The sequence below is a fragment of the Mya arenaria genome, chromosome 8 (genome assembly GCF_026914265.1).
Source record: "Mya arenaria isolate MELC-2E11 chromosome 8, ASM2691426v1".
NCBI lineage: Eukaryota > Metazoa > Mollusca > Bivalvia > Myida > Myidae > Mya > Mya arenaria.
In genome coordinates this window covers 39448637-39520725 of record NC_069129.1, presented here as the reverse complement: position 1 = coordinate 39520725, position 72089 = coordinate 39448637, and the positions used below count along the sequence as shown (strand labels likewise).

At 37.2% G+C, this 72089-nt stretch overlaps 3 protein-coding genes and 1 long non-coding RNA gene across 8 annotated transcripts in view; 2 read left to right on the top strand and 2 right to left on the bottom strand.

Moving 5' to 3' along the window:
• LOC128243682 (tenascin-X-like) overlaps positions 1 to 5745 on the top strand; it is an 18339-nt gene extending 12594 nt beyond the window's left edge. For both annotated transcript variants that reach the window (XM_052961583.1, XM_052961582.1), the window contains exons 9-13: positions 1 to 117; positions 359 to 502; positions 1846 to 1962; positions 3828 to 3884; positions 4439 to 5745. The exon at positions 1 to 117 is cut by the window's left edge and continues 21 nt beyond it. In XM_052961583.1, the coding sequence (XP_052817543.1) occupies positions 1 to 117; positions 359 to 502; positions 1846 to 1962; positions 3828 to 3884; positions 4439 to 5259 (1256 nt within the window). In that variant the 3' untranslated portion in view covers positions 5260 to 5745. The remainder of the gene's footprint in view (positions 118 to 358; positions 503 to 1845; positions 1963 to 3827; positions 3885 to 4438) is intronic.
• An 11512-nt stretch (positions 5746 to 17257) lies between these two features.
• On the top strand, positions 17258 to 43005 carry LOC128243446 (hepatocyte nuclear factor 4-gamma-like). Of its 4 annotated transcripts, none has more exons than XM_052961232.1 (9): positions 17258 to 17361; positions 37720 to 37761; positions 38162 to 38330; positions 38579 to 38709; positions 39110 to 39225; positions 39583 to 39738; positions 39984 to 40224; positions 40536 to 40772; positions 41372 to 43005. In XM_052961232.1, exons 1-9 carry the CDS (start codon positions 17328 to 17330, stop codon positions 41830 to 41832), a joined length of 1587 nt encoding a protein of 528 aa, XP_052817192.1. In that variant the 5' UTR covers positions 17258 to 17327; the 3' UTR covers positions 41833 to 43005. The 4 variants fall into 4 exon arrangements, with proteins under 4 accessions (XP_052817192.1, XP_052817194.1, XP_052817191.1 ...); XM_052961234.1 differs by having other exon boundaries at positions 17277 to 17361; positions 38165 to 38330; XM_052961231.1 differs by lacking the exon at positions 17258 to 17361 and adding an exon at positions 25405 to 25535 and having other exon boundaries at positions 38165 to 38330.
• A 4630-nt stretch (positions 43006 to 47635) lies between these two features.
• Positions 47636 to 57814, bottom strand: LOC128242188 (uncharacterized). The gene is made up of 3 exons (XR_008262556.1): positions 57682 to 57814; positions 51993 to 52066; positions 47636 to 51087 (listed from the first exon to the last, which is right to left on the bottom strand). It is a non-coding gene; the product is annotated as an uncharacterized LOC128242188 (long non-coding RNA).
• Positions 57815 to 59414: 1600 nt separating this feature from the next.
• Positions 59415 to 61151, bottom strand: LOC128244179 (heat shock 70 kDa protein 12A-like). The gene has a single exon (XM_052962198.1). It carries the CDS (start codon positions 61149 to 61151, stop codon positions 59415 to 59417), a length of 1737 nt encoding a protein of 578 aa, XP_052818158.1.
• Positions 61152 to 72089: the final 10938 nt, after the last annotated feature.

Sequence of the window (72089 nt, the reverse complement as noted above, 5' to 3'; positions counted from 1 at the left end):
AGCACCAAGTCTGCTGCACAAAGAGTAAGATCAACGGCAATACTTGCCGAGGCCGCACCTTGGGCGAATGTTTCTGCTACCATGGTGTAGCCCGAGCTAGCAATCCCCTGATTTGCTGTGAGTACTATTTCGTTTTAAATTGGTGTGATGTAAAAACTTGCCTAACGCTTTGATCTAGGCATCGGATTTAATGAAGGCGGCGGATCTTTTAGTCTCCTCTGTAAACCAGTAAATGCAAGAGATAAACGTGCATTTTTTCAAGTCTCCGTACAGTTTTTTAGTATCATTTCAAACTCTAAAATGCGTGGCGACTGAGAGCTGCTGAGGCTTATTATTCACTTATTACACTATAAACCAGGCGAGAACTGCGAGCTTCCGTCTACATGCTGTGACTCCAACAAATTGGGTGCTGGTTTTGAAGGCTGCAACAATGACAATGACTTGGGCAAATGCGTCTGTGAGCATGGCATCGCAGACTCAACAGAAGACCCTATGCTCTGCTGTAAGTTGCTTCACACTGTCTGAAAATTCATTCATCGACACTAGTTTTACACTGATTGGGAAAACTATGACACACCACTAGTAATCGACACTAGTTTTACACTGATTGGGAAAACTATGACACACCACTAGTAATCGACACTAGTTTTACACTGATTGGGAAAACTATGACACAACACTAGTAATCGACACTAGTTTTACACTGATTGGGAAAACTATGACACAACACTAGTATCATGAAATTAAGAATTCCAATTAAAATTGAGTAAGTGAGTGTCTCAAATAAAGTTGAAATAAATTGATTTATCTTGCAGAATAAAAAAAAATATATTCTTCTCAACTGATCAATAAATTGCTAGTGACTTAGAAAAGATTGATTGGAAATAGCTTTGTACGATGCATGGGCTTATCAGATGACCCCAAAGGGTGTATGCACAGACTTGGCTTAAACTCACAATTTTTAAGCCTTACTATCAGAATCATTAAAAGGTCAGTACACGAACTGTGGACATGTTGTTAAGAATACACAAGTGCCATAGCATAATTCATTTAAAAGTATGTTGTTGTTGTTGTTGTTTTAATTGTATATGTTAAGTTAATTGAATTCGATTTTTTAATTGAGATGAAAATAAACGTACCACCAAGCATATATATACGATAGAAACATAAAAAATGAAAACGAACGAACACGGAGTGCTTACGTTAAATAAGTGAAAACTTACGACCACCATGTACGAACGACAAAAAGGTAAAATGAACAATTAAAAAACGTACGACCTCCAAATGCGTAAGATAAAAACGTAAAGTGTAAAAATGATTGACCACATAGTACGTTCGATTAAAACGTAAAACATACGAAAACGTTCAATTACCAAGGACGTAACTTCGTAAGATAAAAACGTATTAAACGTCAAAACGTACGACTACGCAGTATGTACGATATAAAAACGTAAAAACAACATGATAACGAACGACCACCAAGTATGTAAAATGAAGCTGGAAAACTTACAACCACCAAGTACGATTTATAAAAACGTAGAAAACACAAAACGCACGACCACAAAGAACGTATGATAAAAACGTAAAATCGTTAAATAGTACGACCACTAAGTACGTACGATAACAACGTATAAAACGTTAGAATGTTCGACCACCAAAGACGTACGCTAGATTTTTAAGCGCTCAAACGTACGACAAAACGTTTATTTCTCAAAGGAAGGGACGGGATCTTACACTTTCTTAAAATTGAACTTTATTGCATATTTGTTATATATGAGCACATAAGTTCATATTTACAAATGCTCTAAACCTAGCTTCTCTTAGACCTAGCTTCAAAAATTTCAGGTGACGATTGCGGTTCGGACAAGAAGTGTTGTACGAGAAACATGGACTGCAAAGGCGCAACTCTTGGTGAATGCTTTTGTGAACACGGCGTGCAACCAAACTCTGGGGGAATGTGTTGTAAGTTATAATTATGACGCTTATGCACTGATAGTTGTTATGCCAAATCTGGACGCGGCGAGAATAAAGTTGACTTAAGGTGCCGTGTGGTTCACGACAGGCGGGATTTTGACAGGCTCGCTGACACGGTCAACCGGTGGACTTGGTCAGTTGGTTTTGATAAAAGGATTTCCGATGCATCCCCGACCTCTGCTTCAGGTGTTGAATTTAGACAAAGACATTTGCAATTTCTCTGAATCTACTGTGTATTCCCCCTCAAGCCCCCCCCCCCCACACACACACACGCCCCCTTACTCGGACAACGCATTGATACTAACTTCATAGAAAAGTACAGTCATCCTAGGTGATTTAAGCAGAAAAGGAGATTTTTAGAATCACACCAATACACTGTCAAATTTTCTTCAGCCGAACATATTAATATTCCCGCGTTTTATTATATCTTGAGTGGACTGTCATGACAACTGTCTTTAACATAATAGTTATTAACGCTACTGATTATATAACTTACTGTATTTTCATTATAATGTGCCGTAGTGCAGAATAGCAGATTTTATTTAGTATATCTGATATTGCATATTGCCTATTTGGGCTTAGTTGATCATTGAAAGTTAGTTTATCTGTTTGGACGCTTCTGAATTCAATATTGGTGTGTTTTATTCAATTTTAATAAGATACTGATAAATGGTTCACTTCTTGTACTGTTTATCTGATAACATTCATAAACTGTGTGCAATCGTTCCACATAAGATCATTTCACTTTTAGCCATCAATTGAAAACCGTTAATTCTTTACTTATTGGATAGGTGTAATTTGGCCGATTCTTCATTCATTTCGGTCTCGTATATGAATTCTTGGGGTAAGATTATTATCGGTCCCAGATGTCTTAAATTATATCGAATTGTGTCAAAGGACGCGTAGATAAAAACCTTTTGTTAATATACCAAAAAAGTAATTGTAGGGCAATAAATGTGCTCAAAAACAATGAGTTGTACTCGATTCCAATTTTTGCTGTAGATTTATTCTTTGGAATCTTAACCAAACTCTTAAATCAATATATTCAAAGAGAGAATAACGAACAAAAAAACGGATGAAAACATAAGTTTACGATTTTCAGTAACTGTTGATGTCATGTCGTAAATAAGTTTAGATTGAGATTTGACATAAGTATTTTAGTGATATTGGGGCCTGAAGGTCAAAGATTTGAAGTTGTAGAAGCTTTTAAATACTCTGGTGTTATATTTTCAAAGATTAGCATAGCATGGTATTCAAAGAAATGACAGAAAATGTACTTTATGTAACTTAAATGACATTGGCGATGAATTTCATTACATTCTAAAATGTACCCACTTTGCAAATGAAAGAAGCTAATAGCTACCAGCTATCATAGAAATGCTGTCAATATCATATCCTTCCAAACGATAATGTGTGAGAATGACTGTTAAAAGCTAATACTCACAAGAAATGTCATATCATTTGTATTTAAAACATTGGGAAACCCACCTGGCAATTTAACCTAGTATTTAAAAGAGGAATAGTTCGGCTATAATTACTTATGGTTTAGTTTATCTTATGTATTTTCATATTCAGAGATATTATGCTTTAACATCTGACCCGCAAAACCCTGGTTCATTAATTGTTGTTTTTTATATTATAATGATATCATATTATAATATAATGTCTACCTCTATTCATATGTATAATGCATTGAGCGTACTAAAAGAAAGAAAGAAAGAAAGAAAGAAAGAAAGAAAGAAAGAAAGAAAGAAAGAAAGAAAGAAAGAAAGAAAGAAAGAAAGAAAGAAAGAGGAATTTCTGTGTGAACGTTCAGCTTTCGTTCCATTTTCATCCAGTTTTATGTTTCACAGGCTCATATTGCCCCGGCCCACAGACGTGCAGCGAAGACGGATCATGCAAAGTCCCAAGTGAGATTATTGTTATCATTAATTTTGAATGTATTCACTGTATAGTCTGTGAAACAATTTCTTCCAACACTACGTTATTCATTATCAATGGTACGATGTTCTGAAAGAGTGTAGTATTGTGTTGTCGCATGAAGGAGGAACTCCTAGAGAAAACCCACATGTCGGGCCTCGTGTCCAAACATCACACTCACTAGTATCAAGGCCGCGAAACGAACCCGAAGCACATACCGAACCCGGAGCAGAATTTTGCGTTATAATGTGTTAAATGTGTTAATAAAATCATTGAGCCTGTAAGTCTGTCTTAACTCCACCAATGGCCGAACTTACGGTGAGAGAATCCCAGCTTTTCTCATAGGTACTGTCGAAGCTTCATGCGTTGTCGATGGTTAATACTGGTTATTTCCAATGACTTTTTAATGCCCAATGTGTCTTATTTACATGTTTATCATGCGCAGGTAAAAACATTGTATGAATGTTCATCGCTATAAAACTCATCTAAACATATGTTATTTTTTCTTCACTAAACTTACCTTTACATCACCGATTTCATTAAGGACCATGGGGAGTACCCTGCGACGCTGATAACCCTTGCGTGGGCCTTTACGGTGTGGTTTGTAAACCGTACGACTGTTGCGGAAAGACAGTCAGCGACGACAGCGGCAGCTTGTACAGCGGACATCATGGAGCTAGCTCCCATACGAAATCTAATGACGATCATAGCATAAGCGACAGCACAATAATTACGCTACCGTCATGTGAGGAAACATTTTGTCTTTGTGACACCGCAAAGAAAAGGGCATACACTAGAAACTCGAACGCCCCTTGTAAAAAAAGTAATCTTTCCTACCTTAACCTGAGGAAACATTGCAGAGACGCGTTCGATGATGACTCGTCTGGCGATGATTCAGAGAAAACAAAAACGAAAACCAAAGACACGAAAGAGAGCAAGGACACGAAGGGGGACAAGGACACGAAGGGGGACAAGGACACGAAGGACAGTAAGGGCACAAAGGAGAGCAAGGCCACTAAGGCTAGCAAGGCCACGAAGGATAGCAAGGCCACGAAGGATAGCAAGGCCACGAAGGATAGCAAGGCCACGAAGGAAAGCAAGGCCACGAAGGCTAGCAAGGCCACGAAGGCTAGCAAGGCCTCTAAGGCTAGCAAGGCCACTAAGGATAGCAAGGCCACTAAGGACACGAAGGGGAGCAAGGACACGAAGGAGAGCAAGGTAACGAAGGAGAGCAAGGACACGAAGGGGGACAAGGGCACGAAAGAGAGCAAGGACAAGAATGATAGCAAGGACAAGAATGATAGCAAGGCCACGAAGAAAAGCAAGGCCACGAAGCAGAGCAAGGCACCGAGCCATGAGTCATAGACGCAATGTAGACACATATACAAGTATACAACGTTCCTGTGTTTTCCCAACAGTGAATGATATTTTTACAAACAAAACGTTTGTTGTGCCTTTGGTTTCACTTTGTACTGCACTGTTTCAAGCATAATGATGTTTTCAAATAAGGTATGGGGATATACTTATGTCAATGTGGATATACTTGAATACTTTAATGTTGTGAGATTTTTTTAATTTATCTTATATGGTTACGGGTGTGGTTTTTTTCGTTAGAATGTATGGAATGATTACTATGTATATTGTACAAACATGTGATTTTCCTGATGAAACATACTCATAACCCGAGGTAACTTATTGGCCATGCACCAAAACGTCATAATTATTATAAGTTTTGTTCTTAGAGGCTTGGAAGCTCTACCATTGAACACTACTTAGCGAATAGCTCAGACTTATACTTTTAAATGGCAAATAGAAAAAATGTATCTTTCTATGAATAAATCATAAAAACAATAGCGTATATACATTATATATCTATTTTTAAATACCAAATACGTAAACGGGTTGCAACGTCAATATATAAAACGGAATACAAGATGTGCAAATCAGAAATACTCAATTATTGTCGTATCATAACATAACACGAATTAAAATTTTATTTATATATCGACAAAGGGCATGTGTGTGAAGCAAAACAAAGTACTTGACATTCAAAACATGAACGTCTAGATAGCACATCATTGATCATTGGACATTCAAAATATGAACGTCTTGATAGCACATTATTGATCATTGGACATTCAAAATATGAACGTCTTGATAGCACATCATTGCTCAATGGACATTCAAAACATGAACGTCTTGATAGCACATTATTGATCAATGGACATTCAAAATATGAACGTCTTGATAGCACATCATTGCTCAATAGACATTCAAAACATGAACGTCTAGATAGCACATCATTGATCATTGGACATTCAAAACATGAACGTCTAGATAGCACATCATTGGTCAATGGACATTGAAAACATGAACGTCTTGATAGCACATCATTGCTCAATGGACATTCAAAACATGAATGTCGTGCTGGCAACACATTGGATATTGGACATTCAAAACATGAATGTAGTGCTGGCAAATCATTGATCATTGGAAATTAGTCATTCAAAACATTAATGAACATTGCATATTCAAAACATGAATGTCATGCTGGCACGACATTGGACATTCAAAACATAAATGCCGTGCTGGCATGACATTATATAAATATCACGTGGCAGCATGTGTGACTGGTATTGTCAACCCGAGAGCAGAACGTCACCCGAGGCGTTAGACGTGGGTGACATTCTATTTCGAAGGTTGACACTATCAATGTCACACATGCTGCCATGTGATATTTATTTCATTATGCCGAGAAATATACATAAAAAAGGTTTAGAATGTTTTTAAATTCATTTAATTAAACATGTGTAACAAGATAAACACAATATAACATATATGTTTACTTGCTGTCAGTTCCTGTCGTCTGATGTTTTTGTGTACACATTAAAGAGTGATGTCACTGCTGTATGTGTAAGGGAGGCAATCACGTCATGATTTAGCTAAAATATTGAAGCAGTTATTTGCCCTTATATGACATTCACAATATCACTGCGGTCACATAACCTGACAGTGAATTTTCGCTTGGTCACGTGTCAAATAGGTTGAAAATGTTTCTGAAAGTCAAAATATCTCTTTTTCGGGTAATCGGATTTTACCATCGTAGACAAAAGTGAGGTATAATGTGCCTTGAAAGTTAGATACATATGCAATTTTCTCTACGTTATTTTATTTCACATTCGATTTCAGTTGAAAGAAGAGCAGTCACAGACTGTCATATTCTCCTGCCGAATCAAGAACAGTTTCAACTTCGTCGTACGACAACGGATTACAATTAAGCAATGGAAAAAAATACTGCACCCTAGGTTATGTTTCTTGTGCACTGGACTTTTTTTCATATTTTTGTATACAGTTTTGAAGTAAATACCTGAAAGACTTTTCAAGTTATGCCCGGACAAAAATAAGTATGAACAAAATAACTAATGGCAATACCTAAAAAATGCTGTACCAAGAGTTATAGTTCTTGTGCAATGCACCTTTCCTCAATGAGATCTATCTGCAGGCGCGTAGCTGACTGTACGTAAATACACAGTTGCGTAATGAAATTTTGACAAGTCGAAGTTTTTGTCATACCAAAAACCCCAAATTTGAAATACTCCCTCCCACTCCGACCCCAAGGCATCGATCTGTGTTATCCAAAATTGACAATAGCTACGCGCCTAAGCTGCATATGAAGTATGAAGTCAATACCTCAAACGTCTACCTGATGTACGGGTACGTCTACCTGATGTACGGGTAAGTCTACCCGATGTATGGGTAAGTCTACCTGATGTACGGGTAGGTCTAACTGATGTACGGGTACGTCTACCTGTTGTACGGGTAAGTCTACCTGATGCACAGGTAAGTCTACCTGATGTACGGAAAAGTCTAACTGATGTACGGGTACATCTATCTGTTGTACGGGTAAGTCTACCCGATGTATGGGTAAGTCTACCTGATGTACGGGTAGGTCTAACTGATGTACGGGTAGGTCTAACTGATGTACGGGTAGGTCTAACTGATGTACGGGTAAGTCTACCTGTTGTACGGGTAGGTCTAACTGATGTACGGGTAAGTCTGCCTGATGTACGGGTAAGACTACCTGATGCACAGGTAAGTCTACCTGATGCACGGAAAAGTCTAACTGATGTACGGGTACGTCTATCTGTTGTACGGGTAAGTCTACCCGATGTATGGGTAAGTCTACCTGATGTACGGGTAGGTCTAACTGATGTACGGGTACGTCTACCTGTTGTACGGGTAGGTCTACCCGATGTATGGGTAAGTCTACCCGATGTACGGGTAAGTCTACCTGATGTACGGGTAAGTCTACCCGATGTATGGGTAAGTCTACCTGATGTACGGGTAGGTCTAACTGATGTACGGGTACGTCTACCTGATGTACGGGTAAGACTACCTGATGCACAGGTAAGTCTACCTGATGTACGGAAAAGTCTAACTGATGTACGGGTACGTCTATCTGTTGTACGGGTAAGTCTACCTGTTGTGCGGGTACGTCTGCCTGATGTACGGGTTAAGCTACCTAGTATACGGGTACGTCGACCTGTTGTTGGGGTACGTCTACTTGCTGTACGGGTACGTCAACCTGTTGTACGGGAACGTCCACATGTTGTACGGGTACGTCTACCTGTTGTACGGGTACGTCTGCCTGATGTAATGGTTAAACTTCCTACTGTACGGGTACTTCGATCTGTTGATTCGGTTCGTCTACTTGTTGTACGGGTACATCTACCTGTTGTACGGATACGTCTCTTCCTGTTGTACGGATACGTGGCTACCTGTGGTTTGGGTACGCCTGTCTGTTGTACGGGTACGTCCACCTGTTGTACAGGTACATGTCTACCTGTTTTACGGGAACGTCTGTCTGTAGTACGGAATTGTCTACCTGTTGTATGGGTAAGTCGACCAGTTGTTCGGGTACATCTACCTGATGTACGGGTACGTTTAGCTGTTGTACGGGAACGTCTGCCTGCTGTATGGATACGTGTCCCTGTTGTACGGGTACGTCGACCTGATGTACGGGTACATCTACCTGTTTTACGGGTATGTTTGCCAGTTGTACGGGTAGGTCGAACTGTTGTTGGAATACGTCTACCTGTTGTACGGGTACGTCTGTCTGTTTGTTCGGATACGTCTACCTGTTGTACGGGTACATCTACCTGTTGTACGTGTTCGTCATTCTGTTCTTTGGGTACGTCTACCTGTTGTACGGGTACGTCAATCTGTTGTACGGTAACGTCTACCTGTTGTACGGGTACGTAGACCTGTTGTATGGGTACGTCTCTCTGATATACGGAATCGTTGTATTGGTGCGTCTACCTGATATACGGTAACGTGTGTCTATCGCACGGGTACCTCCGTCTGTTGTATGGGTACGTATGTCGGGTACGTGTACCTGCTATACGGAAACGGCTAACTGGTGCACGGTTACGTCTTCCTGGTGTTCGGGTTCGTGTTGCTGTTGTACGGGTTCGCCTGTCTGCAGTACGGGTACATCTACCAATCGCACGGGTAGGTCAACCTGATGTACGGGTTCGTTTACCTGTTGTACGGGAACGTCTGTCTGTTGTACGGGAACGTCTGTCTGTTGTTCGGATACGTCTGCCTGATGTACAGGAACGTCTACCTGTTGTACGGATACGTCAGTCTGTTGTACGGGAATGTCTGCCTGTTATACGGGTACGTCTACCTGTTGTACGGGAGCGGCGATCTGTTTTTAGGATACGTCTTTCTGTTGTACGAGTACGTCGAATTGTTGTACGGGTACGTCGAATTGTTGTACGAGTACGTCGAATTGTTGTACGGGTACGTCGAACTGTTGTACGGGTACGTCTACCTCTTGAATGGGCTGTACGGGTACTTCTTCCTGATAAACGGGATCGTCTACCTGATGTACGGAACGTCTTTCTGTTGTACGGGAACAACTGCCTTTTGAACGGGTATGTCTACCTGTTGTACGGGTGCGTTTACCTTGTGTACGGGTACGTCCGTCGGTTGTTCGGGTTCGTCTGCCTGTTGTACAGGTTTGTCGACCAGTTGCACGGGGAAGTGTACCTGATGAACGGGTGCGTCTACCTAATGCACGAGTGCGTCTACGTGTTAGACGATTACGTCTACCTGATGCACGGGTGCGTCTACCTGTTGCACGGGTACGTTACCTGGTGTACGGGTGCGTCTACCTGTTGCACGGGTACGTCTACCTGTTGCACGGGTACGTCACCTGGCGTACGGGTGCGTCTACATTCTGTATAGGTACTGATGTACGGTAACGTGTGTCTGCGTACGGGTACCTCTGTCTGTTGTGTGGGTCCGTATGTCGGTTGTACAGTATGTGTACCTGGTGCACGGTTACGACTACCTGGTGTACGGGTTCGTCTTACTGTTGTAAGGATACGCCTGTCTGCAGTACGGGTACATCTACCTGACGTACCGGTACGGCAACCTGACGTACCGGTACGTAGTCCTGTTGTACGGGTACGTCTACCTGTTGTACGGGAACGTCTACCTGAAGTACAGGTACGTCTGCCTTTTGTTTACCTGAAGTACGGGAGCGTCTACCTGTTGTGCTTATACGTTTGCCTGTTTAAGTGTACGTTTACTTGATGTATGCGTAGCGAATGTCGCCATTTTGTACAATATTAAGTCATATCGAAAATGCCCGAAACCAGTGTTAGCCAAAGAATAACAAAAATACTTAAAACACGATAAAATCGATTCCAAACCTAAATTTTTCAAAATTTTAGAAATATAAGTAATTGTTTACACTGATTAATCGATTTACACATTTTTAATACTACAGATAAATAAAAACGCACACAAAGAATACAGGAATATTAAAATATCGTTTTCAATGAATGTTGGGGTTACCCAAACGGTCAGTGATCGTCAATACTCGATACTAAGATGTCGTCAGTCATGGTCATTGATCGTCAATACTCACTGAGATGTCCACTCGAACGGTCAGTGATCGTCACTACTCACTGAGATGTCCACTCGAACGGTCAGTGATCGTCTATAATCACGAAGATGTCCAACGGAACGGTCAGTGATCGTCAATACTCACAAAGATGTCCACTCGAACGGTCATGGATCGTAATACTCACTGAGATGTCCACTCGAACGGTCAGTGATCGTCACTACTCACTGAGATGTCCACTCGAACGGTCAGTGATCGTCAATACTCACGAAGATGTCCACCGGAACGGTCAGTGATCGTCAATACTCACTGAGATGTCCACTCAAACGGTCAGGGATCGTCAATACTCACTGAGATGACCACTCGAACGGTCAGTGATCGTCAATACTCACGAAGATGTCCCCTGGAACGGTCAGTGATCGTCAATACTCACTAAGATGACCACTCGGACGGTCAAGGATCGTCAATACTCACGAAGATGTCCACCGGAACGGTCAGTGATGCACTTTCGTTGGTTTAAACTTAAACCGGAAAAAAGCAAAATATACATATAATAAAAAAGAAAATTAAGATTGGACGGTTTTCTGACGACCTTTATAAAACGATTACATACCGAACTTGAGGTGATACAGGACGCCAGAGAAAATACAGAACGCAAGAGAAGCGTCCTGTACATAATATCCCCTATTAATTGATAAACGAGTATCTGGTATACACCAGTTTTATGACAAGTGTAAAATGTATTTACGTTGAATGCAAAATGTGTACAAGACTGGTATACATGGGCCCAGCATCACCAACAACTGTGTACAAGACTGGTATACATGGGCCCAGCATCACCAACAACTGTCAACAGAAAGGAGACAGTTTAGGCAGCCAAGCTTCCATTCTCCATCCTGCCTCGTGAATATGATGTATGGTGCACACATAACTGGTGTAACTTTCACGTTTTATTACCATACTACATCCTTTGATCAATCGCAATTTTTATATTTCTTGAAAAGGTTTTATTGAAATAAATATTGCTTTAACCTTCAATTGTTTACCGAAACTGTACAAATAATACAACAATCAGTCTGTCTGTCAATTAATGGTTAACCATGTATGACTTTAATTTAATACAACAATCAGACGCCTGTCTTTATTTAATGGTTAACCATGTACGACTTTAATACAACAACCAGTCTGTCTTCAATTAATGGTTAACCATGTTGACTTCAATGAGTAATGTATCATTTACATATCATTCTTAAAGTGACAAAGTTTAGTTTAATATGTACTAAACTGTACCCATAACTCCTACTGTTTGTTGACTTCCAAAATGTATTTTGCTTTAGACCTTGCGGTCAACGATAACCTGTGAAAGTGCAAGCACTTATTCCATCGGGGTCCTTTGTTTTTGCTGAAGGGACAACACGCGGAAGAGGCAGTGGTGGGATACAAGCTAGTCCGGGTGCGATACCCTCGCTCCTTTTTGAAGAGACCCCTTGGTTCTTGTACGTGCTCGGTGTAAAGCACCGATACACGGGGTACAACTTTCCTGGGTACACCACTTTTCCAAGCACTACCCTTTAACTGCCAAGCGCCAGGCAGGGGAGCTACTTGTACCAACTTTTAACGTCTTTCGGTATGACGCGGACAGGGATCGAACCCACGACATGTGTTCGTCCGGACTGAAATTTGTCCGGGCATTATACAATTAAGAAAAAAAACTAGATGCCATCAACATTCACCAAGATGAGATGGCGTGTCGCGCACAAGCCATAGGCCTGTACCTCAAGGTCAAGGTCAAGGTCAAAGGTCAATGAAATGATCTTTGTCCGGGCAGTATCTTGACCATGCATTATAGGATTTTCAAAAAAAACTTACAGTCAAGGTTAACTATGATGTGATGGGGTGTCACACTCAAAACCGATGTCTGTATCTCAAAGGTCAAGGTTACGAATAGAAGTCAAAGGTTGAAATGATCATTGTCCTGGCTGTTACTTGACTATGCATTATAGAATATTCCAAAAAAATGTCATGAATGTTCATTATGATGTGATGGCGTGTCGCACACAAGACCCATGGCTGTACCTCAAAGGTCAAGGTTACGCATAGCGGTCAAAGGTTGAAATGATCATGGTCCGGGCTGTTAGTTGACCATGCATTGTAGGATCTTCCAAAAATGCCTTGAATGTTCAACATGATGTGATGGCGTTTCGCACACAAGATCCATGGCTGTATCTCAAAGGTCAAGGTCACGCATAGCGGTCAAAGGTTGAAATGATCATGGTCCGGGCTGTTAGTTGACCATGCATTTTACAATTTTCCAAAAACAAAAATGCCATGAATGTTCACCGTGATGCGATAACACAAGAACCATTGCTGAACCTCAAAGGTCAAAGTCACGCATAGAGGTCAAAGATTGAAATGATAATTGTCCTGGATGTTTCTTGACCATGCATTGTAGAATTTTCCAAAACAATGCCATTAAGGCTCACCATGATGAGACGGTGTGTGACGCTCAAAGACCCAGGTCCGTACCACAAACCTATTTCAAATTAAGTTGTTTTGATAGGGCTTGTCTAGACTGGCTGAGCCTTATCACGGCTGCATCTTTACCATGAATTATAGGATTTTCAGAAAACTTGCCATGGAAGTTCAACATGACGCGGCGTAGTTTTGTAGGTACACATTATCCATGCTATTCTGTGTTACAAGTGTTTGGAACATCATTATGTCAGTGCCAAAGGCCCCTTCAACGCGCTCGAAATGTCGCCATTTTGCGTCTTGACTTGTTATTAAACTCCATGCATCATCTTGGTTTATGGCTCGGTCACTACCAACTCGAGTTTTTTGCGACGATACGACAAAAGATATGGGGATATCGTTGATAATCGGTAGTTGTCGAAAGACAGTCCTACGAAATTTTGAGCTTCGTGTCATCGACTTGACGTCGTGAGGCAGAATTGGACATGCATATTTTTTGTGGTACCAATGTTTTGTGAGTCTGTTTTACGAGTCTTGCGACTGACGTGCGATCAATATCATTGATAGAAATTTGCTAAACGTTGAATAACATAAAGTGGCAAATGTCAAACATTCGGGCAGAACTTCGATGTTTCCTTTGAAAAATCTCGAGAGCAAATGACAGCAACAGTCCCGGTATCGTTATATATTCGGGAGACGGACGAGCAAGCGCACATAACCTTGCGTGGACCATGACGTGGTATAATATGACATATACTTTATACCATAAGCATATCCAGGGATTGTCGCGCCTGAGACGTCCCCATCTCACTTCCCCCTTAATTTGTACAAATGAATGTGTGTGTATTTTCCATTTAATACAAACAGGCTTATATGATAGACAAACAATGCACCATTTCAGACTAAATTAGTTTTCATTGGATAGGCCCCAAAGCCCCTCATTTAACATGCAGGAGTTTGTTTTTACGAGCATCCGCCTAAACTTGCGCCCCAACAAATGTCAAATCCTCGGTCCACTTGCAAACTATTGATAAAAGGGAGAGGTTTCGAACACCCCTGCCATAATTGCAACACTCAGTCTTTTCGTTTGTTATATATTTTTAATCTTTATAAATATTTATTTGCGGTAGAAAAATATTTCGGAAAATAGATTCTGACGATATAACGATCAAAATAAACTCAAATAAAACATGTGGTGCTTATAGTCGGGTTCCATACAATGTCTTGTTTTAAGATGTTGGTTTTCTTTGCACTTCGGCGAACACTCGATTAACCAGTTAAATATACATGTATGTTTAAAACGTGATAAAGTAATCAAGATAATACTGAATAGAATATAGAATATAGACAGAAATAGTTTCACATGCGTTTTCGTGGCAAAATCCTTGACTGAAACATTATGTCATTTATTTCAGTTGGTAATTCTTTGACAGTAGCTCTTCCACTTTCTTTTCTTAGCGATTCCATTGATTGGAACATTCTGTCATTCATTTCAGATGGTAAATCTTTGACAGGAGCATTTTCACATTCTTTTCTTAGCGATTTCATGGACTGTAACATTCTGTCATTCATTTATGTATTGCTACTGAATAAGGAGGGGCTGGCCATGACAAGTTCAACCAAATGGGAGACGTGAATAACAAACCACAGTCAGTGAAAATGACATTTATTCAATGTCAAAATTAAATAATAAATACGAGTTTGACATCCTCGTAACATATTATTCACGCCTAGCATATTGGGCGTCCAAACAACCGCCATAAGTGTAACAACACGACGCCCAATATTTCAGATGGTAAATCTTTGACAGGAGCATTTTCACATTCTTTTCTTAGCGATTTCATTGACTGTAACATTCTGTCATTCATTTCAGATGGTAATTCTTTGACAGGAGCATTTTCACATTCTTTTCTTAGCGATTTCATTGATTTGAACATTATGTCATTCATTTCAGATGGTAATTCTTTGACAGGAGCATATCCACCTTCTTTTCTTAGCGATTCCATTGACTGGAACATTCTGTTGTTCATTTCAGATGGTAATTCTTTGACAGGAGCATTTTCACATTCTTTTCATGGCGATTTCATTGACTGGAACATTCTGTTATTCATTTCAGTTAGTGAATCTTTGACAGGAGCATGTCCACCTTCTTTTCTTAGCGATTCCATTGACTGGAACATTCTGCCATTCATTTCAGTTGGTAAATCTTTGACTGGAACATTCTGCCATTCATTTCAGATAGTAATTCTTTGACTGGAACATTCTGCCGCCATTCATTTCAGTTGGTAAATCTTTAACTGGAACATTCTGCCCTCATTTCAGATAGTAATTCTTTAACTGGAACATTCTGCCCTCATTTCAGATAGTAATTCTTTAACTGGAACATTCTGCCCTCATTTCAGATAGTAATTCTTTAACTGGAACATTCTGGCATTCATTTCAGTTAGTAACTCTTTGACAGGAGCTTTCCCACATTCTTTTCTGTAGCACTTTTTTTGACAGGGACATTTTGTCATTCTATTTCCTGGCAATATCTTTGACAGGAATATTCTCTCAATCCTTTCCGTAGCAATATCGTTGATAAAACAGTTAAAAACTCGTGTGACACAGCTTATGCGAGTAAATTTGATTAATAGTTTAAAAAGTGAGCACAATTTTAAAACCAAGGGAAGTTTTTATGTTGCTTGGTTTTCACCCACAAACGTTCTTTATGAATGCCCATGAACGTGTTTGTATGTGTACGTGGCGCAGTTTATTGCTGTTGGGTTATTTTTTCATAATGGCCGCTTTCTGAGAAAATGTACCTCAGCGACAATGCATAACAAGTGTGCAATGAACATTTTACAAGTGGTTAAATAATCTTGTCGATTATTTCTTGCTATAACAATGCGTATTCTTTGAAGGGACCCACTTTCTAACAAATTTCATGTTGGCGACACAGTTAGATTGGTGACAGTTTTATTATTATGAACAACACCAACCAGTTACTGCCTTGAACAGGCATTCGTAACTTCATAGCGATACTAACACTTTTTGGCAAAATGTAGCAAAATTATTCTGCCACAATCACAAATATGTTTTTAGCAAAAACACTCTTATTCGACTTCTTATAAATATATGCAGAATATTCAATTTATCAATGATCAAGGGTCATCTTTGACTTATATCATTGTCTTTATTATGTGAACTGTTTTATACGAAATAAACTTTGTTCTGTTCTGTTCTATGACATTGCAGTGTGTTAACATGGACATGAAATTATCATTTTTTTGCGATTTTAAACCTTATAGAAAATTAGGGGGTCCCTTTAAAGAGACTCGCTCATGTTTTTGGACCAAGGATTAGTTTTCGCGGCAATGCATTTGAAAACACTTATTTTATCATTATTTTACTCTATGATATAGAAATTGCATAAAAAATACAGTTATAGCATTAAAATATGTTGGTTTTAATGGGGTTCAAACCCACGCCGGTAAAGTCAAGAAAAAAATAGAAAACAACTAGTCCACACGGCCACCGGGACTTTACCAAAAGTGCTGGATATGTTGAACTGTTAAGTTTACATTGATAACATCACGTGATAATGTCAATCAACCAATTACGCAACCTCACAGCCGTAATTAATTTTTAATCGCGATGTAAACGCTAATGAAAATTATGGTCTTCAAAGACGAGATTTGGGAAACATTTGCTGAAGGGTTCGATCTTTTGGTACAATGTATTTTTGTTTTTACACTCTTTATGATTTGCCACACTTTATTTCATAATTTAAAAAAGTGCATTTTACAAACCATGAGCGGGTCACTTTAAACATACAGTTTATGAAGTTTTGCTTGAATATCATGCACATTAGAAGTTGTTACGTTACCAGTATTATCACTGCTGACCTTCAATGAGTTTTATCTTAGGTTGGAGTCACGAGGTATATGACATCACCAGATACTCCCACAACTTGTCCGCCATATTGTTATATATGGACTTGGAATTTGGACCCGAGGATTTCCGTGTGTCAGGGGGTTTTCCCAGCCGGTGACCAAAGTCCGTCATGGGTGATAACTCTTCCACTTCGGACAATGAAGGTTAGATCCGCTTTTAATACATCCGCTGTTAACCATCTAGCTGATGTTCATTGTTTAACTTCGCATATATGTATGACTTTGGTTGAGACTGAGTTTATCTTCTCGTATTTACTAGATGTGATTTACTTGGAATGGCTCGTGTATTTTAACAATTGTAAAACGGCTTTAGTCTGTTTTTATAAATTATTATGAAAAACTACCTTTTAACTGTATTTAATTTCATAGTAGATAAGATTTCTATTACATTCTATTTTATGACCTGACAAAGATAAATACTAGTACAGATATGAAAGTAGACGAAGTGGGTAATGATCACGTTTATAAGAGGACACACAATTAAATAAAATCATACTCTTAAAGTATTCACTCTAAGTGCGAAATTTAATAACCTTCTTAATTAAATCATGGAAACTACAAAAACAAGCCCAGTAGCTTGAAATAATACACGATTCGGGTTAAAGGCACAAATGTCAGGGCCGAACACAAACCAAACAAAATCCGATTTAATTCCGTTTAAGATCAATCTCAAGCCAGGCCCCGAATAGCTTCGTTCACTGTTTAAGTCTGTTTTTCCAATTGTATTCAACATATTACCCTTAACCTAAAACGTAGTATATCGGGCACAAACTTAATATGAAGTATATCGGGCACGACCCTGATATGAAGTCTATCGGGCACGACCCTGATATGAAATATATCGGGCACGACCCTGATATGAAGTCTATCGGGCACGACCCTGATATGAAGTATATCGGGCACGACCCTGATATGAAGTCTATCGGGCACGACCCTGATATAAAGTATATCGGGCACAACCCTTATATGAAGTATATCGAGCACGACCCTAAAATAAAGAGTATCGGGCACGACCCTAATATGACGTATATCGAGCACGACCCTGATATGAAGTATATCGAGCACGACCCTGATATGAAGTATATCGGGCACGACCCTGATATGAAGTCTATCGGGCACGACCCTGATATGAAATATATCGGGCACGACCCTAATATGAAGTATATCGGGCACGACCCTGATATGAAATATATCGGGCACGACCCTTATATGAAGTTTATCGGGCACGACCCTAATATGAAATATGTGGGGCTCGACCCTTATATGAAATCTATGGGGCACGACCCTGTTATGAAGTATAAGGGGCATGCCCCTGATATGAAGTACAAGGGGCTCGACTCTTGTATGAATTCTATGGGGCACGACCGTGTTTATTTCTTTAACATACAATAATTTCTAAAACATCTTGAAACTGAAAGGAGGAGTATACGGTTTTAATGAAGTATGCAATTTATTTATAAATGTTTTCCCGATACACACATTTTCGAATACTAGTACATTAGTTTTGGATTCCTTGTCAGATTATTCTGGGGCAATCCGAATGGGGTTTATGTGCCAAAAATGTAACAAATCACAACACCTAATATAACAAACACACCTTTACGGCACTTAAATATTGCAACATAAGTTATTTCCCTTCTGATTTCCGTTTAGCCAAAATACAAACTACCGTAACAGTATCTTGCTGTATAATATAGTTAGGATCTCTTATTTAACACGCATTTAATCTTTAAGATGATACCAAAAATTTATTACCAGGCTTCACTATTTTACATTATCGTGAATTGCTCTATTCATGACTAGTTACTATATACATCGATGTATTTGGCTTATGGTGTGTATAGTTATGTTTGAACCCATCAATATGAAATACTCAGTATTGGCTTGTATGCCAATGAAAGCTGTATCTTAAGAACCATTAGGTGTTAGGGAATCGCACCCGGGCCTCCTTGTATCGCTCTGTTTCGTCAAATCTTGTAATATCTGGATGTGACTGGAAAATGCAGTAACTTCCATCTCACGTCACTTATGACATTTAAACACAACATTAGGCGTAATGTCGCCACTGTAATGCAGCCAATAGGCGCGGGCAAACCATCGGAAACTCAAGCCTTTAATGAGTGTAATTTTAGAATATTAAAAAAGCTCTGAAAAAGTAAACATACTAACTTTGGCAGTATTAAGTAAGTTGTGTTCCATCTATTTAAACCTTACAGTCCCAGTTATTAGAAAAACGTGACTGTATAACATATACCATTTGGTTAAAACTAATAGTACCGGTTATGAGTATACCATGACTGTATTTAACATATACCATGCTGGTTAACCTTACAGTACCTGTTATTAGTATATCGTGACTGTATAACATATACCATGCTGGTAAATTCTGCAGTACCTGTTATTAGTATATCGTGACTGTATAACATATACCATGCTGGTAAGCCTTACAGTACCTGTTATTAGTATATCGTGACTGTATAACATAGACCATGCTGGCAAACCTTACAGTACCTGTTATTAGTATATCGTGACTGTATAACATAGACCATGCTGGCAAGCCTTACAGTACCTGTTATTAGTATATCGTGACTGTATAACATATACCATGCTGGCAAGCCTTACAGTACCTGTTATTAGTATATCGTGACTGTATAACATATACCATGCTGGCAAGCCTTACAGTACCTGTTATTAGTATATCGTGACTGTATAACATATACCATGCTGGTAAGCCTTACAGTACCTGTTATTAGTATATCGTGACTGTATAACATATACCATGCTGGTAAGCCTTACAGTACCTGTTATTAGTATATCGTGACTGTATAACATAGACCATGCTGGCAAACCTTACAGTACCTGTTATTAGTATATCGTGACTGTATAACATAGACCATGCTGGCAAACCTTACAGTACCTGTTATTAGTATATCGTGACTGTATAACATAGACCATGCTGGCAAGCCTTACAGTACCTGTTATTAGTATATCGTGACTGTATAACATAGACCATGCTGGTAAGCCTTACAGTACCTGTTATTAGTATATCGTGACTGTATAACATATACCATGCTGGTAAGCCTTACAGTACCTGTTATTAGTATATCGTGACTGTATAACATATACCATGCTGGTAAGCCTTACAGTACCTGTTATTAGTATATCGTGACTGTATAACATAGACCATGGTGGTAAACCTTACAGTACCTGTTATTAGTATATCGTGACTGTATAACATAGACCATGCTGGCAAACCTTACAGTACCTGTTATTAGTATATCGTGACTGTATAACATATACCATGGTGGTAAACCTTACAGTACCTGTTATTAGTATATCGTGACTGTATAACATAGACCATGGTGGTAAACCTTACAGTACCTGTCATTAGTATATCGTGACTGTATAACATAGACCATGGTGGTAAACCTTACAGTACCTGTTATTAGTATATCGTGACTGTATAACATATACCATGCTGGTAAGCCTTACAGTACCTGTTATTAGTATATCGTGACTGTATAACATATACCATGCTGTTAAAATTCTACAGTACCTGTTGTGAAAATTTCTTGACTGTTTAACATATATCATGCTTGGGTTTTACGGCTCAACACCCGCAACATTTATAATTACTAAATAAAATGTATCGCGTGAAGCAAACGGCGGGACGCTTTTGCAATTCAACAAACCATCTTTAACCTCAAGAAATGTTTTGTTTTTTTAAATTACATATATAATTCTAAAAAGTGAAGAAAAATGGTTCGACAGCTTTATGTCAATCAGCACGTATTTGCTTGTCTTTATTTGAAAACGATCCTATATTTTCCTGACAGATAGAAAAGTAAAGCCCCACACTTAAGAAGAATGGTAGACGTAAAATAATCTTCCTTTTTAATGCACAGCTTGGGATATGGCTTCTTTCAGAACCCTTATAATGTCGGAATTTATATTTATAGTTATTTTCCTGTCTACGTTGTTTTCTAGAACTTAATTCAGAAGAAAAGCTTCATGGGCGGAAATTGCGCGTGAGAAAAAAAATCTGCAAAATTCATAGAAATGCCCGTTTTTTGTTAGTTGATAGGTTAGTGTTCTTGTTCTTGTAGTTGTTGTTTTCTAAGGTTGATAAAGTTAAACTTAAAGTGTGTTTAAAAAAAACACTTTTAAAATGTAAAAAATCAAAGCCAGTTTAAACATACAATTTTAGTTTCTTGTTACCTCGTCTGTGTTCAGAAGAAAAACACCATTGAATTGTCATAACCTTGGTGTTGTTGTCTTCGTCGATGGTGTTGTTGTCTTCGTAGATGGTGTCGTTGTCTTCGTCAATGATGTTGTTGTCTTCGTCAATGATGTCGTTGTCTTGTGACGTTGTCTTTGTCACTGATGTCGTTGTCTTCATCAATGGTGTCGTTGTCTTCGTCGGTAATGTCGTTGTCTTCGTCGATGATGTCGTTGTCTTCGTCAATGGTGTCGTGCTCCGTCAATGATGTCGTTGTCTTCGTCGGTAATGTCGTTGTCTTCGTCGATGATGTCGTTGTCTTCGTCAATGGTGTCGTTGTCTTCGTCGATGATGTCGTTGTCTTGTGAGGTTGTCCTTGTCGATGATGTCGTTGTCTTCGTCAATTGTGTCGTTGTCTTCGTCGATGGTGTCGTTGTCTTCTTCAATGGTGTCGTTGTCTTCGTCAATGATGTCGTTGTCTTCGTCGATGGTGTCGCTGTCTTCGTCAATGATGTCGTTGTCTTCTTTGATAATGTCGTTGTCTTCGTCAATGGTGTCTTATTCTTCGTCGATGATGTCGTTGTCTTCGTCGATAATGTCGTTGACTTCGTCAATGGTGTATTTGTCTTGTGACGTTGTCTTTGTCGATGGTGTCGTCGTCTTCGTCAATGATGTCGTTGTCTTGTGACGTTGTCTTTGTCGATGATGTCGTTGTCTTCGTCAATGGTGTCGTTGTCTTCGTCGATGATGTCGTTGTCTTCGTCAATGGTGTCGTTGTCTTCGTCAATGATGTCGTTATCTTCGTCGATGATGTCGTTGTCTTCGTCAATGATGTCGTTGTCTTCGTCGATGGTGTCGTTGTCTTCGTCGATGATGTCGTTGTCTTCGTCAATGATGTCGTTGTCTTCGTCAATGGTGTCGTTGTCTTCGTCAATGATGTCGTTGATTTCGTCGATGATGTCGTTGTCTTCGTCAATGATGTCGTTGTCTTCGTCAATGATGTCTTATTCTTCGTCGATGGTGTCGTTGTCTTCGTCGATAATGTCGTTGTCTTCGTCAATGGTGTATTTGTCTTGTGACGTTGTCTTTGTCGATGGTGTCGTCGTCTTCGTCAATGTTGTCGTTGTCTTGTGACGTTGTCTTTGTCGATGATGTCGTTGTCTTCGTCAATGGTGTCGTTGTCTTCGTCGATGATGTCGTTGTCTTCGTCAATGGTGTCGTTGTCTTCGTCGATAATGTCGTTGTCTTCGTCAATGATGTCGTTGTCTTCGTCGATAATGTCGTTGTCTTCGTCGATGGTGTCGCTGTCTTCGTCGATGGTGTCGTTGTCATCGTCGATGGTGTCGCTGTCTTCGTCAATGGTGTCGTTGTCTTCGTCAATGATGTCGTTGTCTTCGTCAATGATGTCGTTGTCTTTGTCAATGATGTCGTTGTCTTCGTCGATGATGTCGTTGTCTTTGTCAATGATGTCGTTGTCTTCGTCAATGATGTCGTTGTCTTTGTCGATGATGTCGTTGTCTTCGTCGATGATGTCGTTGTCTTCGTCGATGATGTCGTTGTCTTCGTCGATGACGGCGTTATGCGAAAACTTTAATGTTGGTCATCACTCTAAAACCATTCAAAATACTAAAATGAAGCCCATGATGCCAGAGACAGTACACAACAAGGACCGTAACTTTAACTCTGTAGTTATTGTTAAGTTATGACCATTTGTAAACTAAACAAACAGATTGGCGTTGGCATTCGCTCCATGGCGCCCTTGTTAATGTTTGGCATATCATTTCAAATAGTTATCACTAAACCCGTCCGTAGTAGAAATGACTTGATCTGACAGACACTCTTATTTCCGAGGATTGAGAGCAGAATGAAACAATACTTCTTTTAACATAGTATCTATTTAATGTGTTAGAGCCTCACCCTCGCCTTTATTTCGTAATAAAAAATCAGTATCTTTTATATTTTAATATCTTCAGAAAGTTTTTTTTTCTTTCATCTGTGTAAGATTATTTAAAAACGAAAATGTCTTATTTTTATATTTGATTGCTTCAATACTGCAGCTTATGTGCCTTTAATATGCGCTGCGTGTCCGAATTATCTTTTTTAGAAAAATGAATAGAAAATGACCTAGTTAGAGTCAGCTGATAATGACACAGCAAATTTCCTGTCAGCTGCTAGCCTTTTAAAGTGTACTTTTTAAGTGTAGCATTTCAAGAGTATTTTGATAAATAATCTAAGCATTGTTTATGAGTAATTCTACCAATATAAAACACTTAAAATATTGAGTGCGTTCTTTATGGTCAACATCTTTCTCAATTAGCGTCAATTAAGTACTGGAAAAAAAGTGCATTGCCTTTTTAACTTATGGGTTTAACAATACATAACCGATGTGGGAATAAGTAAACTGTTTATTTGACAATTATTTGCAAAAGTGTACGTTTCCGGTCTTAAGTAGAAAAGGTTGTCCGCAAATAATGCTTTAACTGTCATAGGTGAATGTACGACGAATGTTAACTATGTCTTAAAGGGGCTAGACACCAGATGATACAATTGCAAGGAAAAAAGAAAATTGTCAAAAATTTACATAAAATTGATAGCCTTGAATCTTACTGATGTATCACATCGCAAATGACACACGTATCTTTCGAAGTTTTTGCTGATTTTTCATTTCGAAAATTACAGGGGTTGTCTATCACATAAATCCCATTCGTCTTGAAATAGCGTCCGTATATGAACCTATAATAACGTGACTTTCACATGCTCAAAATACACACTTTAAACTAGGAAACCATTATGCGCTAATTTTATACGGGTTAACTCAGCTGAGACAGTTACGAAATATTCTTTCAAACATGTAAAATGATATATTATCGGCCTCGTACTAACTCGTATTGACAAATCAAGGCTTGGCTTGTGAAAATACTGTATTTGCCGATTTTGGGAATATCTGGTGTCTAGCCCCTTTAAATATACCGAACTTGCCGAGCGGCCGAACAATGACCAATAATGATGTAAAGTAGAGATCTGGCCGGCGAATGGTATTTTAACCTTTTTAAAACGCAGACTCTTAAAATATGACGTGAAGAACAACATGATTATGTACGAGTCGAATTAAAGACTTTTGATATCCAAATAAGAGAGAAATCGAAGAAACTATGTCTTGCCGATTGAAAATAAAACTTATCTAATATTATCTTAATTTATTGTATCTTATCTGTATATGCCATATCTATCTTACTGTGGTTCTTTAGTCCGCCAATATCTTTCGAAAATAAGACAAAAAAGTCCATATTAACGGGTTTAAAGATAACAACAGAAGGTAAAGTTGATCGTGTTAATGCAGGATTTCGCTATCCTGTGGAAATCTGTTGTAAGTGCTAGGAAAGAAAATTGTCCACCTAGCAATTGAATATGGGATGGAGTTGTTCCAGTTGTTATCCTTTCTTTCGAACATAAGGGAGCAAATGGGTGAACCCTGTTTCCATTTCTCCGTGACGACTAAATGGTCTTCAGGCAGCAGAACTTATTATAAAGAGGAGTCAAATAACCTTATACAAGTATTATTACTTTACTAACTATTACTTACCACGTGTGCCTATGCTTAATACGGTTGTTGTTATATAGTGTTGTTGTTTTGCGTCGCTGTAATAAAAGTGTAAGGTTTGAAACATGTTAACCTTTTTGATATGGAGAAATGAAATGGAAACGCTTCTATTTGCCTCTTTATTTAATGTCACTTCCAACATTCTCGCTTTCACCTCTCGATATGCACAAGCTCCACAATAGCACCAACATGCACCATATGTGCATTCTACGTGGTATGAAATCAAGGCAGAATGATTCATTATCAACCATCATAGAGTGTCATCCAGCACAAACGAGCGTAACAACCACTGCAAAGTGTGATTGTATTCCGGAAACTAACACGAGAGAACCACTTAACAATGAATTAACGTTCTGAGGAGCTCTCTATATAAGGACTTGGGATACATCAGGTTGGGTGTATTTGGTGAACTTTTTCATAGTGATCTGGAGGTTGAAATGGTCGTAGGTCACTCTGTAGAGAAGAACTTGGTACACGGTGATATGAGGGCACTTCCAGGTGAGATTCTTTCAAGTTTCATTAAGATTTACCCATGGCACCAGAGTAACAAACTGCCCTAAAAAACGTTTTAAATACAAAAAAACACACTTCGAGTTCGACATAAAACATTTTGTAGCTATACCACTTGTACTGTTTCTGATCATATAGAGAAAGTACCAGAGTTATATTTATAGGAAAATATATAACTTGAAGATGACATTTGTGTTCGAAGTTATAATTTATTTAGTTGTTTTTATAGAAGAAGTATTTTGCAGTTTGATACTCCGGTGCGAGCACAAAATAGAGTTATTATAATCTTAATTTTCCAATATATAACGTCAAATATCTGTATATGTGCTGTATGTTATTTCGGCTTTGTGTTTAAAAGAATGTAAAACTGAATGTAAAGTTTCCTTTCTTCGGTAACAGTCTAGTCGTTTGTTGGTGGTGTCCTTCTAAATGTTGATGTTTAATCCAAGGCAAGTGGAACTGATGACGGTGTGTTACACTTCTCGTTTAATGTTGTCAATAAACATATTCCGTAAAAACGAGGCTTTTGGATATATTCTGTGCATTTAAAGCTGCACTCTCACAGATTTGACAACTTTTCAATTTCTTGTCTTGGAACGAGCCAATTTTGGCAAAAATCCATGGAAACCAGTAATTTAAGAATGCTGACCAAAATTTAGATCGCAGATTTTTATATTTAAGTTCTAAAATTTATGTTTTATGCATTTTTCTTAAACCGTTAGTTAAGCCATAAAACATTAATTTTCGAACGGAAATATGCAAATCTGCGATCTGATATTTACTCAGTAATCTTTTATCATTGGTTTGCAGATATTTACGCAAAAAAATGCTCTTTCCAGGAGAAAAAATAAAATAAAGTTGTAAAAACGGTAAATCTGTGATAGTGCAGCTTTAAACGACCCCTCTTCTAGAAATGTAATATTTATCCGTGACTAAGCATGTCAATTTGAGCTGCAAACGCCACAATATGCATGACGTTTATTTGGTTTTTTACCAATTGCATGTAATAGTTACACAACACTAGTTATAGCAATTGTACAAGATTTCTTCGATAATAATATCAATCCAATTCACAAACAAACTGTTAATGTAAAATTTTAAGCAATGTTGACGAAATTATATAACATTCCATCAAATTAGACGCGTTCCTTGATTGATTTATACAACAATGATTTGATAAAAAAGTCGACCAATTATCAATCAACCAATCAATTAATCACTTAGTGTAATCGATCATAATATCATTTATTCAGCATATCAATATACCAGAAGTCCAATTTAAGCATAATTTATTTATCATTTTATTAATCATATAAAATTTATATCATAAGTATATTTTGTTTAATAATTACGAAAGAAATAATCGAAATCAGAACCCCAAAACTGACAACTCCAACGCCGCCTATTGTATTGTGTCTGATGGAGTGATGTTTATGTATGATTGTGTCTGTACTATTGTACTTTAGTCTCGTACTTCAGTATCACCCCATCCACCAACACGAGCAATGTCCAATTTTATATCAAATACACAAACTTACAAAGTCTAAAACTACTCTATTTATTTCATACCGATCTGATCGTCTGCCTCATTGTGGAACTTAATAGTATTGTCATTTCTGTTCTTGGGGATTATTTCTTCCAGGTAAAGTGTGGATATAGACTGTAAAGCTATCAACTACTTAAGTTGTTTTTTAATCTTATTTTAAAAATACACACTTGATTGAAAATCGGATTTATTGATGGTTTAATCGACATTAATTATTGACATTTTGAGGAACTAAAACATTTTACAGAACTACAAAGTTTATGAAAAAGAATTAAGCAGGAACATAAAAATCGAATCTTTCACCTGAATGCAAAAAAATAGTTAGAATAACAGACCCCTTCGGCCAGATTTGGTTAACTTGTTTTTGTTTTCATTCAGTAACTTGGTTCACTAAGGTACAACGCTCTGGTGGGCTTATCGACAATGTTCCAATTTTTTGGACACGATACTGTATGTAGTGCTGCGTCAAATAAAACCAGTTTGAATAGGTTGAATATTGTGTTTGTCTTTTGGGTTTCATGTCCAAATTTCTCGTGTAATGTTCCCCTTTTATGACTGTTGAGACTTTTAATGGAATTTGTTTCAAAAAGAATCATAATAATCTACGTTTTTGTTTTGTAAAGTTTGAGCAAGTAATTTAGCTATTGAACTTAAATATTTAAGCCTTATAGGCTTAAAATTAGGCTTAAGATTTTTAGAGAAATTGAGGCCAGTATGAATGTTAAACGTTTTCAACGTTTAGTTACGTAATGATACTGCTCGTGATTACGACGTTAATGTTTGCCACCAACGGTAGCTTTAAACTAACCAATGAGATACAATTCACAGATTTCTCCACTACGCGTATCTTCATTTATTTTCACGCACCTCTCTCTTTCGTCCGTTTGTCAGGTGAATGAACTGTATTTATCTGTTAGGCTACTAACACGCACATACACGAAATGGCAAAACTCAGTTATCATAGTTATTTTTGTGAATTGTGTTAACCGAAGCACTCGATGAACTACGCAATGGAAATTACATGGACAAGCTCAAAAGCCAGACACCTACTAGTCTATAGCCGGAACCACACGTACAACCAACAACAATACACAACAAACATCATGAATGATAGCAATACAGTTTCAGAACAATAAACAATAACTAACTGAACTTGAATACAAATGGCGCAAGCTAAAACTACTACTGAACAACGAGCGAACAAAAAACGTATTCAGTTGTGCATTACAGGCATTGGGCCGATTATACATGTTTCAAAGCTTATGATGTATTACTCAGTACATATATGCTAATGAACATGACAAGAGAGCATGCGGTAGATCTAATTTACCAAATTACAATATATTACAAAAATGTGCAATGTCAGTATTCCCAGTATACCAAATAAACAAATACTTTGGGCGACATATTTAGCTTTGGGTATAAAATCCAGGAAATGTTTAAAAATGCATGTTACTCGCCATTAGTAACAACATATCATTGCCAACATAAAAGCGATAACTCCTATCTATAATAAAAAAAATATATACTTAGTACTGATGGCTTAGCAAATGATACGCTACCTGATATTAAGGTATCTACATTCAATAAAGTTCAGAGGTCTTTTTTGAAGACATTCGAATATTTAAGCGCTTCCATTATTTGCACTGAGGTTGGACTATGTAATTCAGTTAAAATCGAGTTTTATAATACAGTTATATTACATTACATTACATGTTGGTTTGCAGTCATCGGTAACGCTTTATAACAAACTAATAAATTTCGACTTTCTCATCCATAGCTATTTCTTACCATTTCTCTGGGAATTGATGAAAAACAAGAAGTAAACTGCTGCTATTTTATGTACTAGAATTATTGACTTGTAAACCTGTATCGGTAGGAGACCTTCTTAAATATGTATAACTTTAATTAGTTAGATAATATGTAATCAAAAAGTATTAAACAAGTTATTTATATACGAATTTTCAAATCGTAAAAATTAACAAAAATGTGTATCAAGAAGTTATTACGATTTTCGTTCCAGCCCATCCCAGGCCTCTACTTCTATGAACTATATTATATGCACTATCTGCAAGAGATGAGATACAAATGATGACTAACAGCCCAAACATGTAACCAATTCATCAATATCTTTTGAAATGATTCGCTCCAAATAATTGTAGTGCAGTTTATTTCATCTACACAATCTGTACTCGAGATTTAAGTGACCAAAATGAGACCCCACTTGAAACAAAACGATTTCAAAGATGCAGCCGTTTTATCTTTGTATTTGTCCAATTTTATCGCCTTTGCATCTTAAGTGATACGTAGTTAGTTTTGCAGGACTAACTATATCGCACTTAACAATGTAAGTAACAATGTAGAGGATAAGATAACCCTGGTGTATCCCGGGCTGCTTTATCTACATACCGCCTGGTCGCACCAGCTACCGACACTAATACTGGACCTTCCCTAATCAAGTATTATTTATATCCTGATAAAGATAAAATCTGATTGTTCATCAATTTCTAAAATATGGTAATTGAACAAGTTTTCATTTTTTCGTCTAAAGATGATGTTAGATCGAATGGTGGTGACATTTCGGTAGTCGAGAAACTGATCAACATAATTATGTTTTACAGCGACTCGATATGGAGATTGACAACATGTATTGTAAGTTCAGTCATACATTGGCTGTACTTTCTTCAGAATAATACCTCATCCAGATTGCGCTTCTCTTTGTTTGCAATCTTTGGTTGTTATACTTCAGTTGTGTTTGAGTATTCTTGGGCCAATATTTTTCTAGCACAAAATCTATGGATGTGAACATAAACGCGTCTTTTTGCAGTCCTTTTCTTTCTGTTGTGACTGTCCATCCAACAACACCATCATAGGTTTCGAGTGACTGTCCACCCAACAACACCATCATAGGTTTCGAGTGACTGTCCACCCAATAGTTGTATTGGTTTTCTGCCACAAGGGCATTATTTGCAACAGTCTGTCTCCAAAGTCTCTCGTTACGTCAGAAGAGATGATAAATTGGAAAGGTGACGTCAGATAAAGCTTGAAATCCTCCAACTTCGTTCATAAGACAATATTTACACCTCAACTTCCATTCCTTAAATGAAATACCTTTCGGCAATTGCGTTCATCAATCGATGAACGCAACATCTTCGGATATGTTCAGATCGGAATTCATTGCATAACAATATACATGAAAAATATTTATCTTGTTATTGTTTGTATTGTGTCAGAAGTCCCGTAAAATATAAATCAACATTTTAGAAAGTGTTAATTTATTAAATTTTAAATGTATATTTGCCAAAACTGTTGGCAATTTACGTTTAAAAGTGTTTTCAAGTGGTTGATCTTTTCTCGCGATATTGTGACGTCATTTGAAAAAAATGCTTCCGGTTACAGTCGGGTCGTTCTGTTTACAGAATGGGTAGGAAAGGGTTACTGAAAGGTTTTTTAAAATGAAATTAAGTATTTTTAAACAATTGTTGAATGAAATAATGAACTATTGGTGTAAATATAAGTAATGAATTGCGGGCTTGATGTCATTATCGGGGATATGAACGCAATTGGGCTGGTCAAAGTACGCGGACTTTGACCAGCCCAATTGCGTTCATACCCCGATAATGACATCAAGCCCGCAATTCATTCCTTATTTGAAGCCGTTGCACGTGTTTTGCTTACCGCTTCACAAAACTAATTGCTGTCTAAGTATTGGGGGCAAACTTCTTAGATGCCAGTTGTTCAAAAAAAGAGCTGAATTTTCAACATTACCATTTGTGTACTGGCATTTTGAATGTGTCTCCTCTCTGATATTTTAAAGGATAGCTTATATCACATATAAGAAGAATTAAAACACTTTGTGAAAGCGTATTGGCTACTGGACTCGTCCCTTTATAAGGTCCATACAAGCTTCCATTGCGATTCCCTATTCATGTCGATGTAACAACAAACATCTTCGACTAAAATTGAGATATTTTCGATCGAAAACAGACGATGACATCCATTAATGTACTTACAATACACCATCTTGGCGTATTAAGCCAGTACAAATTGGACTTTAATACGTGATTCGTTAGAAACACATCTCCACTTGAATAAACTATATAAAAAAAAACTGTCAGCCATGACATTTTAACCAAAATGATCTTCATCTCAGCAGTAAATGTTTTTCTTTCAACTGTTCGCAGATAATTGACGTTTCAATTTTTACTGGCAAATCTGCTTAAAGCATATTGATAAATGAGGCAAGGAAGGTAACCTTAGGTACAATTAGTTCAGGAATGATAACTATTGACATTTTACTCCTTATTTACTCATTTGCTTCTTATGTTAAAACGTGTCAACAGTTTATAACAGACAGACAGACAAAACAAATATGTCGTAAACATGATTGTAAATAACAGTTTCTTGACAAAACATGATATGCCAAATAGTTATTATGGTCACAATGATACGAGGCAAATATAACAAATGTGTTTTTATGTAGAGGTATGAGTTGATTGCTACCCAAATGAACATGAAATAACTATAATAACACTTTTATATCAAAATGTTATCTTTACGAAAGGAAATTAACTGTTTTATTACCTAAAACACACGAGAGAAAATGTTCGTTATTTTTCACAGCTATTAAATTCAAAACCTTTGTTTTGTCTCATTTTTTAAACTTTCAAACTTAATGCTTATCACATCCTTTATTATTCCACAAAATAATTTGCAAAACCAGTTTAAATCATTGACAAATGACAAAACATATGTATTATACAGGATAATACATGGTTGACCACGGCTTTTGGTTGATAATTTAACTCACACGTGTTTTATGTTTTTTATTGTTGTTGTTTTTTTAAATAGTATTTTGGTAGTGTAAGAAATTATTTGGTAGTGTTTATGTGTACTTTACCTCGAAATCTTCCCTAACAATTTTTGCATAGACTGACAAAATCCCCCAACTATTATTTGTAGTATATTGTTTAAATTGAATACTCTTCCATTTTGAGCCATTTCTACTGACACATAGGTAGAAGGTATGGGGGATTTCTTCCGACTTTTCATAAATTGGTGGAGGGAATTTTGTCCGTATGGATGTTGTCCTACATTTCTTCCATTTAATGTCAAAAGAACCGAGACTGCCATTCAAACATTGGTTGCATTTGCAGAGTAATAGTTTGCTGTTATACTTCAAACATTTGTCCTTGGTGATTATTTCAGGATGTTTTCTTGGCCCAGCATTTTTCTTACGTCAACACCATTTGTTTTATCTAATTTATCTTATCAAAGAATGATGTTGGACACAGTTGCAGCTCGCTTTATCAAGTGTTAAGTAAGGTTACCATTAATAACGGTCAACTCAATTTATGGTATAATCGGTTATTTTTTGTTAAGTCGTTTGGTTTACAAATAATAACGTTCATCTTATGAGCTGTGGGTTTGTGGTCGCTTTTTCCAAGTGTTTTCTAGAGTAAGTAGGCATGAGTGATAGATAAACAACAATCTAATAGAAACTGGAAGTATTTTTCAAGAATTGTCTCTTAACTTTGAAAGGGATAGGATATTCTCATGATAAGAACGAAGACAAAACCGAAAGTTATTTAAAACTAATAACTGATTAAATTATTTCCGTGTCTATTTTCAATCACAATGTGTGAATAATACACTTCATATTTGTTTTATCACTATTAAGTTATGTTAACACTTCGATGCAGATCTATGAACAACTGAAAGCAAAAATAGCTTGAAAACCTCCCGTTACGTTAATATAGAAATGTCTTTTCCTACCGTTTTCACCAAACTTATTGGTGCGCGGAAATTGTCAAACTACTTTTTATAGAAGCCATTTGTTCTAAGTATAGAGCTGTATTATCACCTAATAACTGACGAGGAAAGCATTTCATTCCAGTGTCGGTCATCCTAACAACATATATATTACGTAAACGGCTTTTCGGGTCAACTGCAACTATCTAATGTACGGGTAGCTACAGTACAAGTTCAGCTTCACAACATCACACTTGTAGAAGACTTTCAACAATTGATAAAAGGGCATTGACTACTCGGCTTTTCCTTTTATAGATTCCATTGTATTATCATGTAATTATTGTTCTGACAAGGGAGGGTGTGATTTATAGATTCCATTGTATTATCATGTAATTATACTTCTGACAAGGGAGGGGGTGATTTATAGATTCCATTGCATTACCATGTAATTATGGTTCTGATAAAGGAGTGGATGATTTATAGATTCCATTGTATTACCATGTAATTCTGGTTCTGAGAAGGGAGGGGGTGACTTATAGATTCCATTGCATTACCAGGTAATTCTGGTTCTGACAAGGGAGGGGGTGATTTATAGATTCCATTGCATTACCATGTAATTATGGTTCTGATAAAGGAGTGGATGATTTATAGATTCCATTGTATTACCATGTAATTATGGTTCTGATAAAGGAGTGGATGATATATAGATTCCATTGCATTACCATGTAATTATGGTTCTGACAAGGGAGTGGTCGATTTATAGATTCCATTGCATTACCATGTAATTATGGTTCTGATAAAGGAGTGGATGATTTATAGATTCCATTGCATTACCATGTAATTATGGTTCTGATAAAGGAGTGGATGATTTATAGATTCCATTGCATTACCATGTAATTATGGTTCTGACAAGGAAGGGTGTGATTTATAGATTCCATTGCATTACCATGTAATTATGGTTCTGCCAAGGGAGGGGATGATTTATTGATGTCATTGCATTCCATGTAATTATGGTTCTGACAAGGGAGGGTGTGATTTATAGATTCCATTGCATTACCATGTAATTATACTTCTGACAAGGAAGGGGATGTGACTTTTTTTGCTACGATCAGTTAAAAACTCATATTTAATACACAACATTTTTTATACACAACTCTCAACAATATAGAACAACTCTAGCTTATCGACTATTTAATTGATAAAATGTGTCATTTTGATAACCATATTTAATTTAGAAACTAGAGTTATATGTAAACCAAATATGAAGAGATATACAGATATGCTTCTTCATAATCTGTTGATAAAAATATAGATACAATATTACTGTAGATAAACAAATCATCTACGTGGATGATGACAAGAGCGACTTACTAAACTTTCTATCAAAATCCCGTTGTAATGGACAAATAATACTCACTACAATGTTCTAAGATATTTAAAGAAGAAACTCGAGAAAGGACAATGGATTTAAGTTATGTTACAATAGGTAATGCTATTTATATTTTGCCAGATGAAGATTCATTTTGCTCATCCATTACAGAGATTTGATTTATCGAAGATTGTTCATCGATGCTGGAACAGATTGGACTTATATTTTTGTTTTACTTTGCAAGTATTGATAACTTTTGGGACAAGTGTGGGGCTGAACATACTCATGCACCAGTTTAGCCCCAGTAAACTCAGGTGGCACTAACCGTTTAACTCCTAGTAAACTCATGTGGCACTAACCGTTTAACCCCCTGTAAACTCATGTGGCACTAACCGTTGACCCCCAGTAAACTCATGTGGCACCAACCGTTTAACCCCCAGTAAACTCATGTGGCACTAACCGTTTAACCCCCAGTAAACGCATGTGGCACTAACCGTTTAACCCCCAGTAAACTCATGTGGCACTAACCGTTGAACCCCAGTAAACTCATGTGGCAATAACCGTTTAACCCCCAGTAAACGCATGTGACACTAATCGTTGACCCCCAGTAAACTCATGTGGCACTAACCGTTTAACCCCCAGTAAAGTCATGTGGCACTTACCGTTGAACCCCAGTAAACTCATGTGGCACTAACCGTTTAACCCCCAGTAAACGCATGTGACACTAACCGTTGACCCCAAGTAAACTCATGTGGCACCAACCGTTTAACCCCCAGTAAACGCATTTGACACTAACTGTTTAATCCCCAGGAAACGCATGTGGCACTAACCGTTGACCCCCAGTAAACTCATGTGGCACTAACCGTTTAACTCCCAGTCAAGTCATGTGGCACTAACTGTTTAACCCCCAGCAAACTCATGTGGCACCAACCGTTTAACCCGAAATAAACGCATGTGACACCAACCGTTTAACCCCAAATAAACGCATGTGGCACTAACCGTTTAACCCCCAGTTGACTCACGTTGCATTATTGTTATGCAACTGTGGTCTGTCTGTGTTGTTTTATACAGTGTGTGTCTCTCGCGCCGAGTTTGTTAGGCCTTCACCGTGTGCCTTTAAACAGGGCTATATTTAGATGTTTTGCTACTGGGCTTGTCCCTGTAGTGTACATTGTATTATTGCATGCATATTATGCACTGTGTTATATTTATCTTTGTATAGATAAATCGTTCATATTTTATAACACGCATGTAGTTATGACGTCATTGTATATTTCAATGCCGTGCTCATATGGATAAGCGCGACGTAGCTTAAACCAACGATAAACGAGGTTACAAATATCAGCTATTCTTTTATAGAAACATATATGTATGTTGTCGGTTACATTTCTTTAAGAACAAATACTCAAGTGCAAAAGAAACTGCTATTTTTTTAATCGTAATGAATAAATATTTAAAATGTAAATATGAATAATTAAATATTGATCGCATTTTTTCTTGCGTTTCTGAATGCAGAAGGGCAAGCAAACTAATTACTAGGAAGTGCTAGCGCGCTTGATGGAATTTGCTCGCTTGCCCTACTGCGTTGAAAAAGAATGCGATCAAGTGGCGGTGACCTTATATTACGAAGTTTGAACGCAGTGTTCAATGTTGTGTTATTTGATTTAATTCCTTATTAGTAAAAACTGCCTTGGGCTCAATTAATTATACTTTGTTAATACAATATATTATCAGTTTATCTATAACGTATAATGATACAAAACTGAATTACAAGCTGGTTGTAATGGAAGCGATTTCGTTTTGTAATTCTAGTTTTTGACTTAAGGACTTGTTTGTGATTGGTTCAAATCTCACAGCTCTAGTCTTATCTAAGTAGTTGACTATATCACATTAAGTGTACAATATTTCCAAGTGCTCCCGCCCTTTTGTTTGATCTTAGATTGTTTCAGAGCTTATATTATCAGAGAATGATAGCCTCCGAATTATCATTCTCTGATCCTTTTCAAAGACTTGGGTGGGAAATTTTTGTGTATTCGTAAGTTCTGTGCAGAATGTGGTCGTATTGCCTCTGCAAGTTATTGCAGATAACTTCGTAAAGTAGATCTTAACGGTGACTTTTTCAGCAAATGCTTGCTCGTGTATGCGTCCATTGTCAAACATTTTAGGACGTGCTGACACAAAAGAAACTGTTAAAATATTGTGTTGACGAATTGTCCACAGTTACCTGAAGTTTGGACTTTGGTTCCGGCCAATCCATCTATTGAGTTGATCCGGCTTTTCTGAACCAAAGTCCGAACTTCGGTCAAATGTGTGCCTGAGACGAATAACAGTGAAGGGTGATTTATTTGCAGAACGGGTATGATAACGAATAACTCGAAATAATAAGTGAGACAAAAAGCAGGACATAGCTAAATACATTAGTGATCACACTCACAATACATGTAAATGGTTTTGCGACTACTTCACATAAAATCATTTTTTCCAAGTTTTTAGTGGTCTATATTATATTTTGTAAACAACCCACAATCCTCGTACTGCTGTCTCTTTGGACAAAATATTATGTTGACTACTTATGTTTGTCAATATGCATTTATCAAATGAAAGTGGTCGCTCAGCGGTGCCGGGATTGACCGACCACGTTTAAATTGATAAATGCGTATTGACACAAACAAATATATAAAAAAAATCTGTAAATAGGCAAGAAAGGACAGGATAGGGGAACGTCAAGCATGTATGTGGAAAAATCGTTTAAGATTTACATGTGGTTCTTTTGCCTGTCCTGATTAATCTAATTGCATTTAAACACAATAATCCCATGATACCCTTAGAACAGAAATATGCTGATCCCGCTAGTTTCAGTCCCGCTGATCTTAGAGTGATCGAAGAATAGCAACCGGAAACAGCGTTCTCCCTTGTTTATTTATTTTTGAAAACCCAAAACTGGAGGAGTCCCATCCCAAATAAGCCGGTTTGTTTCTCAATTGCCACTTCCACAGTTGACTTTCCCAGCAGTGTCCTCTGATTTCTGCAGACAAGCCAGAATCTGCGTGGACACAAAATTTGCCCAAAAGAATTTCCCATTTGGGCAAGGATATTTTAAGTGGCGAAAAATATTTGCTCGGCGATAGTAGGCATCCACTTGACGATAAGTGCGCAAGGAACCCATGACTGCTCCCCGTTGCTTCGGGGTCGGTTATCTATTGTAATAAGTATTAAACAAACGGCTTATATGATTGGAAGGTAATCATTTTACATGATTACTCTTGTTCTGTTTGTTCGGAGGCAGATCCGACAATGGGATTTAATCGAGGCTGGGGTTCTCTGTGATATCTCTCTGATCCCTTCCATGTCCCCTATATATATACTACAGGGGAACTCATGGACACTTTTTAGTCTTGTGAGATTTAAGGGCGAGAAGGGGACTACTCTTTCTATAATATCTATAATGATTTACAGATCAATCAGCGATTTCGAAAATGAAACTAAAGTGTTCTTTTCTTCTTTAGAATCATCCCCGCGGGAAACACAACAGTACTTCTATTACGATGGTGAGTAGTTGTATTTAACTAAACAAATGTATATACATATTTATTTATTTATTTATTTATTTATTTATTTATTTATTTATTTATTTATTTATTTATTTATTTATTTATTTATATTAATTCATTCATTCATTCATTCATTCATTCATTCATTCATTCATTCATTCATTCATTCATTCATTCATTCATTCATTCATTCATTTATTTATTTATTTATTATCGTACTAAATCACTCACTTGCGGTCGCTCAAGAACTCACTTATTCATTCACTGGCTCGTACTTTCATTCATTCATGCGATCAATCAGTTATGCTTTAATCTAGTTACATGTTTCAAGTTCAGTCAGTTAATCCATTCTTTGCCGACCAATTTGAAATTCACGTTTATATAACTTTTATTGAAGAAGCAGACGGCATCGGTTTACAGACAATATCCGGATCCGCCGTACAGACGATCAGCACAGCCCCGGTTGGTACCCAGCCCCTGTCACAGTATTGCGCCATCTGCCGGGATCGCGCCACCGGGAAACACTATGGGGCCGCCAGTTGCGATGGATGCAAGGGCTTCTTCCGGTTAGAACAACACTTTGAGAACTAATAGCATGCATAGAAAAGTGATATTCTCATATTTTCTAACTAAATCTTGGAGGTCGAGTTGTTAATGTGTAGTATTAGATATCAAACTTATTTTAAGGGTGCGAATCGTGTTGTACACAATTATTTTTGTGTTAACTGTTCGTGTATACGTGCACTTCATTTCAAACTTCTTCAACGTTTAATTCAAATATATTCACTAAACAACGTTGTTCGCGTGTTTGCAGACGCAGCGTGCGTAAAAACCACGCGTACACGTGTCGGTTCCAGCGTCAATGTGTGGTTGATAAAGACAAGCGGAACCAGTGCCGCTACTGCCGCCTTAAGAAGTGTTTCCGCGCGGGCATGAAGAAAGAAGGTGAGCTTTCAATACACGTAGAAGCTTGATAATTTAAAAAATCATGTGAGAGATCTAGTGGTATTGGTGTCCGCCGCTCGCCTAAGTGGTTGTGGGTGTACGCCCTACCAGGTCTACGCTCTTTTGCCCTCTTAAAAGTTATCCACGTATAAAACGGATTCGAGCATAAATAGATATTAGCTATCAGGTGTTTTTACAATGAAGCTTAAGAGAGTTGGCTCGAACTATAAATGTACATGTCATTTACCAGTGTGTTCAAACTACAGGTTTGTCATCATAACTGTACTTGCTTTGTAAATGTATGTTTGCAGTTAAATAGGTCAGTCAACATTTAGTAGAGCATACTGCTCTACTAAATGTTATGTATGCAGTATGTTAACTGGTACCATTTCTTATTCAGCCGTTCAGAACGAGCGTGATCGTATCAGCGTGCGTCGCACGAGTTATGACGACATGGGCCACCAGGGGGCGCTTTCTGTCAGCACGCTTCTTAATGCCGAGCTGCTCTCACGACAGGTAATACATAACCCCTGCCCGTACCAGCTAAGCTACGTCCAAATAATTAATCCTCAACCGTTCCTCGCTCGTGGCCTACAGCTAGGCGTAACATGTCAATCGACTGATAGTGGTGTAGTGTTACATGTGTCCGCCTCTCACACGAGAGGTTGTGGGTGTGATCCCCAACGGGTTACTTTCTCAAAGCTTCTTAAAAGAGACACAATAACTGGTTTCTACACGGGCCCGAAAGTGATTCATATCAACATTCAAGTATCTTTTTAATCGAGCTTAAACAGATTAGTACTGCATTGGCCGTGGTATATTTCACATTGACATTTCAGTACTTTAATATATAAATGTTTATTTTGTTTTCAGACGATGGCGCCTGTTACATGTAACGGTGACGAGTTGCTACATAAGCGCGTGGCGACAGCAGACGACATTTGCGACTCTATGAAACAACAGCTCCTTATCTTGGTCGAGTGGGCCAAATACATACCATGCTTCTGCGAACTGCCCCTAGACGACCAGGTACACAGTGAAATTCCATTTACGTTCACTGTTTCTATTTTCGCATCTTTGATACATACAGTGATTTCACTTTTCACAATGAAACCATCGAACGAATAAATTTTAAATCGAAAACCGTTGGCTCCAACTCGCGAACGTTAGGAACACTTTTATCGATCTGGTTTCATGTCCGTCATGACAACACTCCTTCATTTTGTATGTATAAATTTACATTTATTTCTCATATTAAACATTTCTGCCGCCAGGTTGCCCTGTTGAGAGCACATGCAGGCGAGCACCTTCTTCTTGGGGTCGCTAAACGCTCTCTCAGTAACTCCGACACACTGCTACTAGGAAATGACGTCATCATCCCGCGGACGACGTCGGACCCGGAAATCGGGCGGGTAGCGGCTCGCGTGTTGGACGAGCTTGTGCGGCCGATGAGGGAAGTCCAGATTGACGAATCTGAGTTCTCCTGCCTTAAGGCTGTCGTCTTCTTTGACCCTGGTGAGCATTTGGCATTACTAGTGTTTCGAATATGGCAACATCTCATATTTTCTACTAAGTTTACTGAAGTATCGAGAGTGAATATGTCTCTCGCACTCAGACCATAGGCCTTTTGAATAGCAGATTTTCGCTTTTTATCCATTTATACTTTGCATATTCATTATAAATAAAAAAGTTCCCGTCAAAATGAAACGGGATATATGCGGTATATAGAACGAATATGTTTACTAAAGCAACAAACAGAAAAAAATATGTATATACATTTCCTCCAAAATTAAAATATAATTAGTTCTCCCTCTCCTTTATCCCAGATGCTAAGGGCCTGAGCGAACCGGCTCGGATCAAGGCGTTCCGCTACCAGGTACAGGTGAACTTGGAAGATTACATTAGCGATAGACAGTACGACTCCCGTGGACGCTTTGGGGAGATCCTTTTGCTACTTCCAGCGCTCCAGTCCATAACGTGGCAGATGATCGAGCAGATCCAGTTCGCCAAGATGTTTGGGGTCGCCCACGTTGACAGCCTGCTGCAGGAGATGCTCCTTGGGGGTAAATTGAACTTCCGGTGCTCTGATAAAGGGCTTTTTAAAGATAATAAAAGTTGAGGAATATGGCATCGTCAGCAATCCTAGTTCTTTATTCCGATTACACTATATTAGCAACGTAGTAAAATGAACTGACACGATCTCGTTTGCATATCTTTATTTATGAGGTAGGGGAGAAAACTCTTCTTCCAATTAACCATAACTTATTACTAATGCATTGGCTTAGATTCCGTAGAGGACCCCATTTGGCTCCAATGCAACTGCTTGGTTAATTATTCATGAATACGAGATTGTCCTGGCATAATGTCCCACGGTACTGAAAGAGGCAGGGCGTGATAGTATAGCGGGGGTAATCGACGAGGCTTATCATCGGAGTGTACAATGTTTACTTTTATTTAGGATAAATGAGGTTTCCACTCTGTGAAATTATGCGACTATGTAAAATATATGTTCCTTCTTGTGTTTTCTTCATAAGCTTTCTTACATACGTACGACCGACTGCAATATGTTACCGTAATTTAAATATTAACAGTGCAATTACAATTATTGGATTGAGAATTACATTGGCAATATTTTATTAATGGTCGGTTTCCCACGTTTAAGGTGCCACAAACAACAGTGCCGCCGCTTCCGGTCAAAGCGCGTCGGCTACTTCCGGTGGTACATGCTCGACGCAGGTAGATGCAGCCCAAAGCTCCCTCCCTATGTCCCCTTCCTCCATGATCCTCAACTACCGCGACCTTCAAGGGTCGGAAGACGAGGACAACATGACCTTCACCGGGTCACTGAACGCCGGGGTCATGTCGTTAGGGACACAGTCGCCGCCCATGTCTGGAGTTACGTTCAGCTCCGCTCCTTATATACCGGATATACAGCTAGAAAACTCCCCCCAGCACACCGTGTCCCCCGCGGACCCCAACCTGAATATGGGCCCTCTAGGAAGTCCCTCGTGTTTCAACGGTCACGTGATCAATACTACCGGAAGTTTCAACTCGTCACCGGTGCATGCGCACGAGCCATTTAACTTAACGTCTACCGCGAAGTTTAAGCAAGAAATAATCTGAAGATTTGATCAAACTTTAACTAGATCGAAAATGATATATTTCATGAGAGGTGTTAAGTATACATGTACATAGTTTCTCGGCCATCGAATATTGCCACTTTGATCAAATTTGCCTTTGATAATTTCCAGTATATCAAATAGTTCGTCGGAATTTGTTTGGCTACACGTTTCTGTTGGATGATTTGTAAGGGTTTTTTATGATGCCATACGTTGCCAAAACTTCTATTCAGGGTAAATGTAGCCAAGTCACACCACAACAGACAAAATCATTGTATACTCACATGCATTCCATGTTGATACTGTGATAATAAATACATGTTCATATTTTATGTATATATGTCATTAAGTATACGATTTTATGGCTATGTTTTGTTTACTGATTGTAATATCCAAGTGTAAGGAGCTTAAATGTAATATTGTAATTACATGAGTTACGTTGGTGTACAATCGTACAACAATATCCCGGGTGCACGGGAGTGTCAGGGGCGTAGCTTTATATAGGCCATGCAGGCCGCAACGAACACTTTTCCCCGAAAAAAAGTCGTTATGAATCATTACATTAATTATTGACAACTGTCTTCTCTATTTGTAAGACAAATATTGATTAATGTAAAAAATGGGGATATTCATGTTCTTCTTAACATATGTACCGGACAAAAACTAAGCAAACACACACTTCCCCAAATCCAGCAGAAAAAAAAATCCGACATCCCTAGAACAGCACGTTCAGTGAAGCCGCGTCCCTGGTTGTTGCACATTTATAAATAGATATCGTTGTTGACTATGCAAAGTAGAAATATTGAACTACTTTTTGTGAATATTTACTTTTTAATAGTTTACGAAATAACCCATACCACCTTGAATGTATGCTGTACCGTTGTTGGGACACTTGCCAGTGATATTGTTAAGTTTTGTTGTTTCGCTGTTTCATCGCAGCGCATTCACTGAAAGCGGGGAACCAAACTACAAAATGTTAGACTGGACACAGGGACTAATATGAGTGATGTCGAGGTTGATAGTCACTCACGTGTTGTAAATGTCATAGATGACTAAATTGCTTGATATTGACATAGATCTCTATATACCGGGGTTTCCGGTTTCTGGGATTGCGTTAACTGTTGACTGATCTCTTTCAATTCATGTATATGTATTACAGAATAAATTTACTTTACCATTTTCGTCTTTATTACTTTACTTAAGAGCAATCTACATAACAGACAGGAAATACAATCGGCACAGATATAACCATCGGTATATTTTGTTACAAACCGGCTTTATATGTTACAAACTTGCACAAATGAACACTAGTGTATGGTCCTCCAAAATGTTGCCAACTTGAAACACATGTAACACTCTACCCAAAACGTTACAACATAGGTGGCATATGTAACAATATGTTTTGCGATTCTTTTTTCCACCGTAATTAATATTGCTCTCGTAATCAAAATAAGATAATGATAATTATAACAGTAAGTATACAAATTTCATCGTATAAAACGACAACCAACATCGGTAACGCAAGCATATCATGTAATAGCCAGGGCATCCACAACACGAGTTAATAAGATTATAATTTCAATCATTGGGATTGCAGGTGACGTAGCTGTTTACGTCCAATTAATACCGTTTGGTCAATTCATGAATTGCGCTGTCCCGTTTATGCGCTCGCTCGTAAAACAAGGTTACGCCCAAAGTACTTGCTACCGTTTAAATATTTGAGATAATGTGTAGCCGAAAACAAAGTTAAAACTCTAAAATATGGAACATTCTATAATATATTGAAAAAAATAGAAAAAACCATCCCTACCAGCTGTATCGTATTGATAGTGTATGTTAATTAGTGTGACCCTTCCGCTGCCCGGCATGCTAATTGTGGCAAAATAAGTGTGACCCATCAGCTGACGTGGCAAGTCAAGTGTGACCCATCAGCTGACGTGGCAAGTCAAGTGTGACCCATCAGCTGACGTGGCAAGTCAAGCGTGACACATCTGCTGACGAGGTAAGTCAAGTGTGACCAATCAGCTGACGTGGCAAGTCAAGTGTGACCAATCAGCTGACGTGGCAGGTCAAGTGTGACCCATCAGCTGACGTGGCAAGTCAAGTGTGACCCATCAGCTGACGTGGTAAGTCAAGCGTGACCCATCAGCTGACGTAGCAAGTCAAGTGTGACCCATCAGCTGCCATGGTTAGTCAAGTGTGACCAATCAGCTGACCTGGCAAGTCAAGTGTGAACCATCAGCTGCCATGGCAAGTCAAGTGTAACCCAACAGTTGCCATGGCAAGTCAAGTGTGAACCATCAGCTGCCATGTTAAGACAAGTGTGACCCATCAGCTGCCATGGCAAGTCAAGTGTGACTCATCAGCTGCCATGGTAAGTCAAGTGTTGACCATCAGCTACCATGGCAAGTCAAGTGTGACCCATCAGCAGCCATGGCAAGGTAATTGCGACCCAGCCGCTGCCGTGGCAAGTTAATTGTTACCAATCCGCTGCCGCGGTAAGTGAATTGTGACCCACCGGCTGCCGTGGCAAGGTAATTGCGACCCAGCCGCTGCCGTGGCAAGTTAATTGTGACCCAGCCTCTACCGCGGTAAGTTAATTGTGACCCAGCCTCTGCCGTGGCAAGTTAATTGTGACCCAGCCTCTGCCGTGGCAAGTTAATTGTGACCCACCCGCTGCCGTGGCAAGTTGATTGTGACCCACCCTCTGCCGTGGCAAGTTAATTGTGACCCACCCTCTGCCGTGGCAAGTTGATTGTGACCCACCCTCTGCCGTGGCAAGTTGATTGTGACCCACCCTCTGCCGTGGCAAGTTAATTGTGACCCACCCTCTGCCGTGGCAAGTTGATTGTGACCCACCCTCTGCCGTGGCAAGTTAATTGTGACCCACCCTCTGCCGTGGCAAGTTGATTGTGACCCACTCGCTGCCGTGGCAAGTTAATTGTGACCCACCCTCTGCCGTGGCAAGTTGATTGTGACCCACCCGCTGCCGTGGCAAGTTGATTGTGACCCAACCTCTGCCGTGGCAAGTTAATTGTGACCCAACCGCTGCCGTGGCAAGTTAATTGTGACCCACCCTCTGCCGTGGCAAGTTAATTGTGACCCACCCTCTGCCGTGGCAAGTTAATTGTGACCCACCGTCTGCCATGGCAAGTTAATTGTGACCCACCCGCTGCCGTGGCAAGTTAATTGTGACCCACCCTCTGCCGTGGCAAGTTAATTGTGACCCACCCTCTGCCGTGGCAAGTTAATTGTGACCCACCCTCTGCCGTGGCAAGTTAATTGTGACCCACCCTCTGCCGTGGCAAGTTGATTGTGACCCAACCGCTGCCGTGGTAAGTTTATTGTGACCCGTCAGCTACCGTCGAAAGTGTGACACATCAGCCGCCGTGGCAAGTCAAGTGTGACACATCAGCCACCGTGGCAAATCAAGTGTTACATATCAGCCGCCTTGGCAAGTCAAGTGTGACCCGTCAGCTGCCGTGGCAAGTTGAGTGTCACCCAACCATTGCCGTGGGAATATGTCTCAGGCAAGTTCTTTTTATGTATGCTTTTCGTCGGTGTATTGTGTTGCCTTCTAATTGAGTATTAAAGGATACCAAAGATGTTACGTTCATCTGAATATGAATGCAAATGTAAGAACGTGTGTTTATCTTAGGCAGCGCAATAGTTGTCGTACTTGATAAAAGTGCTGAGGGACGGTGCCTCTGGTGTATGTGCAGAAAATATACAGGGAGAGCTGCCTGGTTTCAAAATCGTGTCGTTGTTATCAACTATTGACAGTTTGGTTATTTCAAGAGCCAACTTTCGTCATGTATGACTATGTTTTATGAATGCATGTTAAGCAAGCGATCACTTCGTACGAAGTTGCATACGAAGATTTCTGCGACCGTTTTATTAACGCTTTCGTACGTAATTACTCTTCAAAATGGGGAAGGATCGGACGAAAATGTAAACAAACCGTAGATGTGAGTATACTAAAAAAATCGCAAATAGTGATTCGATCTGCTTCGCTTTTCGAATAATTTTCGAATAATCAAAATAGACATTTACTATTTATTTTAATAAATACAATTGGTGGTAACGTTTTGTCGACTACGGTTGCTACGGCATGGTTTGACCCGTTTAAACAGCTGTTTCCTGTGTCACATTGCAATGTTTTCAGGTTATGACACATTTCGATACCAACTATATTCATTTCTTATCGCTTGTATTGTGTATAATAATTGTTATGGCGTTAACATGTTAAATAATCACATCCCAAAAGGTAAATGTACTACTAGTATTACGTTCGTTAATTCTTTGTTCTATTCGATTGAAAACCCCGGAAGTACAAATTTAAGAGTTTAGTTAGCGAATATTTTTTGAACTGTTTCCTTAAGGTATGTAAGTTTACACACTCAAATATGTTTTAATATACAATTCTATATACTAACCAGTATACAAATGACATTTGTCATTACAAATAGGTAGACCTATTGTCAATTACAGTATCCTCTTTGTTTGTTATTGAAATGATTTATTAAGTTTTTCATTGCAGGCAATCTTTTGAAAGAAAAGCTCAGTCATCTGAGATGCAGTGTTGCAGCACTGAAAAGCATTGGGTATGACTGTATATCTCAGCGTATGATTAAGCCAACTATTGGAAAAACTATGCAAACAGTAATCGGGGAGTAGGATTATTATTATATTTTTAGTGTTATTAGACCTAATCTTTCAAAAACAGATGCAATTGCCATTATAACATAGTATGAAATAAGAAAATACTTTCTCGCATACCGGACGTGTATTTCCGGTCATGTGACCAGTGCTGGAAAACCCATCTTACATACCCCATGTAAGATGAGTCACGCGCAACAACGCGCCACTTCTTATTTCTATTATTGTATGATTTATGAATAGTATATTATGCCATTTCAATTAAGCGCAGTCAAATATATATGTTTGCAAGACTTTTAATTAAAATTGAAAATAAATAATCGTAAAAAACGCTAGTTTTAGTTTTTTAAAATTACTGCGCTCTATGACGTCAGTAAACAACGTCGCACGCGCCTTTTGGTGTAATTGTACAAAAGTTCGTTTTCAACGTCATTTTTTCCACAAATTGATAAATTAGGGTATGCAAGAAAAAATATCAATCATGTGTTTCCGGTACGGATAGAAAATCCGACCCTCGGGCACGCTGCGTGGCCGGTAACTCGGCAAGCCTCATTACTCGCTTACGCACGTGCCCTCGGGTCGGATTTTTCTATCCGTACCGGTAACACATGATATATACTTATATGCTACTGCTTCTTGCAAACTACTGATTTTTCACAAATATATGTAATCTTAATACAAAATATCACTGTCAAGGCAGGCATTTCATTTGAATTTGAGAAATGGCTTTTACAATACAAATTTGTACTGTAGTGGTTTTTTTTTATCTCTTAAGATAAATGTGTACTTTTACAAGAAATATTATCAAGAATTGTATTTGAAAAAAATGTTAGACCATTTCTTTTTTATTTTACAAACAACTTTCACGTTTTATGGATAATAGTAAAGATTATGTAGCTTCTATTTTACAGGTGCCCATCAAAGTGTTTCTCTTTGCCTGCAATCAAGATGCATCAACTGACCTTTAAACTGTGTTTTCCAACTTGGGATTCAAACACATGCCCTCTTGGGTAGGAGAAATTCAGACAAACACCTGTGGCTATATCACTATACTTCTTCAAGTCTTGCTCTATGAGTGATCATGATGTGAAATAAAACAGAATGCAGTGATCTTTTTGTTATATTAAATAAGTTATGAACAAATAAAATATTTCAAACATTTTATTAATTCGTTATTTTGAAAAACAGTATGAATAAACATACATGTATACCAATAGACAAACAAATAATTGGCAAAGAATGGGCACAAAAATATGAGAATATTGAAGTTGGAGATTTATTGTTAATATTGATTTTAATGTGACAGAAAATGCCCCAATTTGCCAAAAAGCATTGAATATCAAATGACAATGCTTGGATTTACAAAATTCTGCCCAAATGAGTATAGATTTGTGAGTTGCTGTTTGGTATTTGTTCATAAAAGTCTTGATATATAAATCAAAGTTTAAAAAAAAATGTTGCAAACATAAAACAGTGGAGGATCTGATGTTATGTTGAAATGATATACTTGTATAAGCTATTTAAAATGTATATGAGCAGATTCTTATGGAAATATGAGCTTTAAGTATTACTTTATTCCAAAATGGTGACCTAGAAGGTTTAGTTCCTTGTATTGGTCAATGTTATATTGTTCACTTAACAGCTTGAGGTAAATGCAAGATATAATACAGTCAAGTTCGGAAACTGCTCAACAGTTATAATAATAAACCCTTCCTCTCAATTTGGTGTACATTTGTGGGAAGTTATATCAAATCCTTCAAAAGGTTAAAGAGACATGGAGCAGACACAATTTGTTACAGACGTACAGACAGACAACTGGAGCTAAAAGAATTAGTCTATTTCAGGAGGAGACATACTTAGCCAAATGGTTCTTGAGAAAAAGTCATTAAAAATGATTTATAAAAAGTACAATAAACAGGCAGTCATAAAAGTTAACATGAACACTAACTTAGGCTTAGATGAGCTGGATGAAAAATGTCTTAAACAAAATAATTGAGAAGTTGCCCAAAATGTTACAGCTACATGTAAGAAATGAGCCAAGTATCAAAAAGAGATGTTTGTCAAACATTATGCCCCCACCTGAGTGCCATGTTGTCAGGATTATATGAACAATTGAATGAAATGAGCATGGACCGAAATGACAGCTGATTAGTCACTGACATTGGATGCCGTTGAGGCAGTTTTAAGATTATGACCATTCAAAGTGTGAGGATAGAGTGTGTTATGAGCATGACCTTTGACTCTAATGACTATGACCTCAAAATCCATATGAGTCATCAGCTGGTCTACAAAAATCTAAATGTCAAGTTTGAGGGACATGGGTTCAGGCATTGACATGTTATCACACAGACAAGCTTTTTTCAATCAATGTCACTGTGACCTTGACGTTTGACCCGATGACCCCTAAAATGAAAGGGACTCATTTACAGGCCAGACACAACTCCAAGTCAGATTTGAGGGCCATGGGTACAGGCATTGTCAAGTTATCACTCGAAACATTTTCGCATTCAAGGTCACTGTGAACTTGACCTTTGACCCAATGACTCCTAAAATCAATAAGCGTCATCTCCTTGTCAGGACAAACTTCCATGTCAAGTTTGATGACCATAGGTTCAGGAATTGTTGAGATATCCCTGAGAGAGGATTTGTTATCTTTTTTGCATTAAAGGTTATTGTGACCTTGACGTTGGCTTGATGACCCTCAAAGTCAAGAGGGGTCATCTACTGATCAGGCCCAACCTTTATGTCAAGTTTGATGACCATTCAGACTGAATGGTATGATTGGTCCAGGAATTGTCGAGTTTGCTTTCAAGATCACTTTGACCTTGACCTTTGACCCCTAAAATCAATAGGGGTCATCTTCTGGTAAGGCCCAACCTCCAAGTCAAGTTTGAGGGCCATGGGGGCAGGCATTGTTGATTTATCACTTGGACAACCTTTTTCCAAAAACTAATAGGGGTCATCTACTGGTGAGGCCCAACTTCCATATCAAGTTTGATGACGAAAGGTCAAGGCATTGTTAGGTTATCACTCGGACAAGCTTTAAAATTAATTTACCATTCAAGGTCACTGTGACCTTGACCTTTGACCCGATGAGCCCTAAAATCATCTACTGGTCAGGCCCAACCTTCATGTCAAGTTTGATGACCATACGTCCAGGAATTGTTGAGTTGTCACTCGGACAAGCTTTGGTATACAGACGGTAGACGGTATCGACCGACCGACATGTGCAAAGCAATATACCCCTCTTCTTGGAAGGGGCGCATAATAAAAAATGTCTTATTATGCACAGCAGTAGTTACATTGATAGAGACATTTTTCCTTTGAAGTATTTATAAATTGAGTCAGTAGCTGAGTTCTTGGATGACATAACAGTGTAGTATGTTGGTTATAATATTTGTTTCCTTTTTAAAAGATATGCCAGCATGTATAAAGATGGTCTCTTCTTCCTGTATAGAGTCAACATCACAGTAAATAGATTCATTTGAGTTGCACGAAGACAGAATTTTCAAGTTTAAACAGTTTACAATGTTGAATTGATGTAAATAGTTGCTCAGATCACAGCAAGGGTAAACTGAATCAGAATGAATCCATTGAAGGTTTTGAAACAGTTTCTGTTTGAAGGCTGTTCAACTCAAGCACAATCCTTTGATATGAGATGGTGGCATAAACTGTTTTGTGAATTCTGTCCTTGAAAAGTCTTTGGTAGTCTCAAGTATCACCTTGAAAAACAGTTAAGATGAATTTTGTAGAGATTGGAAAGTCTATTGCTCTTTCGGTAACTTTCATTCTAGGTTCTCAGTGTGCGAAATTAACCTTTTTTACCTGGTAGCCAATGGGGCTACAGACTTTGAGATTTCTGTAGCCCAAGCCAGATTTCCATAGCCCACCGGTTAACAGAAAAACGCATCTTGAGTACCTTATATGGTTAAAAACAAGGAATGATATGACAACTGTACAATATCTTATTATATTTTGTATAAAATGCAAGTATAGTGGTTGTGTGGTCCTGTATTGCCAGGGGGCAGGGGGGCTGGTGGTGGTTCGATGGGGGTGGGGTGGGGGGGGGGGGGGGGCTGGTTCTGTCAAGGCAGTTGGATTGTTGATTTGATGAAGGGGGAGGATGGAAGTCCTGTCAACATGTGCTGCTTGTGGCATTAGTGACAGGATTTTATAAACATCTATTTCATAATTTTCGGTGACTTAATAATCCAAGTTTATTTAAAAAAAACACACACAAAAACAACATCCAAACTTTAATATCTCACTAAAAAAAAGTATTGACAGTCCGAAATATGATTTCCGTCAAAATAATTATTTTCAAGCAGTATATAGCGTATAATTGCTTGACAAGGGAGTTTACTGCAACAGAAAATATCCATAACAATGAGAGATTATCCGGAAGTCGGTCAACGGTGTCGAGGTAAACATTTACCCGACATTTTTTTTTAGCCAACAAGCCCGATGATTTCATCGCCAGTCGGGCTACCTTAAAAGATTTTTTCGTAGCCTGGGTCAATTTTTCATCGCCACGGGCGATCGGGCTACCGTTAATTTCGCACACTGGGTTCTGAAGTATTTGTGACATGGCGCTGAGTCTCTGAAACGAAAAACAAAAATTATTTAAGAGCAAAAAAAAACAAAAATTGAGTACATATACAAAATATTTTAAATTTACACCTTTTAACAGTCACAGAATATTTCACAGAGCCACTTGTAAAATATGCATAATAAAACATCAGTTGTTTTCTCAGTTAAATAAAGGGCACAACTCAAAATCTCTTAAAGCCGGATTTATAGACCTAATAATTAGGACCTATACATCATATACAAATATAATACAATAACATTAGTGTATTGTCTCTGACATGACAGACGGCTATAATGATACCTTAAATTTGGTTCTTTGACAACAGACTTATCTGCTAGAAATCATTAAAAACCCTTTTTATTTTATTTGTTTTCTTTAAGGCCGCACTCTTACAGATTAACAGTTTTAATAATATTTTATCTTTTGTCCAGGAATGAGCAAATTTTGTGTAAACATCTGAAAACCAGCGATACAAGAATGCTGACAAAAGATTTTAACGCAATTTTTCATATTTCTGTCGCAAATTAATGTTTTTGAAAAATGCATAAAACATCAATTTTTGAAAATAAATATGAAAACTTGCAATGTGATTTTTTCAGCAGTCTTATATCACTTGATGCTATGCATTTTCACATGCAATGTTACATATATACAGTATCCAGTGATGTGGATCATTCCATATATATGCTGCACATCTTTAATATTATAATTATAGAATGTGCATCAAACTATATGCATGAAAATCTTAAAAGTTTGTATTAAATTGAGATTTGGTAAAAAAAAGGTTCAAACAGACTGTAAATAATGCATAATGCACGATTAAATCGGATTTCCACTTGATTCGCTCTTGCGGTGTATTTACTTTTATCTTGCTTATAAATAACACAAGTAAACCGGAAATATGGAAATTTTACCCATCCAGAAACCTGCTGTTTTGTGTAACAATCCGTCCCGCCTAGTTACCAGCATCTTGGATCCATGTCAAGATCTGAAATAAAAAATGAATAATCTATTTATTTATAAACAGGCTGTTTTCTTTCTGAAGCTTAAAATATGGCAGGGTTCGACACTAACAGTAGTCCGGTAGTCCGAGACTACCAGATTTATGGTCGGACTACAAGACATTTTAAGTCAATAGTCCGTCGGACTACTAGAAGAAAGTAAATATCACATCAGTTAGTTGAGCATAAAATCTTTATTACGCTTAAACTTGCGTAAAACTTGATGTCAAGAAGCCGATTATCACCGGTAAACACTCATTGTAAAGCTTGCCGAGGATGGCCGAGCAGTTCCGGACAACATGGACTGTTAACCGAATTTCGCGCGCATTTCGTATAGCCTTTCTATTAATGTTTAAACCAGTCTGTAGAATGTCTTTATTTAGAAAGGGAAAAACCATTTTCACACTCTATGGTGTGTTTTAATCGTCAGACATGTGCACCTCTGCTTAAATGTCAGCAAGGTAGATTTGGGTCCAAGTGGCAGATTTTCTAAATCCCTTGCATTTTCAGTCAAAAACAATGAAAGATACGATGCAGATAAACACTTGACGGTTTTTACTATTTTTAGATTTTCTGAAAATACGTCATAATTATTATGGTTTAGGGTATTGCCAAATGTCGGTGTTTATTTAAAGCAAACAGAAGGAACATTATGTCTGGCTTATGAAATCTTTCAAACTGGCTTTTAGAAGAACAGCTGATAAATTAATCATACTGCCAAAACAGGTATAATGCAGTGTAAGTGCAGACGATGACAGAGTTGTGTGCTTTAATTTTCGCGCCAAAATGTAACATTTATACTTTGAAGCTAGGGCAAATAACTATTAACACCACGCCGATAGCGATAAGGCTACACCTACAGTGTCACATGACCTCTTAATTTAGGACCTCCGACAAATACCCAGAAGCAGACGATAATAATTCAAAAGTTATAAATGACAATCAGATAAAAAATGCATGGAACATGGTAAAACATAGCAATAAAACCAAGTATAACATTAAATAAGTTCATTATTATTAATTGTATGCAATGTATAATTCAGGTAGAAAAATGTCTAGGCTTTAAAATAATTTATTTCTAAATAACATCGGAATTTTGTTACAGTACAATAACAGTCTCTATTTTAAAACTCAAAAAAGGGAAACAAAACATGTATTAATTTCCTATCCGAAAATCAACAAAAAAAGATGTTTGTATAGATCCATTGTCAAAACTTAATGGATTTCGCTGTTTTTCTTCCTTTTTCGATTCAGAATCACCTGTTTTATACTAGTGTAATGCATTATTATCATTATTTATATAACTACCTTATTGTTTCTCTCAATGAATTAATTTCCGTTTTAAATGAAATGCAAAACTGTTCTAACAATCAGCATAGAAATTTTGAAACGACCATAGTCAATACATGCAAAGGTTTTTATTTTGATTTGCGTCATTTTAAAATATGATTTTGTTTTATCTATATATGTATATACTTTTTTGTGACCTTAAGCTATATATCAAATATTTAATTAAATTTAATAAAAAATGTAACTCACATAAATTGAGGTGTCTTTTTCACTAATATGTCAAACAAACTTAAATGCAAATGTATATGCCTCGGTTTTAAAACTTTTCGCACAATAAGGAGACAAATTTCAAAATCCAACTAAATCCCAAGATATCATCAATATTGTACACGAATTCTCATAATGATATTTCTTATTTTAAGGCTATTAAAACGGAAATATACGTATATTATGTACGTTTACATTAAGACATTTTGAGAATTGAATAAGTCTACTAAACAGTACCTTGTTATCAATTATAATTTAAGCAGCATAAAGGGAAAATGTCAGTATTTCGGATTTCTTAAACTGTCTTTACTATCTCTCAATTATGAGACATAATTTGTGTTAAATATATATAACAGCGTAATTACACTACTGTTGATATGAGGTCATGGCGGATAGCAACGGCAACTGATAAGCCCTGCCTAATCTGGACGCTAGTTTGAGTGACAGGCAGCGTCATGTTAATTGTTATCTTACTCCCATACAAAAAATAATTAATAACACTTTCGGAATTTATTTCATCATGTTTTATTAAGTATTATATGATATGTTGTTTAGATTAACAAAGAATACTGAATAGTAGGATACCAATAATCAAATATTGCTTATCAGTAGGATGTCTGTCATTTGTGCCATAACTTAGCAACGATCTCAGTCGAGGTGTTTTAGTGTCAAGTGATTTATTGCAACATTTTCCTGAAAGTGACAGATTATGGGGTATTTTAGCATGGTTTTCAGATTTTTAATCTGAGGTATTTTAGCATTTTTTTGGTTTTAAAATTAAATTTAAAGGCCAAAAATTGTTTTGAAGAATGTGGAAATTTTAAGATTGAGACAGATAAAAATCATGACCAATCAAAGGGTTATACTGACAATGTTCTAAGAAGGCTAAGTCTCACAAAACACTGAAGGCTTTCATTTTTATGGACTACCAGAGTTTTTGCTGGACTACCAAGATTTTGGATCCAGTAGTCCGAGGGACTACCTTGTGAAAAATGTTAGTGTCTAACCCTGATTATGGTTGACATTTTTCTTTAAAAGCAAGGTGGTTTCTGTTTTAATAAAGCCATTGCTTGAGCTCAAGTAGTCATCAGTCGTGGGGTTCAAGATCTGAACCTGTCCCACTTTTGCACCCAGGTGTACCGTACTAATATTATACCGTTCATGAGTGTGTCCCAGTACTAACCCACAAAGGTCAGGTTGTTTGCAAATTAAGTTACCAGGAACAGTTTGTCGAGCTGGTTGAACAATTCAACTGCAAGATTTAAGTTATTTTAAGTTCTAAGGGCCTGTGAGCCAAGTTGATAGAGCACAAACTTGCAAACAGGGAGTCCCCAGTCCAAGTCCCATTACTAGCTGCAATGTTTTCAGAACCGCAAGAAAATTGAAAAAAAATGTAGTTTGGGACAAACAACTCTCCCAACTGTGACCAATAGAGCTTATGCTTACCTTTTGGCTGCTCTGGATATTTAAAAAAATACTTTTTGACCCATCCCACCCCTAGTCATTCTAAAATGCCGTCCAGGCTTTTTTTTAATGATGGTTAGTCTGGACGTCATTCATAATAAAATTCATAAACATGTTCAAAATGCCGATCAGAATTTGGTCGCAAATTTATTGAAATTATTCCAATTTAGTCTATTAAAACAAAAAAAGAACATTTTACCTGTTAAAACTAATCCTTTTTACATCAATTGCACTATATATTATAAAATAATCACGTTCCGAATTGTTAAAACAACATACATTTTCAAACACCATCAAAATTCACCAAACACCATTGTTTTTGTTAACGAATGTAGCCGAGAATTTCCAAATGCATTTTCTTTTCTCTGCTTAAGGTTACACATGACTATTAGTTACTTTAGTACAGCTTAGTACGAGCTGTAGTGTCATTGGCAGTAGTTTTGTTAAGGCAACATATTGTAAACCTGTAAATTATTCAAAATAAATTAAGAATGAAGTGTTTACAAACATTTATTACTTTTGTTAGCATATTGGAACAAGGACATTTAGTTTTTGCAAAATGAATCAAATAGCAATATCATTAAGTTTGTGGAATGTTATCATGCAAAGTATGGGAAGAATTTTCATTTGCATGCATGGCATTTTTTTCAGTTCGTATCATTATTTTCTATTCTTGTAATTTACCCCTCATTTGCGCTCACTTGGATGTCTTTGAACTTTTGTATGCTTAATAGTCCTTTGTTTGGTTTCTTTAAAGCATCCAGATTCTGACACACAACAAAAAAACTTTTTTAAGTACTACTTGTCACAAACTTGTGGTAAGAGCAACCTCAGGTACCAACTGGTGATTGTACGAGCTCTCTCCTCCCTACCTTTTTCCTACCAGTAGGCGAGTAAGTTTTCTGGTGTTCCCGAGTGAACGACCATTTGTATGTATGTTGACAAAAACCTGCCATGACGGTTTGAAATTCTGCAATTATTTGGAGGTTTTTGATTGCCATCTTTTGACATAAAAACATTTCTACATTTCTTTCCCCTTTCCCACACGCACCTAGCCTCCCGTCTAAAAACGACCATACATTATAAATACTATATGTGTGCTTTTACTTTGTATGACAGAAATTAGAATACTGGGTAAAATTACCGGTTTGCCTTTATAAGCTTTGTTAAATTTTATAGCGTCTCTTTGAACCGCTGGCGCGTTCATGTCACAAACTGGGCATATGACCTTCTATAAGATGACATTTTAAATGTAAAGTCGGCGAAGATTGCACAAGTGTCCCATAACAACCCGAGGTATATTCTATAAGAGCATGAAGGCCAATTCTCACGCAGAGTCCCGGCTTTGTCATGTTTAACCCCTTAAACACATAAGTGTTACTTCTGTTTACCAATATAGTTCTTTTAAAAACACACACAACAATTCTAACTCTAGTTGTTTTTCTATAAGCTTGACGATAAAACGCACTCTAGTCGGAAAAAAAGCAAACAACAATGTTCTGTAATTATGTTTTTCTATCAATTCCTTTAAAAATAGTAATTTCCTGAAGATTCCCTTTAGTTGAGTTTTGTATAGGTTTTCTGCTGTGAGGAATAAGGTATTTGTTAATATAAATATCATCATGAAACATATGTTCTAGCGAAACTATATATATACACATAATAAATTGATAAGTCAGCAAAATCTCTGATAATTGTAAACTTGGATTGTCGTGTTGAAGTCAAATTTTGATTAATAGGTTACACAATAAAACATTTTGATTCACTTAGTGTAAGAATGCCGTTGATATACATGTTTTTTTTAATATTTAGTCTTATTTTAAATACATGTGTATAATAGTATGCATTGTCCACATTGCCCATAGAATAGTTTGTAAATACATCTTGAATCCTGTATGGGACGATAAATGTTTTTCAAATTCATTTAGTACAAAAGTATGGTAACTGATAATGATAGTGTTAGGGGAAGGTAATCCATACTAAAAATACTACTTCAGATTGAAACCTTAAAGTTTAGTTGTGTGTAACCTTTTTTCTTTTTGGCAGTAAGAAAGCTCCTGTCAAATGAAATCAGGTATTTAAATTACTTTTTTGAAGAAATAGCTTGTGAATTTGCAAAATGGATATGGTCGTTGATAAGAATTAATGTATTTATTGGCAGTCTTAAGCAACAGAATACAAATGAAGACCATTTCATTTCATAGACAGTTTTTACATGTTTACATGGACCTATAAACCATATAAATGCTTTATGGGTCCGTGGTGTTTACGAATTTTGTTATGAATGACGTTCCAGGCTAACCATCATTAAAAAAAAAGCCTGGACGGCATTTTAGAATGACTAATCCCACCCCCCCGCATCCCCACCCCCAGGCAACTTTTAAATTTATAAGCTTCAATGTTGATTTAGAATTTCTGAACACTATTAAAGACATGATAATCTTGTAAATATAAGTCACAAGTTATTGAAAAATGATAAAAACTTTGACAGATGAAATGACAGATCAGTGTAAACACTGTCATAAAATCAGTCTGTTTTTAGCGTGTTTGTTTAACTAAAAACAACGTAAAATTCAAATACCATGAGTCTAATGGTTGGATAGTATTTCAGTCTATATTCCAGTGTTCTTTTCACAACAAAACTCTTGAAATGCATCGAAATAAGAGCATTTTGTTTTTCGAAACATTTTGACAGTTGGCGCGAGGTTGCGTCCCCTGAAAATTTAGTCAAAACGGTTAATTTACTCACCGAGTTGCAGATTCCACAGAGTCGTCTTCTGTCTTGAAATTGGCAGTTGGTTTTGTTAAAATACGCCATAATAAATGAAAGATCGCCAATATTGAATATTTCTGTTGTTGTGGCGGCCATTTTTTAGTCTACGAAGTTCGTTCGCCACCCTAAGAGCTTTCGTAGAAATTTTCGTAGATCTACGAAGAAACAGGTGCTTGTTCTTACGAAATTCTTAATAAAACGGCTAAACAGCCTGAGATACATTGTACAAAGTTCGTAAGCAAAACAGACTTCGTACGAAGTTAAATAAAACTGGCCCTTATTCTAGTACAGCTTGGGAGTCCGGATTTATTCTAGCAAGTAATTTGGTTGGTGCCAAAAAAAGGAAAAAAGTCCAATGTCATTAAATGTAACGGTCAGCTCGCGCAGCAAAAAATCAAGATAAAATAAATCATGCATTCTTAAGTAATGTATTTAAACATATCCTTTGTGCTTTAGAATTATAGATTTATTGCATAATTATTAATGTTCTTGTAAGCTATTGAATATTACTGGTGTTTTAAGCATTGAAAAACCGCACTCTTTCTTCGACCGAGACAGGCGGTAAATCGGTTTGTAACTTTTCAGCCGATTGCCCTTACTATGAACGCTGCCCTGAGCGGGCACCGTCCAAAAATTACTCGTAGCATGTACCGAAAAAAGTGCATACTCGATGAATTACTCGATGGATTATACGTTTCGCCCGAAAAGATGAAAATGATTTTAGCTGCCCAAGAAAAGGTAAGTAAATGCAGCGGTGATTGTCAAATTAAGCTTGATTTTAACCATTCCAAAAGAAGTGAAATAGTTCTCAAGAGACACATGATCGACCGACCGACCAACAATTTTGCGCGTAATCTTCGAAAAAAACCAACATATATGAGAATAGAAAACCCATCAATTGTGTTTTATGTTTATTCATTAGAAAATTTAAATACAATTAAATACAAAAGGGATTTCAAAAAAATAAGTTACTGCAACTAATATGAATTTAGATTGTATAAAGAAAATGGATAAGCATTCTACTTGGCTAACACCAACACAGCAGGATAGAATTAAAATATTCCTATTTTCTTTTAAAAACAATTGTTTTTTTTTTTTTTCAAAACGGATCGTTTAATTTTAGCTGTCCGCAAATATTTGAATGGACAGAGCATCTATCAAAGATATGTCTTGTCTTTATTGATTGTACTTTGCAGGCAATTCAACCTAAAACTGACCAGGTTATAAATCAGTACCTTAAAATCACACGAACATGGTCCCATACGAACTACAAAGAAGTTCCTCAAGTACACAATTGGCGACTGCTGGATTGAAAGATCTGATTGAACAAAGTTTCAAAAGTGCTATCATATTCATAACCATTTATGCACACATGTTTAAGCGGTGGAAATACTTAATATTGTCGAAACAAGCAAACAGACTCGGTATTGCCAAATGAGCACCAGTGAAATTTAATATTTCGTTGAAATAACGATTACACAGTTGTGAGACAATCAGTTACTTGGTATTAAAGCCTTTTTTATTCTCTCCAGAGAAGCATATTAGTCTAAATATGAAATATGCATCTCCTGTTCTTCATTTGTATCAGTGTTAATAAACTTTATCTGAAACTCATTCTCCTGGACAATCAGTTGCTGCCTATGACGAAGAACGCCCGGCCATCCATGTATCGGTGGAACTATGGTGATTTTAGCTATTTCATGGCAGCCAAACGCTAGCTTGCAATACTTGGGATTTGTTTTCTCAGATCTCCATAAAGAAGTATATCGCGGTCTATTTCTTTCTATGTCAGTAGTATACGAAGTCGTTGCGTCACGCTTAAATATCTGCCCGCATTTAAGCGGGTCACCTTTAGCAACAAGTTTATGGAACTTTCCATCACACTTTTCTTCTCCTTCACGTAAAATCCTCATATCTTCGGGATCTCTCCCATGCTCGAAAGGTTCAACTGCGTAGAACCCATAGGTGAATGGCGACTTTCTCTCGATAATGCCTGCTGAACATGCTCCTATTTTCAGTGCCCCTTGCATCACGGCATACTTTGGATCTGGGACAACTACCACCTGTTTTTCATTGAAACGCTCTCTTATACGTCCTTGGATATATTTCGACTCGGCGAATCCTCCAGACAATAACAATATGTCAATGTTTTTTTCTGGGTTGCATTGCAGAACTTCATCAATATGTCCACATATGTCTGTAACCGCTCTTTCAAAGAACCGCTTCATCAACGGCCCTTTTAAGAAAAGTTTGTTTGGGTTCTTCCATTCCGCAATATCTTGGTATTTTGCCTCGATTTCATTGACTATGTTTTTTCCAGTTTTCTGGAATTTTGATATTAACTCGATATCAATTTTAAACACTACAGTCAAATCTTTCTTGTCAAACGATATGTCCATCTTCTTTTCTTCAAACTTCATTTGCAGATCATAAAAGTTTCCGGGGTATTCTGTCTTGTATGATTCTAAGACATCTTTCCCAAATATATCTTTCAAGAACTCTTCAAAGGCTTGGTTCACCAAAATTCCACCGAAGACACCTCCAGATGAATTAAAGAGTTCTACAAGATTACCATCCTCCGTTACCTGGTGGGCACATATGTCGACAGTGCCCCCTCCTAAATCAGCTAGAAGGTATTTTTGTCCTGCTTTAAATGTTTGCAATCGTTCATTTTGCAATACCATCTTGGACTTGCGTATTTCGATCGACGCTGCCTCGGGCTCCAAAACAAGCTTTATGTTATCAACCTTAAGGTTGGCTTTTTCGAAAGCCTTCTTTACAAACTGTCTCCTCGAAAAACCCCACACTGCTGGAATTGTAATGACCCACAAAATGTCATCCTCCGTAAATGGGGAATGGCGTCCTTTAGAAACTTTGCACTCGTTCACGCCTTTCAAAATGTCAGCCTTAAAGTGCGTGTATACAACTTTGAAAAGGTGCATGGCATCAACAGGCGTTCCATCTTCGTCTTTCAGCACCGGTAATTTGTCTTCCCCCTCTTCGAATGCACTAATTTTGAACTTACGGAAGAAATAATAGTTCGACCTTTCATCATCGTCTAAATTATTAAAATAAAACTCAGTAGCTTGTTTTCCAAAATGTACGAACGCTTTGTTCTCATCCAGTAGAACACAGGTGGGTTCACGTTTTCTCTTGTGTTCCTCGGGGCCGTATGTTCGATCGGGCTCATCTCTAAAACAAAACAAATATCCTGTGAAAGTAGTCCCAAAATCGATAGCAGCAATTACAGGAAGGGGTCTAGATTCGACTCCGCCCATTCCCTTGTGTTCGTTATTGTTTCTTTTAACAGTTTTCAGTTAATAACCAACACCTTGTTTTTCTTCTGAATACTTCCGCTTTCGGTCGATAAAAACTGAAGGGAATTTCCAAATGCAAGCTGCACTTTATTCCAATTTTGAGTACTTTCGAATTCAGTTTGTAATATTAATAGTCGCTATTTCAGCTGTGTAGTAAATATTTGATTGTTTAATTCGAATTCCCCTGGTATAGTTTGCATTGCGTGTCTTTGAAAATCGAAATAAACATATATACGATATCCGGAGTGATGCACGTTTTGGAATGTATAAACATGTTGTTTTGCATTGTAGTAAGCATGCCAAGAAATCCCATCCAGTTTTCGATTTAGAAGGAAACTGATGTATGCAGCCGAAAAAAATGAATCGTATATATGCCTGCATATACCTGGATTTTGCAGCATATGCATACTGTTTCAGTCAGTGGTTTAATGCTATGGGTTCAAGGGCTGACTTTATTCTCCATGCAATTTTTGGACTAGGGCACTTGTGGCCTAGTTCATAGCCATAAACGCGCTATCTGCATTCTCAAGCCGCATCTGGGGGTTCACTGACGTAATGTATGCATGCATACGCTGTATTTTGATTGGATTGCCGTAAGCGAATTTGAATAATCAAAGTAGTACCAGAACTGATTACAATGAAAACATCCAATAAAAATAGTTCTCCTAACAATTCAAGCTAGCTGTATGTTCTTTTAATGAAGCACAAGAAACTCATACGTAGCGAGTGAGTTAATCGGGTTAACTACATGAATATTCTTGCATCATTTGATTTCAATTTTGCAAAATGGAGATAAAACAATATCAAATATGCGCATACTTATTTATGAAGTTTCATTCTAAATTCTAAATGAAGCCAAATGTATGAATATGTGCACAGCATCTCTCAGTGTAAGTACATGACATTGAGATAAACCATTGATAAAACAATTTTGCATGCTCAATTTTGATTTCCTCTCTTACCACAGGGGCAGGTTGCGTTGTTTTGACACAAAAGTTATGGCTTCTTAAACAGGGTCATGTCAGCAAATATATGAAAATTCAGGGTCAAGTCGTCACCCTTTACAAAGATAATGAAATAAAAAATGTTTTTTTTGCCAATTATCACAAGTTACAGTTACCACATCATATTCTTACTAAAAATAAAAACAACAACAAAAAACAACAAAACGGACAGAGGCGTGGTGTGTCAAATCAACACAACCTGCCCCTGTGAAATGCACCAGTCAAAAATAAATATCAACATTAAAGTTATGGAAGCCAGAACTAGTGTCCTCGCAATGCCGGGTGATTGCGGTGGTTTTGTCTTCCCTCAAAATATATCAGGGAATTGCTCTTACCTTAGATCCCCGGGGTGCGGGGGGGGGGGGGTATTCATGGGATTTTACCACCAGTTCGTTCTCGCAGGGCAGGGATTTTACCGAGGATTGGCTGGACCGAAAGTCAAAGTACCTGCTATTCACTGGGGGGGGGGGGGGGGGCGTGGTTAGTGGTTACAATTGACTGGTGCATACTTTACAAGTTCTTTTTCTGAAGACGCTTTGTGCTCACTTTTTGTTTTCTAGCTAAGAATGAAAATCAAAAATCAGTCAAAGATACTGTATGGTGATGCATTGTTGTTGATAGATCAATACAAATTTGTGAAATATTTGAGGGAAAGGTACTTGGTTAAATAATTTACAAGTGTTACTTTTGAGTTTTATTTAACAATGCAGTGCCGAATTTGTGGAGATAGAATTGAATTTGTATTAATGAATCAGTTGACTTGTGGCGTTTAGGGAACAAAATTAAAATCAAAATATTCAAATAAAGGTTACACACCACCATTGTTATCCCCTATATAATTCAATGTAAAATTATAATTTTTAGACAACATTTAAAGGCATTTCGAGCGAATGCAGGCTATGATAACCACATATATTCTTAAAGTACAAGCTTTAAATTACCTTTTAAGCCAATAAAATAGGGGGATCAAGTTAAGAAAAATCACTCCACTTCAAAAACAAACTCTAAAAATTGCACCGTCCGCCATGACAGTTCTTCCAAAATGACCTTTCAACTATAGGGCAGCGGTTTATGCTTTAATCTCTACTCTCAATGATAAATCAAGCAAGAATAGATACTTAAGGTTTAAAAGTTTGAGGAATAATGATATTTTTGATTTACAGTGTATTGAGCATGTGAAAACATGTCTATCAATCATAAGAACATTTTTTTATTATTGAGAATTTTCGGACAATGGAAGTACATATGACGTAATGGTGACGTCATTCCTAAAGTTCCCTTATCACCCAATGTTGTGAAAATGTGAAGTCATAAAGATTTAACCTCACAACAGACTTTCTCAAATGCTGTCCAGGGTTTTTTATGCTTAAGAATAACTAACCTCGCGATGTCAGACCAGAAATCATCTTGGCATGAGATTGGATCACTATGGATCATTATGCACCAGTCAATTTTAACCACGGTTCCCACATCCGGGGGTATACCGGGGATAGCCGGCGAAATGGGCCATGTTTTTACCTTTCAGGTGGCCCCGCAGTGCCAGGTCTTTCCGGAAAATACAGTGTGGATGGGGCTTAACATGATGTCCCTTGGGTGCGGGGCATTTGGTGGGGACTTTACCATCAGATTATCTCCGCAGGGCGGGGATTTTAGTTGGGGTTGGCTGGACCGAAAGCATAAGTCCCCGCTATTCCGGGACGGGGGGGGGGGGGCATGGTTACAATTGACTGATGCATTAGCTTGTGTATTCAGATAAAGTTAAGAATATATATTTATTTATATAAGTTATACTTTGCAATCTAAATCAAAGATTTGAAAAAGGTATCCTTTATCAATAAATGCAAGTATACATAAATGACTGTGCAAATCTTTATGTATCATCCAAATATGAGTACCTTGCAGGGTGAATGTTATTTGCAAAAATTATACTAAGTGAGCTTTCAAGATTACCTTTCCAATCGCATACACACTGCAGTTTGAAACCTGGATAATTAAAATAAATCTTGGTTGTAGACCATTACTATTAAATATTTGATAAGTCACAGACATTATAAGTAATAATAAGGTACAGTTTAAAGGGGCTGTACTCAGTTAATGATGAAAAAGCAAAAAATTAAAGAAAATTATAGAAAATTGACATAAACCTGGTATCGATGTGTACAATTAATGCTTTGAAACTTACTAACTGATGATCCCCATAGTTTACAAATGATTTATTAATAGCAGTTATTTCATGTTTTTCCAAAAAAGATTACTAGGTATGTCTACCGAGTAGAATTCATTCCTTATGCGTGATCTGCCGTTGATGTTATTACATGATATTAGCGAGTTAGGTATACTGGAAAATTCCACCCAGTAAAAGTAAGTCTTCATAGCATAGTGGATACGACACTTCACTGCATTTTTTTTATTTTTTTGGTATTTTAGGCCACACCAAATTGATATTTCGTTCCGCGGATTTACCGCTCCTATTTTTTTGAAAATGTAAATTATTTTTTTTTATTTTTTTTGTGCACCTTCATTTTGATCGCCAAGCAGATTTTTTTCAGGTAATAATTTATTAAAAGGCTAAAAATAATCAAGTATAATTTTTCTACGCTAGTTTTCGTGTTTTTGTAAAGGGAAGCTACCGATGCGTAGTGTTTTTATACTGTATATCGATCGGTTTAGCATGGGTTTCAATAAATTCAATCAAAATGGCGGCTTCCGGTATAAACGCCTTATTCCAGAAGACCAGAATGCTTTGCGACAAAGGTGACTTCCGGTTTATTTCCGCATTCTCGACTTTCCAATAGACCATAATCCTTTGCGGCAGGGTGACTTCCGGTTTATTTCCGGGTTATAACGAAGTATAATAACAGCGATTAATACGGACTAATTATCATTCCAGATTTGTTATAATTTATTTATTTTTATTAGATTTGTCATTTTAATGAGTTTATATTACATAATTGTGATATTATTTGAATGTCATGAGTTATAAATCGCTTGACTGTTTACCTGGACAGTTAGTTCTGGTGGGTGGGGTAGATGGTTCAGAAAAGACGGTTACTATTCTTATTGGAGTATTATTAACAACAAATAATTATCATCTATTCTTAAACATTTGTTTTGAAAATTAACACAAATAATATATTAGTCTGTTTTACTATCTGACTGTCATAATCTATAATGAGGAATCTATACATTACCAGGTATAACTACTGTATGTAATAGTCTTATGAATGAACATATATAAATCATCATCAATATAGATTATGATATTTATACTGCTCGGTGTATTTTATTACTATGTAATACAAATTTTACTTAGAAAGAGTAATTATGTCATGCTGTCACATGTGTAGTCTTCTGAATGATTTGTTACTAGTTAGTTATGTTTAAATTAGGGATGGAAACCGGATACCAAATCGGTATCCGGATATTCGTATCAAGTATTCGAATACTATCCGGATACTCGTATCAAATTGTTTTCATAATAAGTAAATTTCCTATTATATGTCACCCACCTTCTGTTATTTGACATAATTGTCCACTTAATTTATAATTCGTCATATGGCAATTTCACTTTTTCATTCATTCTTTCTCAGTCTAAATAATTTATAATGTTATAATCAAAGCTAACCAACTTATTTTACGTCATAAAACTCATGATGAATACAACATAAACACCTCGCGAATTTGATAGTCACTTCCGCCGAGGTGGTTGCTTGGTTACTGCCACGTGGTTTCGAGTTTGTTATTTATCAGCAGGTTTCATGTTAAATGACGCTTTGATTATTTGATAGTCGATTGTAATTTGATTTCATTACATTGTTTGATTTAACGCAATACCTACAATTTCTGCGGTGTTTTGTAATGAAGGATATAATTGCGGAAAAAATAAGAAGACAAAAAGACGATCTGATTTTTCTTTATTTACATGCGTGTACTTTTTTATGTTTACATATCGTATGAAAAATAAAATACACTACACAAAATAAAACGTGAATAAATACTAAATAGGAAATAAATCATCTATATATTTGATAATTGAATTAAACACTGTACACACACTACTTTCAAGTCCGAAATGTTCGAATACTCACAGCAGTTTTCATTCGATGTCGCACTTAATCGAAGGCACGACCCTTATCTTGTGATTGGACGATCAATTCCTACGGATTAATGATCAATCCGTTTAATATCAACTAGTGCCAATTAGTGTCAATTAAGCACATCTGAGATCATAAAACAACACTTGTCATTGTAAACAAGGTCATAGAACTTCACAGGGTGCTGCACAAGGACACAAAACGGTCAGTCTGTGAGAATGCAGCTTTAGACTTGAGCACTATATTTACAATGATGAACAATCTTAGTTATGGAAATTTGAATACATAGCAGCAGATGCATTTAATCATTCAAGTGTTGAAATATTATGTATGATCTTGCTGGACATGAGCCTACTGTTTCTGAAAATTTGCATGTGTACCAAGTTTCATTTAAATCTCAAGGCTGTTTGAATTGGGGCCAAGAAAATATTCGGCCTACTGTACGCTAACGACACCTGGGCTTATTGACTATAAAAATACTAAAGTAACATGATAGGAAAAAGCTCGAACCAAGGGCTGCCGGTATACTAGCACGGCGCTCCTACAAACTAAGTTAACCGGGTGGCTAGTTATTGCCCACAAATCGATTTTATGTCTTTTTAATATTAACCATGGGAGTTAAACAGTCATTGGAATAAGAAGATCATAGACAATCATATTAATAAAAACGTTTTTTATACAATTTAATAATAACATTAAACATTATATAATTCAAAAACAATAAATTGTCCTTGGTAGGCAATAATTCCTTTAAAGGTTCATTTGCCAATGGTTAAAAAACCCATCTTTCTTCTTTTTGAAAAATCTCTTGTTCGACTGTTATCGGCTATGATATGTTTTGAGCATGCTTGAAGTCATTGTTGATCGTCTCATGCACTAAAGGATCATTATTTAAAGCAATCATTATGCAATAAAGCATGTGTATCTGAGACTGGTAGCGATTATATTGCGTAATTTGTGACTCGTTTTGAATGGAAATCGGACAGGTCAACTTAACTGTAACATGAGTCATTGTTTGGTCCAAATTGATGTATCAAGCTCATTTTTGATCAAATTCTGACAAAACAACAGTTTTGATCAAATATCTTTTCACAAATAGCGATATAAACACTGGTCTGGATATACCTAATCATAAGTAAGCCTAAGTTTATCACCTTATATTTTGTTTTTATTTGCAGCATAATCTGGGATTGTAATGCACTTGTCAATTGTAACCACTGCCCCGCCCACCCCTTGCCCTTGTTCCAGGAGTATACCGGGGACAACAGAGGCAATGGGCTGTGTTTTGACCTTTCAGGTGGCCCTGCAGTGCCTAGTGAATGTGGTTTTGTCTTCATATTGAAAATAGTCGGGAATGGGCCTCACATAGGTATTCGGGGTTGCGGGGCCATTTGGCAGGGATTTTACCAGCAGTGTGTCCCTGCAGGTCGGGTATTTTACCCGGGTTTTGAGAGACCGGAAGTCAAAGTCCCCGCTATTCCGGACTTGGGGGGGGGGGGGGGGGGGCTTATACAATTGGCTGGTGCATAAAATCATCTAAATAATAAAAAAGTACTCTGAAAAATACCCTTGTTCTTTTTGTTTTAATAAGCACATGTCATTGCATTTCCTGTGACAATAAAAACAAAATTTAGTCTATGTTATATGGAGTCTGATGTTTGATGATGCCTGTGTAAGTGATCATTTTTTACAAATCCAAAATCAATCCTAAGTTATGGCTAAATACAGTTACATAATTATGATGTTAAACTGATTCAGGTAGATTTATATAAGTCGTTTCAAACTTTTTACTAAAAGCAGGGTTATTTACTATTATGAATGATCGTCGTATTAAAGTACGTTTTAATCACAGGCATCTGAATCATTGTTTGTCACTAAAATGTTGTTTAAAACCATTTTGGGTACATACAATGAGATAAACAACACATCTGAAGATATTTAGTGTCTTTGATATACAATAAAGAAACTTTTTTGTAAACAATGAGTTAAGCTGTTTTCTTTAATTAAATCGATATTGGATTAAATCATCACCTAACTTTATTTTTTAATGTGTTGAAGGTGACATTAGTAAAATTGTATTACGATTGCCCCCGAGTTGTATTTTTTTTTTATTCTTGGCATGAGATTGGATCACTATGGATCATTATGCACCAGTCAATTTTAACCACGGTTCCCACATCCGGGGGTATACCGGGGATAGCCGGCGAAATGGGCCATGTTTTTACCTTTCAGGTGGCCCCGCAGTGCCAGGTCTTTCCGGAAAATACAGTGTGGATGGGGCTTAACATGATGTCCCTTGGGTGCGGGGCATTTGGTGGGGACTTTACCATCAGATTATCTCCGCAGGGCGGGGATTTTAGTTGGGGTGGGCTGGACCGAAAGCATAAGTCCCCGCTATTCCGGGACGGGGGGGGGGGGGGGCATGGTTACAATTGACTGATGCATTAGCTTGTGTATTCAGATAAAGTTAAGAATATATATTTATTTATATAAGTTATACTTTGCAATCTAAATCAAAGATTTGAAAAAGGTATCCTTTATCAATAAATGCAAGTATACATAAATGACTGTGCAAATCTTTATGTATCATCCAAATATGAGTACCTTGCAGGGTGAATGTTATTTGCAAAAATTATACTAAGTGAGCTTTCAAGATTACCTTTCCAATCGCATACACACTGCAGTTTGAAACCTGGATAATTAAAATAAATCTTGGTTGTAGACCATTACTATTAAATATTTGATAAGTCACAGACATTATAAGTAATAATAAGGTACAGTTTAAAGGGGCTGTACTCAGTTAATGATGAAAAAGCAAAAAATTAAAGAAAATTATAGAAAATTGACATAAACCTGGTATCGATGTGTACAATTAATGCATTGAAACTTACTAACTGATGATCCCCATAGTTTACAAATGATTTATTAATAGCAGTTATTTCATGTTTTTCCAAAAAAGATTACTAGGTATGTCTACCGAGTAGAATTCATTCCTTATGCGTGATCTGCCGTTGATGTTATTACATGATATTAGCGAGTTAGGTATACTGGAAAATTCCACCCAGTAAAAGTAAGTCTTCATAGCATAGTGGATACGACACTTCACTGCATTTTTTTTTTTTTTTTTTGGTATTTTAGGCCACACCAAATTGATATTTCGTTCCGCGGATTTACCGCTCCTATTTTTTTGAAAATGTAAATTTTTTTTTTTTTTTTTTTTTTTGTGCACCTTCATTTTGATCGCCAAGCAGATTTTTTTCAGGTAATAATTTATTAAAAGGCTAAAAATAATCAAGTATAATTTTTCTACGCTAGTTTTCGTGTTTTTGTAAAGGGAAGCTACCGATGCGTAGTGTTTTTATACTGTATATCGATCGGTTTAGCATGGGTTTCAATAAATTCAATCAAAATGGCGGCTTCCGGTATAAACGCCTTATTCCAGAAGACCAGAATGCTTTGCGACAAAGGTGACTTCCGGTTTATTTCCGCATTCTCGACTTTCCAATAGACCATAATCCTTTGCGGCAGGGTGACTTCCGGTTTATTTCCGGGTTATAACGAAGTATAATAACAGCGATTAATACGGACTAATTATCATTCCAGATTTGTTATAATTTATTTATTTTAATTAGATTTGTCAATTAATGAGTTTATATTACATAATTGTGATATTATTTGAATGTCATGAGTTATAAATCGCTTGACTGTTTACCTGGACAGTTAGTTCTGGTGGGTGGGGTAGATGGTTCAGAAAAGACTGCGGTTACTATTCTTATTGGAGTATTATTAACAACAAATAATTATCATCTATTCTTAAACATTTGTTTTGAAAATTAACACAAATAATATATTAGTCTGTTTTACTATCTGACTGTCATAATCTATAATGAGGAATCTATACATTACCAGGTATAACTACTGTATGTAATAGTCTTATGAATGAACATATATAAATCATCATCAATATAGATTATGATATTTATACTGCTCGGTGTATTTTATTACTATGTAATACAAATTTTACTTAGAAAGAGTAATTATGTCATGCTGTCACATGTGTAGTCTTCTGAATGATTTGTTACTAGTTAGTTATGTTTAAATTAGGGATGGAAACCGGATACCAAATCGGTATCCGGATATTCGTATCAAGTATTCGAATACTATCCGGATACTCGTATCAAATTGTTTTCATAATAAGTAAATTTCCTATTATATGTCACCCACCTTCTGTTATTTGTCCACTTAATTTATAATTCGTCATATGGCAATTTCACTTTTTCATTCATTCTTTCTCAGTCTAGATAATTTATAATGTTATAATCAAAGCTAACCAACTTATTTTACGTCATAAAACTCATGATGAATACAACATAAACACCTCGCGAATTTGATAGTCACTTCCGCCGAGGTGGTTGCTTGGTTACTGCCACGTGGTTTCGAGTTTGTTATTTATCAGCAGGTTTCATGTTAAATGACGCTTTGATTATTTGATAGTCGATTGTAATTTGATTTCATTACATTGTTTGATTTAACGCAATACCTACAATTTCTGCGGTGTTTTGTAATGAAGGATATAATTGCGGAAAAAATAAGAAGACAAAAAGACGATCTGATTTTTCTTTATTTACATGCGTGTACTTTTTTATGTTTACATATCGTATGAAAAATAAAATACACTACACAAAATAAAACGTGAATAAATACTAAATAGGAAATAAATCATCTATATATTTGATAATTGAATTAAACACTGTACACACACTACTTTCAAGTCCGAAATGTTCGAATACTCACAACAGTTTTCATTCGATGTCGCACTTAATCGAAGGCACGACCCTTATCTTGTGATTGGACGATCAATTCCTACGGATTAATGATCAATCCGTTTAATATCAACTAGTGCCAATTAGTGTCAATTAAGCACATCTGAGATCATAAAACAACACTTGTCATTGTAAACAAGGTCATAGAACTTCACAGGGTGCTGCACAAGGACACAATATCACGCCTTGTGCAAACACCCAATTAGTAGACGATTTGTGACACATACCCGCTTCGCGACAGACACAGTTGATCACATGAAATATTTCATTTGAAAAGTTTTATAACAATTGCTATGTCTCTGCTAAGCTATTTCATTGAAATTTTAATTCTTAACGAATATTCGAATACCAATTTTGGTATCCGAATACTTGCGTGATATCCGGATATTCGGATATTCGCTTCCATCCCTAGTTTAAATATTATGATGGCCACCCAAATAGTCGCATACACCCAGGCCTGGAATTAAATCGGGGTCCAGATTGTCTTAAAACCCATCCATAAATAAGTCTGAGAGTAACTTACCTTTTTTATAAAAAATATACTGTTTATGTTCCATTCCTTTCTTTACAGATATGATTCAAATATGCGGATATTATCTTCTGAGATCATTACTATCAATGAAGAACATCACTACAATTGGTTGGGCTGCTAGATTGGTAGCAACGTGATGGACAGCTAGTGCCTGTTGAAACACTATTGTTGGTTGGGCATCTATTGCTTACTGGACACTATATTGGATGGGCCATACGTGTTGGTTGAACAATTATAAATGGTTGGACCGGAAGTGTTGGTTGGACCATCAGTGTTGTTTGGACTGCTTGTTGGACAGAATGTGTGATGGACAACTAGTGTTATTTGAATCACTGTTGGATATACAGCTATTGTTTATCGGATAGCTATACTCAGTTGATTTACATGTTTTGGTTGAACAACTTTTAATGGATGGGCAAGAAGTGTTGGTTTGACCACAAGTGTTG

Excerpts from the sequence above, each read along its gene's own strand:
- LOC128243446 (XM_052961230.1), top strand. The coding sequence starts at position 25,475 with ATGGTCGTAGGTCACTCTGTAGAGAAGAACTTGGTACACGGTGATATG. Across the intron at positions 38,331-38,578 it reads GGATGCAAGGGCTTCTTCCG|ACGCAGCGTGCGTAAAAACC; the intron begins GTTAGAACAACA and ends GCGTGTTTGCAG. Across the intron at positions 40,225-40,535 it reads TGTCGTCTTCTTTGACCCTG|ATGCTAAGGGCCTGAGCGAA; the intron begins GTGAGCATTTGG and ends CCTTTATCCCAG.
- LOC128244179 (XM_052962198.1), bottom strand. The coding sequence starts at position 61,151 with ATGGGCGGAGTCGAATCTAGACCCCTTCCTGTAATTGCTGCTATCGAT.